The following is a 72089-nucleotide window of genomic DNA, read 5'->3' on the forward strand; positions in this document are numbered from 1 at the left end:
TGTGTCCGCAAAACAAGCCACCATGCTGTGTGTACTGAGCCAGCACATGGTCTACAGGCCAACTATATGTGTTTGTGTGAGTGTGTGTGTGTGTGTGTGTGTGTGTGTGTGGATATACATAGAATGATCAGTCACTGTGGAATACACAGGGACATCAGTGGGCACGTCTGATCTTGTTCATAATCAAAGGTACTGAACCTTTTAACCCCATTGGCAGTGCCAGCAAATTTCATATTCCTTAGTTCACTGGGAAAAAAAATATAGGCGAGAGAAGTGGGGAAAGGACTTGAAGGGAGAGAGAGACCACATGGAGGTTTCTAGACACACAGATTAAGTGACATATGTACACAACATGAAAAAGAGTTAGAGAAATGACAAACACAAAAAGGCCTAGTGTTATCCTTCAATACAGTAGTACTTCCTTTCCAGTTAAAAATGGTAAACTGTGCCAAGTAAATAATGCGCAGAGTAAACTTGACTTGCAGAATGTATCACCCCACCAAATAGCCATGGGAAATAGGGGTGCTATGGAAGGTACTCCTTTTAAGGCGCAGGTGGCCCACTTTTTCTGTTAAAATAATACTATGCATTTGGTATATGCAGTGGGCAACCGTCAGCCCTTCAGCCAAGATGGACCAGCCCGATTATCTAATAAATTGAGCTGATCATACTATATTTATATTTATAAAATTGAATATTTCTATCCATGTTTTCCATATACCCCATTTTACACTCTTTGGAATTTCTGCTACTTTATATATATATATATATATATACACTCACCTAAAGGATTATTAGGAACACCATACTAATACTGTGTTTGACCCCCGTTCGCCTTCAGAAATGCCTTAATTCTACGTGGCATTGATTCAACAAGGTGCTAAAAGCATTCTTTAGAAATGTTGGCCCACATTGATAGGATAGCATCTTGCAGTTGATGGAGATTTGTGGGATGCACATCCAGGGCACGAAGCTCCCGTTCCACCACATCCTAAAGATGCTCTATTGAGTTGAGATCTGGTGACTGTGGGGGCCATTTCAGTACAGTAAACTCATTGTCATGTTCAAGAAACCAATTTGAAATGATTCGAGCTTTGTGACATGGTGCATTATCCTGCTGGAAGTAGCCATCAGAAGATGGGTACATGGTGGTTATAAAGGGATGGACATGGTCAGAAACAATGCTCAGGTAGGCCGTGGTATTTAAACGATGCCCAATTGGCACTAAGGGGCCTAAAGTGTGCCAAGAAAACATCCCCCACACCATTACACCACCAGCCTGCACAGTGGTAACAAGGCATGATGGATCCATGTTCTCATTCTGATTACGCCAAATTCTGACTCTACCATGTGAATGTCTCAACAGAAATCGAGACTCATCAGACCAGGCAACATTCTTCCAGTCTTCAACTGTCCAATTTTGGTGAGCTTGTGCAAATTGTTGCCTCTTTTTCCTATTTGTAGTGGTGATGAGTGGTACCCGGTGGGGTCTTCTGCTGTTGTAGCCCATCCGCCTCAAGGTTGTGCGTGTTGTGGCTTCACAAATGCTTTGCTGCATACCTCGGTTTTAATGAGTGGTTATTTCAGTCAAAGTTGCTCTTCTATCAGCTTGAATCAGTCGGCCCATTCTCCTCTGACCTCTAGCATCAACAAGGCATTTTTGCCCACAGGACTGCCGCATACTGGATGTTTTTCCCTTTTCACACCATTCTTTGTAAACCGTAGAAATGGTTGTGCATGAAAATCCCAGTAACTGAGCAGATTGTGAAATACTCAGACCGGCCCGTCTGGCACCAACAACCATGCCACGCTCAAAATTGCTGAAATCACCTTTCTTTCCCATTCTGACATTCAGTTTGGAGTTCAGGAGATTGTCTTGACCAGGACCACACCCCTAAATGCATTGAAGCAACTGCCATGTGATTGGTTGATTAGATAATTGCATTAATGATAAATTGAACAGGTGTTCTTAATAATCTTTTAGGTGAGTGTAGACTTCTATCACAATCTTTCCCAATTAAGCTTAAGTCAACATTTCTTCTTAGTGGTTTAATATCTCATTCTTCATCTGGAAGACCAGGGTTTGGGCCTAGCCTATAATGTCTTTATATCTTAGAAACACTCCTTTGGGATGGGGGGGGGGGGGTGGGGTGGGGTAGAGGAGTGAGCGTGGTAATGTGGGCTGGTATGGCTAAAGTGCCTGGGCTGTATTTATTTCTCAGTCTGCCCCTGTTTATATGTAGTTTTTATCTGCTCCCAGGAGCTTTTTGCTTCCATGGGGTTCCTATTGAATATGCTTTTTCATCAAAAACACTTTATGAATTGAATAAAACACCATTCCTGTATTGGCGCTGTCATGAGCCTATGGAACCAGTGTTAGTGTGTCACACATACTGCAATTCAAGATTATAAGATTGATAAGGTTATAATATTTAAGGGTTAGAAGATTGATAAATATGATTAGAATTGCAATAAAAGTGCTCTTTAAATTAAAAAAATCATTATGAATGATCAAACTTTTGTGTGTAGGCCTATTTGATCATGAAATCATGCCACGTCAATTATGAATTAACTCTGTAAATTATTTTCTGCCAGGGATCAGTGTTTATTCACTGGGATCAGTGTTTATTCACTTACACAGGAGAAGATCCACTTAGGAAGGTTTGGTTCAGAGCATTGCTTGCCATGCTTTCTGATCAGGCTACACTTCTTGGAGGCTTGAGCCAAATACCCAGAGTTTGCATGGAACATGGAACATAATGTTATGAATTTTAAAGATCATTACTGCAACATTGGCAAAAGATTTCCTGACAAAAAAAAAGAACAATGTGATTCACTCAATATTTGTTGTTGTATAAGTGTCACAATTTCAAACAACACTGGGTAGTCAGGTTTGTTAGATAATAAAAAAAAATTGCTGTATCTACAATATCCATTTGTACAAATGCATCATAATGTGGTGAGCATCTGTGTACCTTATTGATTTTTATATGCGTTTTAAGCAATTCATAAGGTATGTTTATTTATCTCTTGCTTACTCCATTGTAAGGTTTTTGATTGAATTAATTTCTAACTAAGTGTTAACTTGCAGTTTTAATGCCTTTGGCCAGGTCAACATTGTAAAAGAGAATTAGTTCTCAATCGGCTAACCTGGTTAAATAAGAATCCAGGCAACTACATGTAACACCGGACAGAAGAAGTGAATGCCAGACTGTAATGCCAGACTGTTTTAGAGCTATGGGAATCGTTTTAATTGAGCACGAGATAAAGTACGGCTGAATAGCCCTACTACTTTCTTTTGAGTGTCCAGACGGAACAACAATCTTTCAAAGCCTCCACGACTGAATACATACAAATCTAACATCACACATAAAAACAGTAATAGTAACAAGGAATTAGTCAATGAAATTGGGCTTACCCCATCTACTGAGTCACACTTTTCTTTTTAAACACCTGTGTAATTGTATCAACATAAAAATGGAGTCCAGACACAAACAGTATTTCAAGTTGAAGGTTCTTTATAGAATACATTACAAGTAAAAAAAATATATCATAAGAGGTTCTATATACAGTGGTACTAGAAAGCCATGTGACCATTGTAGAACCCTTTTTGGTGATACATTGAACATATTTAATGGTTCTTTCAGGGATCAGGGATGGGTTCCATTACCATACAGGTTGTATTTAGAACCTTTAAAAAAAAATCTATACAGCGCTAAAATGGTTCCATTTTGCTTGCCTCAATCAGGAACGATTTTAAGTTGAATATTAAGTGTACAACCAAAACGCAATAGGAGGGGTCTTTAAAATCCAAGTAGATATTAGATAGTAGATACAGGAAAACAATGAAAATCTAGATTAGTAATGAAAGTGGTTCGTCTACTAATACTGTACACTCCTAAATGAGAGTGCCGGAGGCAACAAAGGTTGAATAACCAATAATGGACACCTTTGTTTCACAATGTTTTCTAAAATATACTGTTGAAGAGCAAACGACAAACGTTACAAGGTTTTTATAGATTTGAGTAAAATACGTGAAGGATTTTTTTTAATGTTACATCAGACAGGACAGTGGTGAAAGATAGAGAAAAATGTTGCTGAAAGAACAGTGCATGTGTACCAAAGGTAAAGGCTATGACAAAAACCTTATTTAAACACAAAATACACTACAGGTTTTCATTTCCTGCAGTCTTGGTCATCTCTCAGAAACAAAATAGGTACAAATAGGATCCACCATCTTTAATCTGCAGCCTTTATGTGGAACCCTCTTCAGCTTTGGGTTCAAAAGAGCCTAGTTGAGGATGGGAGAGGGAAAAAAGGTAAAGAATAGTTTAGCTGTGAATGGAACTTGTTTGAGCCCCACGAGTAGACTGGTCTTCACCTCACCAGTTTTTTATATCAGTACTTATGAAGAGGAGGGGTAGACTGGTTGCAGGAAAGATGCTGCCAATTCCTAGTCCCCAGCTGAGCTGAGATAGACCCTGAAGCAGAACAGACCAAAACCTAGCCAACACAGCAGCCAGACACTGGACAGACAGAACCTCTTTAGATCGTTCAGGTGGATTTAGCCGAGTCAGGTGGATTTAGCCGAGTCAGGTGGATTTAGCCGAGCCAGGTGGATTTAGCCGAGCCAGGTGGATTTAGCCGAGTCAGGTGGATTTAGCCAAGTCAGGTGGATTTAGACAAGCCAAAACTCAATTGTTTATCTTCATTTCTTTTGAGCACCAGATGCTATCCATTTCATCCCCTTTATTCTTAGTGGTGCGTCCTGGCAGTCCCCACAGTTCACCACAGTTTTAACAAAACAGGGAGACAGGGGAAAGTGGCTCTGACAGGCCAATATGATTGAAACAGTAAGGTTGTCCAAAGACCTACTAAACAGCAAAGAGCCGGGGCTGGATTCAGCTCTCAGAAGAGTCAATCCACAGCTCCAAAAGATTTTACAGGATCTACCAAAAAAAGAATAAACACAAAAAGGCAGACAGACAGAAAGATAGACAGACAGTTTCTATATGTATATGAGGAAGGGAAAATATAGATATGAATTATATCAAGAAAATAAAGCAGTGCTCTGCAACCAACATTTAACATTGTATTAATATTAATCAATGTACAGAACTATTGTATTCCACAGAACAAAACATAAGAAAACAAACTCATTGTGTAAGACTACTGTCATACACACTAGCATACTGAGAAAAAAACATTCCCATCCAGTCATGCTTACTATGTATAGAGTACTATTTTCTGCAGGCTTTTTGATAGCACATCTTTTCCCCTCTGTTTCTCCAATGACCTCCTCTGGCTTCTTAGAAACAAAAACCCACACATGCATATATATGTGCACATACAGTTGTGCTCAAAAGTTGGTATACCCTTGGAGAATTGGTAATATAAGTACAATTTGTAAAGAAAATGAGTGAGGAGGCAAAACCCATCTTTTATTTCTTATGGGATACACATTCAACTGTAGGTCATAACAGAATGGCACAATCATAAAACAAATCATGGCAGAAAAAAATAATTGACCCCTGTTCAAAAGTCTGCATTCTCTTAGTTCTTAATACTGTGTATTTCCCTCTTTACCATCAATGACAGCGTGCAGTCTTTTGTAATAGTTGTGTATGAGGCCCCGAATTCTTGCAGGTGGTATAGCTGCTCATTCATCTTGGCAAAATGCCTCCAGGTCATGCAAAGTCTTTTGTCGTCTTGCATGAACCGCATGTTTGAGATCTCCCCAGAGTGGCTCAATGATATTAAGATCAGGAGACTGTGATGGTCACTCCAGAACCTTCACCTTGCAGGAAAGCCATGCAGGAAAGGCCAAGAGCATCCCATGCACAGTTTTCATGCAAATTGTCTGCCAGTATTTTCTGTTAACGTGCTGCATTCATATTCCCATACATTTTCACAAGAGCTCACACACCCCCAAAACATCAGTGAGTATTCTGTTCACTATAGGCCTTGCTGACCCCGCTCCAAACATAGCACTTATGGTTGTAACCGTAAAGCTTTAGTTTGGTCTTGTCACTCCAAATTACAGTGTGCCAGAAGCTGTGAGGCGTGTCAAGTTGTTGTCAGGCATTTTGTAATCAAGCTTTTTTGTGGCAATCGGCGCAATAAAGGCTTCTTTCTGGCAACTCGACCATGTAGCTCATTTTTGTTTAAGTATCGTTGTATTGTGCTTCTTGAAACAACCACACCGTCTTTTTCCAGAGCAGCCTGTATTTTTCCTGAAGGTACCTGTGGGTTTTTCTTTGTATCCCGAACAATTCTTCTGCCAGTTTTGGCTGAAATCTTTCTTGGTCTACCTGACCTGCCTTGGTATCAAGAGATTAATTTTCCACTTCTTAATAAGTGATTGAACAGTACTGACTTGCATTTGCAAGGCTTCGGATATCGTTTCATACCCTTTTCCATCTTCACAGTTATTTTCTGTTCCCCATGGCTCAGTATCTAGCCTGCTCATTGCATCCACGTGAGAGCTAACAAACTCATTGGCTATTTATACAAAGACACTAATTACAATTAAAAAAGCCACAGGTGTGGGAAATTCACCTTTAATTGACATTTTCACCTGTGTGTGTCACCTTGTGTGTCTATAACATTCAAGGGTATGTAAACTTTTGATCAGGGCCATTTGGGGGATCTCTGTTATCATTATGATTTAAAAAGGAGCCAAATAACTATGTGATGACAAATGGCTTCAAATGACCTTAAACAAAAAAAAAATGTTTTGCATGATCAGTCATATTTTCAAAATGAATGCCAAAATATCACAATTTCTGCCAGGGTATGCAAACTTATGAGCACAACTGTATATTCACGCGAACACACACACACTAAACACTGTCATTGGTGTCCTAAAAAAAGACACTGCCATTCTTCAACTCCCAACACCTTGGGGACGGGAAGAGAGCTGTTGAGGCTGGGGACGTTTGAACTTGATGGTCGATTTGGCTTGTGGTAGAGTTTCCAGTCCAGAGCCTGACTCCACTGGACTCTCTGCACATACGCAATGACAATAATGGAAAGTATATTAACAAACAGCAGTGTCATTCCGCACCAAAGTAATATTACATGCAAATAATGTGTTCTTGAATCCCTCCATCTTTACGATGGATTCCAATCACATGTTCTGCTGTATAACCAGAACTCTGTCCCCTTTACCGTGGATGCCAATCATGTTTTATACAATCAGACTGCCTTGCCATTTACTGGGCCTGCCAATCAAGTGTTCCAGAATCAGAAGTCTCTCCCCCTTTACCGTGGATGCCAATCATGTTTTATACAATCAGACTGCCTTGCCATTTACTGGGCCTGCCAATCAAGTGTTCCAGAATCAGAAGTCTCTCCCCCTTTACCATGGATGCCAATCATGTGTTCCAGAATCAGAACTCTCTCTGCCAAGATCTTGAGAGCTTCCTTTAACTGCTGCACTCTTTCCTGCTAAAATACACACACAGACGCAGTCAGAAACACCTTCCTTCCACCTTCAATCAGTAAAACAGAACATTTTCTAAGATTTTCATCTGGGTTAATATGTAAAAATGAATGCCTATCTAATACAGTGTTTCTATTGGTGGAACCTCATGCAAGCCCTCTCCTGGTTCCCCCTTCTGTCCGGGCGGCCCCTGGGGACACATTGACATATCTGTCCATTATCACCAAAAGACAACAAACACTGACTTTAAAATCCACATAACAGCTGAGTGTGAGGTGTATAATGTGCAAGGCTAGGAGGTCAAGTGTGTGCATGTGTGTACTCACTCGCTGACCTTGCTCCCCTGTTAATCCTGGAGGTCCCTGGAGGGAGAAAAAAAACCAGATCGATTGATCTGAGCTAGGTGAAAAATCTGTGGTTCCATCCATGATTGCACCTCTAAATCTATCGGAATTATAGTGTCTGCAAAATTCTGTTTTAAAACGAATGGTTGCACTTTTTCTTACTCTGTAATGACTGCTGACAGCTACTTTATTGAGGAGGTTGTACTTTTATTAATTTGTGTGATTTTCCCATCTAGTCGCTCTAGTTAAGAGCATCTGCCAAATAATTCAAATGGAAATAGAATGGAAAAACAAGGCGATAAGTCAGGCTGTATGTCTGATGTGTTCTATCTGCTTGTGTATAGTTTGATGCGTTGCTTTTTAATCAGAGTGAATGAAGGGAATTGGGTTTAAAAATTATGGCTGAATACTTCACCATTGTGATTGGGGAGGCTTGGACTTACGCTGACCTTTCACCAAGGCCTTTTTACCAGCGCCACAGCCAGCAAACCCATCTCTCTCCTTTAAGGAGAGTCAAATCAGATCCCTAATACAGTGATACAAACAATCATATCGTGATGAGCCATATTTGAAGAATCAGCAAAAGTGGCTCTATTTGCATCCACTCCCTGAAGAGGACTTCAGATGACAATGTCTTTCTTCACAGCCAGAACTTGACATGATGGATTGAAAGTTAAACCATAAACCATCCTAACACTAATGCAGTTTAAAAGAAAAAGCTTATCATTTAGAACGGCTTTGTTTTTCAAGTCAAGGTTTTAAAAAAGGGCCCGATCTACCTCCTGAACAAATGGATGTCTTTTGCAAAGTGGAACTGAAGACGATGTTGGAATGAACTCTAGGACTCGACCAGTCAAAGGCAATGAATGATTAAACAGTCAGTGTTCATGTCCAGTAGTTTCTTCATTTAGACTAACCCTCTCTCCGGAGTCACCTTTAGGCCCGGGATCCCCACGCGGGCCTGGGAGGCCTCCCTCCACCTGCAACACAAGATGGTACACACTCAGAAATAGGAGTACCGGTGTCTACTTAAAAGGGTACAAATGCTTGTCACTGGGGGGGTACCTTTTTGAGAGACTGCTGTGTACCCTTTAGTGCCAATACATTGTTGTACCTTATCAAATTGCACCAGCAAATGACCTACACACGTTTTCAGTGCTTCAGGGTCCAATGCAGCCCCTCCCCTCGGGGGTGAAAAGGTACACATTTGTTCTTTCTTTTGTTTTAATTCACTCTGTACCATTTCTGTTAGTCAAAAGGTGCTCTTCTGTCCCCATAAATACCAAAATTGTACCTTTGAGGGAACATTCTTCAAAAGTGTACCTATAAGTTCTTGTTTCATACCTACATTTTGTGTAGAGGTGTTCCAAACATCCCCCATAATGTCAGGCTAACCTCTCACCTTTGACCTCTGTCTTTTATATTATGTTCACTTGCCATTTATACTTTTATATATTTATTAATACTCACATCTCGCCCTGGAGGACCAGGAACACCTGCTGGTCCTGTGGTACAGAAACAATGCTCATAATTCATGTTTGTGCAGTTTTGGTTGGGTTCTTGGGAGACAAAACGCGCAAATTCAAGCACACACACAGAACTTTACCTGGGGGTCCTGGTTGACCGGGGCGTCCAGCTACAGATTCTGGTATGTACGGTGAAAAGTTGAAACAGAAAAAAGGTCAATAATTATTAGATGCACCAGATGTAAAATCCTCAATAGTGTTTCATTTAGGTTTGCAGGACCTCTGAGCCTTCGCTTTCCCCTGATTAGTTGTCATATGTTCTATATGCAATGAGGATTTATGTGTTGAACACAGTGGGGAACTGTTCCCTTGCTGCCAGAGATCTCTGTTTAGGACAGCTTTACTCTGTCTTTGAGCCTATTAAATACTCAATGAGAAACAGTGAAACACAAACTGTCTGAATGAGCCTCTGCGAAGACAACAGTGACGCACAATTCTGCAAGTTCGCACGAAGAGGTCAGATGTCACAAACTGAGGTCAAGGTTCAGCCGATGAGAAGTCTGATGGGGAGTATTAGGGGTCAAGTCTGGGGTGTGGGAGACAGAGGACGACAGCTGGCTAGTCTGAAAGGGTTCTCTCTCTGAGTCCTGGATCAGGGCCTAGGCATGGGGCTAACAACAGTTTGTAATGATGTGTGTGTGTGTGTGTGTGTGATGCACGTATGTGTTTTTGTATACTGTAAACTGCTAGAGCTAAAGAGCTTTTATCAATTAATGTGCATTTCTCTTAATATAGGCATAATTTGTTGAGTACCGGGGTGTCTGCAAACCCATTCCTCTTTACCCAGCATCACTCAAACTCAGTTACTGTACTCAGTGGGTGCAAGTTCTCATTACTGAAATCAGGTGTGTAGTGCCATGGAAAAAAACACTTGGGGTCCCCAGGAGCGAGATTGGGAAACCCTGCCTAAAGCACTTACCCCTGACATCTTTACCCCCAGCCAGCAAACATTACTGACACTAAAATGCACTGTGGCAAACACAGGAAAAACTTCTGTTCCTCTGGAAATAATTCCAGCTGCTCTTGTAGTCTCTCTCAAGCTCTTTGAGTGGCAGTCTTGCCTCCCTCTCCTCTCAGTATGGGCCCAGATTTTGGCTCTCAGTCAGCCCTGCATATCCAAAAGCAGACTGCGGTGCTGACAGCTTACAAATTAGTCTTGATTTACAGCCAGCTGGCACCGACCGCCAACACAGCCCGCAGCTTCTCCTTAACGCTCCGCTCCACAGACCCAGAGCTACCCAGAACCGTCCTGAGCCAGAGATAATCACAAGCAGTGCAGCCAGGCACAGTGGAAGTCTACCGCCACCTGGTGGTTCCTCCAGCTTTTTGGTTATGAATTGCTAGCAGTTGCAGTATGACACAACAAATCAGATAAACTTTACAACTCATCTAAAGACCAGTAAACGGTGAAGTAAACAATGGTTGGTTGAGGAGGACAGACAATTGAGGCTCTCAGTAAATATAACATATCGTTTTTCCTTGATGGATTTTAATATATGCACTATGTAGCCAAAAGTATGTGGACACCCAACTATCACACCTATATGAGCTTGTTGTGTCCCATTCCAAAAACCATAGGCACTAATATGGAGTTGCCCCCCATTTGCAGCTATAACAGTTGCCACTCTTCAGAGACGGTTTTCCACAAGATTTTGTAGTCTCTGTGGGAATTTGTGCCCATTCAGCCATTCCGCCTTCCACACTGCTAGAGCCATCTGTACACAAGATCCAATCATTTTCCAAGGGTTGAGAACTCGTAAACTCTTCAGATAACAGATCCACAACCAGTTCACAACAGTCATGATCAAGCTATGTGGCATCCTGTGGAAGCATGAGTGTGGCCGGGATTGAGGGTGCACGTCTGTGTTCTCCTGATGTTCCATGTTACTTGACTTTGGGAGAAGCTGCAAGATGAGATAAAGGCAGAGAAAATGTTCTACAAATGTCCCCACCCACATGTTGGATTCAATTGTCAATGGACCAATAGAAATCGTTAATGGTTTGGCTTGTGTGATGTTTGTCCCCCCCCCAACTTCTGTTGCGGTCTTCGTCTTACTGGTGTATTGTGGGCGTTTTACTTTAGCTTTGTGATGTTAACACTACTTGTCCGCTCTGTTGGCCACCAGAAAATGCCATCAGAAGTTCTATATACACCAGCAAGGATGGGAGGCCAGAGGGGTCGTCTAGCCTCCCTCTGCCACAACCAACAGCTGTTTCTGTTGTTCAGTGGAGGGTCTCTTGAATCGTTGCACCACCGGGACATCATCAGAACTGGTGCCTCTGTTGTTTTGGCCTGATTCCTAGGTTGTCTTTTCAAGTCCCTCAACCTGCCACCTTTTCTTGCATCGTTTCTGTAAGTGTCTTGTGCGTCCACAGTAATCACAGGTTCTTTTCATCGCTGCAGAAGAAACAGAAAAATCATTGGACGTCTGAATGACTCTGATCACAGATGACCCATGTGTCGGATTCATGTCTCTGTCTAGCCATGCTAGAGTGCCAACAGTCACTCCAGAGGTGTTCTCCTTATCTTCTTTCAACCACAATCTTGCACAGAGGCCTGAGACGATAATATGCATCAACATCGTCTTCAACCAATGGGTAGCCTGGATGCTCATCCCATGTTGGGTACCACAATGATGGACACTCAGCAGTCTTTCGCAGTTCTGTGTGTGATACGTGTATGTGACCTTCCAACATGTTGATACTGGAGTCTGTAGCACAGACGGATCTTCTCTCACCACCTCCAGTTGCTGTTTCCTTATCTTCGCAGTTTGTTGCTCTTTTCTCTGTTTCTGTTCAGCCAGAGCTCTCACACTCTCCCTGTCCTGCTTCATGACTTTCCTATGTGACTCTCTCTTGTTTTTGTCATTTCTTTTTGAGAGTACAACCAGAACAGACAAAGACCAATGTGTTTTACGAGATTACTTTGACAATCTCTGTATTGTTCCCCAGGCTGTTTGAATATCTGTTAATTCAAAAATGCCACCTTCTCCCAAAGATATGTCATTATTTTATTATGTCCTGCTGACATTTGTCTAATTGAAACATTTTCTTTAAGTCGTCAGACAGAGAACTGATCATCTCATTTACTTTAACGACGGAAGGGGTAAGCCTCCCCCCTTTCTCCGTGAGTGGATTTTGCCATGGACACCATTAAGCTTACTTCAAATTACTTCAAATGTACCACTCTGGAGATTTATGACATCAGATACCCGTTCCTGGGCATGCCAAATGTACCACTCTGGGGATTTATGACATCAGATACCCGTTCCTGGGCATGCCAAATGTACCACTCTGGAGATTTATGACATCAGATACCTGTTCCTGGGCATGCCAAATGTACCACTCTGGAGATTTATGACATCAGATACCCGTTCCTGGGCATGCCAAATGTACCACTCTGGGGATTTATGACATCAGATACCCGTTCCTGGGCATGCCAAATGTACCACTCTGGAGATTTATGACATCAGATACCCGTTCCTGGGCATGCCAAATGTACCACTCTGGGGATTTGTGACATCAGATACCCGTTGCTGGGGGTGCTAAATGTACCACTCTGGAGATTTATGACATCCGATACCCGTTCCTGGGCATGCCAAATGTACCACTCTGGAGATTTATGACATCAGATACCCGTTGCTGGGGGTGCTAAATGTACCACTCTGGAGATTTATGACATCAGATACCTGTTCCTGGGCATGCCAAATGCACCACTCTGGGGATTTATGACATCAGATACCTGTTCCTGGGCATGCCAAATGTACCACTCTGGAGATTTATGACATCAGATACCCGTTCCTGGGCATGCCAAATGTACCACTCTGGGGATTTGTGACATCAGATACCCGTTGCTGGGGGTGCTAAATGTACCACTCTGGAGATTTATGACATCCGATACCCGTTCCTGGGCATGCCAAATGTACCACTCTGGAGATTTATGACATCAGATACCCGTTGCTGGGGGTGCTAAATGTACCACTCTGGAGATTTATGACATCAGATACCTGTTCCTGGGCATGCCAAATGCACCACTCTGGAGATTTATGACATCAGATACCTGTTCCTGGGTATGCCTGATGTACCACTCTGGAGATTTATGACATCAGATACCTGTTCCTGGGCATGCCAAATGTACCACTCTGGAGATTTATGACATCAGATACCTGTTCCTGGGCATACCAAATGTACCACTCTGGAGATTTATGACATCAGATACAATTTTGAAAAAGTCAAACAATCTCCTCCACAAATATGTGTAGATCAATATAACAAAATGTACACTGTCCAATGTATGGCACTTGTATGCATACCGGGTCTTTCAGTCAATATTGATATTAGTTTTGCGTCAGGCTTTGATGCTACTATCCCTAGTAGGCTCTGTAATAGATTTTCTATAGTGACATATGTCACTATAAAAGCTATAAGACTAACAGTGTAATTAAGAGTAGTATTAAGCAAGCAAGAAAGTTTATTTATATAGCACAATTCATACATCGAAGCAATTCAATGTGCTTTACAAAGAAAAATAAATATATAAAAAAACATAGAACGCTATAAGGCTAAACAGAGTGGTTAAGTTTAAGTGCTCAGTCATAGGCACGTGATAAGAGAAGTGTTTTTAACCTGGATTTAAAAATTGATACGTTTGGGGCACGTCTAAGATCTTCTGGTAGTTTATTCCAGTTTTGTACAGCATAAGTGCTAAAAGCAGCTTCTCCATGTTTAGTTTGGAATCAGGGCTCTACTAGCTGAACTGTGTTCATGGATCTAAGAGTCCTGCTCGGTTTATAATCTTCAAACATATCAGAAATGTATTTGGGGCCTAAATCCTTCAGAGATTTATACTATTGTGAGTTTGTGTGGTCTACTACTTTGTGGCGGGGCTGTTGTTGAGCCTAGAAGCTTCACTTACAGTTGACCGGGGCAGATCAAGAAGGGCAGAAATTTCATGAACTGACATGAACTGGCAAAGGTGGCATCCTATGACAGTGCCACATTTAAAGTCACTGAGCTCTTCAGTATGACCCATTGCACTGCTAATGTTTGTCTATGGAGATTTCATGGCTATGTGCTAAACTTTATGCACCTTAGCCCTCCTGTCCATATAGTGTATATATTAAATCATAGGGCACGCAATTCCACCTGTGCCTTGTCTTCAACTGTTTTTCCATTTACTGGCCCTTGACCAATGTTCCAATCATGGTTGACAAGAAGATTGCTTAGATCTCTTAAAAACAATACAACATGCTGAGGCTGAATACAGTACATTCAGTGAGGTCCACTCACCCTGCTCGTCAAGCCCAAACATGTCACCCCTCAGTCCGGTCGAGGAGGAGTATGACCCTGGGGGGCCCGGAGGTCCAGGGAAGCCTGGTTGACCCACCTCTCCTGGTAGCCCTCTCTCTCCCTTTGGCCCTGTGAAAAAGAGAAGAAGCATGCAACAGTCATTCACATATTGAAGGTAGTAACCTGAAAATGCTGAAAATTAACTAAATGAATCGCATGCATTTGAATCTATCAGCACGGCTCACCTGTTGGCCCAGGCTTCCCTGAAACCCCGGCCTTGCCCGGTGGTCCTGTTATTCCTGGTGGTCCGATTGGACCTGGTGGTCCCCTTCCTCCTAATTGACCATAAACAGACTGAAAAAGTGACTGTGTGTACAAACAATGACTGTGAACATAACCTCCCCAGAGGTTATACAATATGGCTGTGTGTGTGTGTGTGCGTTTGTGTGTGTGTGTGAGAGTGGGGAGGTGGGTGGGGGGCGGGCACATACATGTATAACTATACTAGTGAGGACCAAATAAACAACATAACATCCCCACAAACATAGTAAAACAAGGACAATTCGACTATGACAATTAGATTTTACTGGGTCCCCATCAGAAAATCGTCATGTCAGACTTAGGGATTCTGTTACAGTATATTTATGATTAAGGTTAAGTGTTAGGGGTTGGGGGTTAGGGTTAGAATTAGGGTTACAGTATATTTATGATTAAGGTTAAGTGTTAGGGGTTGGGGTTAGGGTTAGAATTAGGGTTACAGTATATTTATGATTAAGGTTAAGTGTTAGGGGTTGGGGGTTAGGGTTAGAATTAGGGTTACAGTATATTTATGATTAAGGTTAAGTGTTAGGGGTTGGGGGTTAGGGTTAGAATTAGGGTTACAGTATATTTATGATTAAGGTTAAGTGTTAGGGGTTGGGGGTTAGGGTTAGAATTAGGGTTACAGTATATTTATGATTAAGGTTAAGTGTTAGGGGTTGGGGGTTAGGGTTAGAATTAGGGTTACAGTATATTTATGATTAAGGTTAAGTGTTAGGGGTTGGGGGTTAGGGTTAGAATTAGGGTTACAGTATATTTATGATTAAGGTTAAGTGTTAGGGGTTGGGGGTTAGGGTTAGAATTAGGGTTACAGTATATTTATGATTAAGGTTAAGTGTTAGGGGTTGGGGGTTAGGGTTAGAATTAGGGTTACAGTATATTTATGATTAAGGTTAAGTGTTAGGGGTTGGGGGTTAGGGTTAGAATTAGGGTTACAGTATATTTATGATTAAGGTTAAGTGTTAGGGGTTGGGGGTTAGGGTTAGAATTAGGGTTACAGTATAATTATGATTAAGGTTAAGTGTTAGGGGTTGGGGGTTAGGGTTAGAATTAGGGTTACAGTATAATTATGATTAAGGTTAAGTGTTAGGGGTTGGGGGTTAGGGTTAGAATTAGGGTTACAGTATAATTATGATTAAGGTTAAGTGTTAGGGGTGGGGGTTAGGGTTAGAATTAGGGTTACAGTATATTTATGATTAAGGTTAAGTGTTAGGGGTTGGGGGTTAGGGTTAGAATTAGGGTTACAGTATATTTATGATTAAGGTTAAGTGTTAGGGGTTGGGGGTTAGGGTTAGAATTAGGGTTACAGTATAATTATGATTAAGGTTAAGTGTTAGGGGTTGGGGGTTAGGGTTAGAATTAGGGTTACAGTATATTTATGATTAAGGTTAAGTGTTAGGGGTTGGGGGTTAGGGTTAGAATTAGGGTTACAGTATAATTATGATTAAGGTTAAGTGTTAGGGGTGGGGGTTAGGGTTAGAATTAGGGTTACAGTATATTTATGATTAAGGTTAAGTGTTAGGGGTTGGGGGTTAGGGTTAGAATTAGGGTTACAGTATATTTATGATTAAGGTTAAGTGTTAGGGGTTGGGGGTTAGGGTTAGAATTAGGGTTACAGTATATTTATGATTAAGGTTAAGTGTTAGGGGTTGGGGGTTAGGGTTAGAATTAGGGTTACAGTATATTTATGATTAAGGTTAAGTGTTAGGGGTTGGGGGTTAGGGTTAGAATTAGGGTTACAGTATATTTATGATTAAGGTTAAGTGTTAGGGGTTGGGGGTTAGGGTTAGAATTAGGGTTACAGTATATTTATGATTAAGGTTAAGTGTTAGGGGTTGGGGGTTAGGGTTAGAATTAGGGTTACAGTATAATTATGATTAAGGTTAAGTGTTAGGGGTGGGGGTTAGGGTTAGAATTAGGGTTACAGTATATTTATGATTAAGGTTAAGTGTTAGGGGTGGGGGTTAGGGTTAGAATTAGGGTTACAGTATATTTATGATTAAGGTTAAGTGTTAGGGGTTGGGGGTTAGGGTTAGAATTAGGGTTACAGTATATTTATGATTAAGGTTAAGTGTTAGGGGTTGGGGGTTAGGGTTAGAATTAGGGTTACAGTATATTTATGATTAAGGTTAAGTGTTAGGGGTTGGGGGTTAGGGTTAGAATTAGGGTTACAGTATATTTATGATTAAGGTTAAGTGTTAGGGGTTGGGGGTTAGGGTTAGAATTAGGGTTACAGTATATTTATGATTAAGGTTAAGTGTTAGGGGTTGGGGGTTAGGGTTAGAATTAGGGTTACAGTATATTTATGATTAAGGTTAAGTGTTAGGGGTTGGGGGTTAGGGTTAGAATTAGGGTTACAGTATATTTATGATTAAGGTTAAGTGTTAGGGGTTGGGGGTTAGGGTTAGAATTAGGGTTACAGTATAATTATGATTAAGGTTAAGTGTTAGGGGTTGGGGGTTAGGGTTAGAATTAGGGTTACAGTATATTTATGATTAAGGTTAAGTGTTAGGGGTTGGGGGTTAGGGTTAGAATTAGGGTTACAGTATATTTATGATTAAGGTTAAGTGTTAGGGGTTGGGGGTTAGGGTTAGAATTAGGGTTACAGTATAATTATGATTAAGGTTAAGTGTTAGGGGTTGGGGGTTAGGGTTAGAATTAGGGTTACAGTATATTTATGATTAAGGTTAAGTGTTAGGGGTTGGGGGTTAGGGTTAGAATTAGGGTTACAGTATATTTATGATTAAGGTTAAGTGTTAGGGGTTGGGGGTTAGGGTTAGAATTAGGGTTACAGTATATTTATGATAAATGTTAAGTGTTAGGGGTTGGGGGTTAGGGTTAGAATTAGGGTTACAGTATATTATGATTAAGGTTAAGTGTTAGGGGTTGGGGGTTAGGGTTAGAATTAGGGTTACAGTATATTTATGATTAAGGTTAAGTGTTAGGGGTTGGGGGTTAGGGTTAGAATTAGGGTTACAGTATAATTATGATTAAGGTTAAGTGTTAGGGGTGGGGGTTAGGGTTAGAATTAGGGTTACAGTATATTTATGATTAAGGTTAAGTGTTAGGGGTTGGGGGTTAGGGTTAGAATTAGGGTTACAGTATATTTATGATTAAGGTTAAGTGTTAGGGGTTGGGGGTTAGGGTTAGAATTAGGGTTACAGTATATTTATGATTAAGGTTAAGTGTTGGGGGTTAGGGTTAGAATTAGGGTTACAGTATATTTATGATTAAGGTTAAGTGTTAGGGGTTGGGGGTTAGGGTTAGAATTAGGGTTACAGTATAATTATGATTAAGGTTAAGTGTTAGGGGTTGGGGGTTAGGGTTAGAATTAGGGTTACAGTATAATTATGATTAAGGTTAAGTGTTAGGGGTTGGGGGTTAGGGTTAGAATTAGGGTTACAGTATAATTATGATTAAGGTTAAGTGTTAGGGGTTGGGGGTTAGGGTTAGAATTAGGGTTACAGTATAATTATGATTAAGGTTAAGTGTTAGGGGTTGGGGTTAGGTTTAGGCACTTGGGTTTGTTTTCAGGTTAAAGTTAGAGTTAGAAGTTTTTTTTAGGGTCTCATACAAACATTTTAAAACAAATGTGTGTGTAAGTGCATATCTTTGTGGCTTTGTGGATAATACTAATGGCTTTGATGAATGTTACCTGGCATCAGGATGGATGGATTGCCTATTGGGGTTGGGTTAGGAGTGTCCACCTCGTTATCACTGGAGACGTCTGTTGAGTTGTAGATGAATGGTGAAACTGCGCCCTCTAGTAGCTCAATCTGGAATAACAAAAAGCAAGGGACAAAACTCTTGGTTGAATGGCCAATTCAGGCAGATGTTCAAGGACCTTTTTCCTCAAGTTTTCTGTGTTTGTTCTGCGTTCTATGTTGACATGTTCAATCAGATAAAGAGTCTTGAGCATTGCAGTTCCCTGCTGAGACAACATTCAATAAAAGGTACTAATGACTCCCGGGTGGTGCAGTGGCCCAGGGCACTCTTTTGTAGACCCAAGTTGACCACCATATTCAAGGTTCAAGCGTTAAGGGTGGAGGCATAGTCAGCAGGGATTCAATGGCCTTATCTCGCTCTATTTACTCCCCCAGATGGAACTAATGTTGTTAGGTTTGTGAGCATTCTCTTACACTCTTTGGCCCTCTTAACATCCTGGTTAGAAGAAGTGTGAAAAAAAGTTGCTTGGCATGGATGGCTAGGGAAAGACATGTCGCAATCTTCAACACTCCCAAAGAAATTATGAAAATCGGGGTAAAAAAGTTGTCCTTACCTTAGACTCAATGAAGTTCAGCCTGCGGTTCATGACAGTGAAGCCAGTACAGTTCATGCACTCTGCAATGACAGGTGAGAGGAGATGGATGAAGGTGAGGTGACGTATCCGTGCACGCAAACACCACACACACACACACACCCATGGTTTTCTCCTGGCACTAGATTACTGTCAGCAACTCTGTTACCCTACTGGGAAGCCAAAAGATATAATAGAACAATATCCATAAAGCAACATCCCAGAATTTATTAGCTATTCTAAAATATTTTATTTCTTCATTAAATCATATAATTGTGCAGACACTGGATCAGACAGACTAAACAGTATTGGGTAACCCCTCATCCTCTTTCTTGCTCTTTCTCCAACACACACACACCCACGATTGTTTTCTGTCTTCCCACTTGCTGTGCAGGTCTGTGTACCCAGACATTGGCAACACTGTCTCTCCACTTTCTCAGTTCTCTAACCACTTCTGGTTGTCTGCCAGGTACAAGTAGCCTAGCGGTTAGGCGCACTGGGCCGTGAAGTGAAACGTTGCTACATCGAATCCAAGAGCTGACTGGGTGAAGCTCTTTGGATTCTTCTGTTCTGGCCTTGAGCAAGGCTATTTGCTTTCATGCAGAACAATGTGATAGCCCTCTGCACTGCTCCGACTCTGATTGTTTTGTTTGGACCCCGTGTGCAACTGACAACTGAATTATTAAATTCCACTAGTACATGTTCCCTGTGGGATTGAGGGTTAGGGTTAATACAGAAATAGGACAGAAAAGGTTTTGGTGGAGAGGGTTGTTTTTGTCTCTTCAATGCCTTGACTCAAGGTCTAAGTATATATCCAAATATACATCCACAAAACTACAACATATAAAGGCAAGTAACACTGTTAGTTATTGGTTGGTGAACTCGCCCCCACATCTTGATCCAAGGGGTTTTACTAGAGGCAGAAAGACCACGCCCTGTTGGACGCTTGGCCGGGCATGGACTCAAGTCTACCCGCAGAAACAGTAGTTGTTTGGTAAACAAAAAACAAAATATCCCCACACCCACACCCTGATTAGAGGATTTGAAGGAAGCTAATTAAAGTACAAAGATAACATACAACCTACTCAGCCATTTATCGTCTAATGGAGAAGCACTTCAAACAGTAGTTCAAAAAAGTAGTTCAAATGGCTGCTCCACAGGGATGGGAATATATTCGATTTAATTGAATAGCCAATTTCAAAATCATTTAATTATAGTTTGTCCCAACAGTTGACCACACCAAAATGGTGAAAGCCTTCAATTGCATTGCCCATCAATGGATGCATTTGTTCCATGCCACCAGAAGGGAAAAGCTGCTGCCCTCAGGCCTAGAGAGATTTTGCAAACCTTGTTGTACATTCAGGAGGGCCCCATAGCGACACATGAACTCATGTAACTTCTTCCAATTGAAATTACTCATGTGAGGTGAACAGAGGTATATACTCTAACCAAACTCTGGTGGTTTGGTTTAGGGCACTAAATGATATGGTCTTCCCTCTTTTTTCCTCTTTTCATTTACCAACATCCAACTGGGGGTCTCAACAGAGTCATAAACCCTTGCCACAGAGACAAGTCGTTACTTAAAAACATGAGTCAGTGATACACCATCACCAATGTGTGATGGAAGCAGGATGTCCATTTTGGGAGGGGGGTGGGTTTAATTACAACAACAACATGTCAACTTCCGTTGTGTAAAAGCTAATGCAGCGTTCATTATGGAAGCAGAGCCCACATAGGGTGGACGTTAGAGTCTATTACGATGCAAGATAAAGATATGGACTCTGGCTTGATTCATTTTTCTTGGAATGATGTTTGTTCATAGGAAAGTATTATATGAAGTTGTCCTTACCGTAAATTGCTCTACACTGTAATCTATAGAGAGCTACATAAACAAATGTTCCAATTCCTTGAAGCAACTCCACAAACAGATCCACTTTTGGAAACTGTACCAACACAAAACCTAAACAACTCTCCAAATATCAACAGTGTGTGAATGAACAGCAACAAAATGAATTCGGGTGAAGAAACCAGGCAAGCCTAATTCAGCCAGCCTGCAATAGAAAATATTGCTATCTTGAGATTCAAACCCAGGTCTCCCTCATGAAAGGTTGTGTTGTTAACCATTGCAACACAGAGCTGTACATTTGCTAGTTGTCATCTGTATATCCTGAACAAATCCTATTTTGCCACTAGCCGCTTTAATAGTTAATTGGCCATTTGTGAATGACATTGATACAGTTAAACTGACTAACGTTTCTTACAAAGTTGACCTCTACCACAAATAGCCACAAATTTGCCACTGGCCATTTTAACAGCGTATTAGCCAGTAATAAGCTTTACCTTTATAAGGTATCTACTAACTTACTGGAATAGTCATAAGAATTTAACAATTGCTAGCAAGTCTGCCAAACCTATTTCATTTCATGGCATAACAACTTTTTTTTTTCCATCATGGCAAAACAACTTACTTTTTTCTTGACATTTATACAGTAACTATCAATAAAGGTGACGATAACTAACTTTTTCATCAAGTGAAAAGATGAGAGAATCGTGGAATCAATCAGAAATAATGAATAAATGTTGTTGCTCTCAATAGATTCGAACTTAGGTCTTCCACATGAGAGGCACTGTCTGTAACAACGCCACGCCATTATACATTTCAGCAGTCGCTAGACTCCATTGAGGATTGTGTTGAACTGACTTTTGTGTTGAACTGACTTATGTTCTTTTTAAGTTTACATCCACCATAACATCTATGAACTGTATGGCTTTTGCCACTGGACGTTTTAACAGATTATTAGCCAGTAATAGGCTTACTAGTATCTACTAACTTCCTAGGAATAATCATAAGGTTTCAGCAATTGTGAAGTCCGTGTGCGTTATTCACTGGTGCTACCTGAGCTGGCTTTGTGCTCCGGTAAGAGAGTCGCTGCAACCTTTGGTTTTAATTCAACAGATTTATTGACATCCAATTCCAGCAGGTGAATACAGTGCTTGTCGCTTGCAATAGTATGTGTTTGTGTGTGGGTGTGGTTTTCTGTAAAATAAGAGAATATAGAATATGTAAATATAACCTGTACATAATCAATGCATATATATATATAGATTAAAGAGAAATAAGCAACAATCACTCTGCAGTATATGTACTTATAGACAATATACATAATTGCTATGCAAGCAACCAAACAATACTGGATAGTAATGGAAATTAACACAATCCAATGTAGTAGAGAATACAGATTATTGTGCAGTTACCTCTATTGGCCACTAATGACCACAAATGAACATAACAGCAACATACAGGTACAATAGTCATGTGATAGACCAGTGGCGCGAATGGCACGGTGAAATGCGCTTCAACAGTCAAACCAGCAACACCATCGCGAATGCAACAGCTGAACTAATCCTCAGCAGGACTGTAGTTAACAAATATACAACACTGTACTAACATGCATCCATGAATGGAAGTACTAACTATTGTTTCTGAATGATATAATTTGCAGTAAGTTCCTAGCGTTACAGTAGACATGAGCATGCTATCATGAACTATAAGAAAGAGAAATACTATAATGTTAACTACACAAACAAAGATACATGCAACGCCAGCATGGACATAAGATTGTGCACTTATGTTCTCAATAACGCACACGGCAACACAACAGAAGCTTTATACAGATAACGTGCAACTATAGGAGCAGCTGTTCTCATGTCTGCAGCGAACTACAAAGAAACTGGTGAAGTTTCGCATGTGCGCAAATGCGCGAGTCAAAGGAATGACGTAGGCTTATCAGTCCAGCAGGGAGTTTTCCACAGCAATTGCTAGCGAGACTAAAGATGAACTTTTCCATGCCAGAAACAGTCGCAATATAACCGTATACAGTTTCAGTTAAGGCTTACTATAACGTAACTATTGTATGTTAAGCCAGGAAATGTGTTTGTCTATCCTGACCCAAAACGCATGCACGGATGCGTATTTCAAAAAATCCACCAGAAACAGTCGCAGTATAACCGTAAACTGTTTTATTTCAGGCTTACCATAATGTAGATACTAACAGTTTTGGCCAGCAACGTTTTCGTCTATACGAAATAATTCATAATGCATACATCGCTTCGCCTGCGAGGAGATACAAACTCGGGACCTATAGTTCACACAAGTCCGCTTCTCTAACCACTACGCTATTTAACAAGGGGTATTCAGTTAGTCAGTCAGTCAGTAAGAGACACGGTCCGGCAAAGCCTTACAAAACTAAAGTTTAGGAATGCCTACAGCTTGCGTACATCAGTAAAAGTAGGCTAGCATTATCAGTAAAATGATTGTGCAGTCCAATGGGGTTCAACAAGCACATGGGCCTTGATACAATTTATTTTTTGAATCAATGTGCTCTCATACACTCTAGAAATGACTGTGCATGTGTATAATGTCTGTGCATTTACAGGTCATTTAGACTGAATACATCCATCTTATCAAAATATAGTCCACCAGTAGTAGATATTCATAGATCCTTAAATACCCAGACACGAGTAAAAGAACATTTGAACTATATATAAAAGGTACCAGTGTCTGGAAGGCATTATACACACCCCCACTACCAGAGCATACCTCACACATAGCTGTGGAAAGTATTTTCTCTGTAAGCATTTCTTGTAGCATAAAATAAGTTCTTGCTTCGCATCACTTGGGACAACAGATATATAGTGCCATGAAAATGTTTTTGCCCATCTGATAATTTTTTGCATATTTTCTGCAGTGAATGTTAATAAGATCTTCAGAACCCAACTACATTTTTATAATACTGTACCAAAGGGAACCTGAGTTAACGAAAATCAATACCTTAATATTACAATAACCTTATAATTATCCCCCCCCCACAAAGAACATTTCAATGTGCATTCTAGGTGCCTACACTTAATTGATTTTGAAATTATGACTGATCATGCAAAATAATATATATCTAAGGATAGTGATCATACAGAGAGGGAACAAATCATTTATTTGTACATTTACCCATTGACAAAGAAATGATCAGTCTATAATTTTAAAGGTAGGTTTATTTGAACAGTGAGAGAATAACAACAAAAAAATCCAGAAAAACATTTCAGAAATGTTATAAATAGATTTTAAGAGCACACTCTTAAAGGGAATGCTCCTAATCTCAGTTTATTACTTGTATAAAAGACACCTGTCCACAGAAGCAATCAGATTCCAAACTCTCCATCATGGCCAAGACCAAAGAGCTGTCCAAGGATGTCAGGGACAAGATTGTAGAACTACACAAGGCTGGAATGGGCTACAAGACCATCGCCAAGCAGTTCGGTGAGAAGGTGACAGCAACTGGTGCGATTATTCGCAAATGGAAGAAACACAAAAGAACTTTCAATCTCCCTCGGTCTGGAGCTCCATGCAAGATCTCACCTCATGGAGTTGCAATGATCATGAGAACGATGAGGAATCAGCCCAGAACTACACAGGAGAAACTTGTCAATGATCTCAAGGCAGCTGGGACCATTGTCACCAAGAAAACTGAAATCCTGCAGCGCCCGCAAGGTCCCCCTGCTCAAGAAAGCACATGTACAGGCCGGTCTGAAGTTTGCCAATGAACATCTGATTGATTCAGAGGAGAAATGGGTGAAAGTGTTGTGGTCACATGAGACCAAAATCAAGCTCTTTGGCATCAAGTTGAGTAACTTGCCGTGTTTGGAGGGGGAGGAATGCCTATGACCCCAAGAACACCATCCCCACCTTTCAAACATGGAGTTGGAAACATTATGCTTTGGGGGTGTTTTTCTGCTAAGGGGACAGAACAACTTCAACGCATCAAAGGAACGATGGACGGGGCCATGTACCTTCAAGTCTTGGGTGAGAACCTCCTTCCCTCAGCCAGGGCATCGAAAATGGGTCGTGGATGGGTATTCCAGCATGACAATTACCCAAAACACACAGCCAAGGCAACAAAGTAGTGGCTCAAGAAGAAGCACATTAAGGTCCTGGAGTGGGCTAGCCAGTCTCCAGACCTTAATCCCATAGAAAATCTGTGGAGGGAGCTGAAGGTTCAAGATGCCAAACATCAGCCTTGAAACCTTAATGACTTGGAGAAGATCTGCAAAGAGGAGTGGGACAAAATCCCTCCTGAGATGTGTGCAAACCTGGTGGCCAACTACAAGAAACGTCTGACCTCTGTGATTGCCAACACAGAGGTGATTGCCCTGCTGCTTGAATGAAACATTTGCGTTTCTTAATCAATGATATCATAGTATTTTTTGAGGGCTTTAATGCATGACCAGAATTACAGATAACTAGATCAGGGGCAATTTTTTTATTTTTAATAAAAATATATCTAAATATTTTGAGATCATAAAAGCCTACTAGCCAGGCCCTGTCAAAAAGTAATCACCAATTGAAACTTAAAAACTGGTTACATCAGTTTTTACTTATCTGTCTGTCTTTCATAGCACCGTGGAGGGATTTTGACCTAGTCCTCAATGAAGAACTGCTTCAACCCAGTGACATTAATGGGCTTCAGCTCAAGGCAGAAAGGCCTGACATTGTCCCGTAAAATTCTCTAACACAAAGCAGAATTCATGGCTACTTCAATGATGACAAGTTGTCCAGGTCCCAATGCAGAAAAACAACTCTGCCGTGAATCTCATTTCTGCCCAGTGTCTTTCGGATGGTGACGTCATGAACAATGAAAAAGGCCTGAATACCAATTTTACTATTGTCACAATCCCGGTTTTCTAGGAATATACAGTACAGTCCTTAAGTATTTGGACAGTCACATATTTGTTTGGTTTTGGCTCTTAAAAGTATACAATGATAATGGGGTTGAAGTACAGACTGTCAGATTTAATTTAAGGGTATTTTCATCCAGTTTGGCTTCACAGCTGTCTCTTATTAGGCAGGTGTGTTTGTTTGTGTAATTAGTGCATGAAAAAGGGAGCTGTCAATGCCTATGTCTGTCTGGATTCTAAGCTTTGCATTTGGAGTTGGTTGCTGGTGTCTAACAACAGAAGGACCAAAGAAATGTCAATGCAAAGTTGGCCATCAGGATGCAGATGAATCATTATGAATCAGAGACATAGCCAAAACATTAGGAATGCCAAAACCAACCTTTTGGTATATTAAGAAGGATAAAGCTCAGCAATTGCAAATGACCTGGTAGATGAAGAACGACCGCGACAGTAGATGACCAAAACTCTTGTCTGCTTAGATAAACTCACGTCTACTCAGAAACCAAGGAGTTAACTGGGGCCAAAATGTGTAATGCTATTGACTGGTCAAGTCAATCACCTGACCAAAATCCAATTGAGCATACATGTATGTTTCAAGACTGAAGACAACTTTATTTATGATTAAGTTTATTTGTACAAATACATCACATATTGTGAAATACCTGTATGTTTTCACCAAATGAAAACTGACAGTCTGCACTTTAAGTTGTGGTTTCATTTCAAATCCAATGGGTTGGAGTACAGCGCCAAAACAATAAAACTTGTGTCACTTTCCAAAAACATATGGACTGTAATGTATCAAGGAAAGTAGACAAATGTTTGACTGAAATGTAAGAAACTAAATTGGTGTTAGCTTGTAGCTGCGTTGTACAGTAGAAGACCAGTGGACCGTCATTGCTAAGAAGACAGACCCAGGAAGGAGAACGCTATCCCTTTCCAAAGATACTTGGATAGATGACCGGAATGTGTCTATTGGCTGTTTTGCCACAGCCAATAAGGGTTGGCCATTTCCCAACAGCCGTTGCTGTGTTTACCCAGTGCCGGCATCTGGTCTGCCCTTGATAGCATCATAAGTGGGTGGTGCTAAATGCTCCGTGCCCAAACCAGTATATGAAAGGTGCCCATGGAATATTAGGTAGTCTCGGTTATAATATCTGTCATTCTCTTTCTTTCTCTCATGCTCTGAGAATGCAGCGGTTCATCAGTTCACCATCCAGACCACTCCAAAGCCAAAAACAACCACACATCTGGGCCAGGACACTACTGAGTGTTCAAATAGATGCCCAACTCAGTAGGACACACAGACGTGCGGTAATGTAGAAGGCTATGAACACATGCTTTGTGGATTCTATGACATACACAGGGAATACTGAATACACTCAACAACAACCAATAGAACCAGATAGAGGTTACTAGGCTTGTAACCATAGTGGAAAACCTTTATGCAGCTATACAGGTGCATCTCAAAAAATTAGAATATCATGGATAAGTTCATTTTTCCCGTAATTCAAATCATAAAGTGACAATTTCATATATTCTAGATTCATTACACATAAAGTAGAATATTTTAAGCCTTTTTTGTTTCAATTTGATGATTACAACTTACAGCTCATGGAAATCAAAAATCCAGTATCTCAAAATATTAGAATGAAGAAAATTACAATACAGAAATATCGACCTGAGAGAAGCTCTAATCAGCTAATTAAATCCCTGAGCCTTCAGTACACACAACTACAATCATGGGGAAGGTAGTAAAAGGTGCAAGCAACAGGGATGACCGCAGCCTTGAGAGGATTGTCAAACAAAGCTGATTCAAGAACTTGGGGGAACTTCACAAGGAGTTGTCTGAGGGTGGAGTCAGTGTCATCAAAAGCCACAACGCACAGATGTGTCCAGGAAATGAGATACAAGTGTTGTGTTCCTAATGTCAAGTCACACCTGAACCAAAGAAGCGTCATACCTGGGCGAAGGAGAAAAATAACTGAACCGCTGCTCAGTGGTCCAAAGTCCTCTCTTCAGATGAAAGTACATTTTGCATTGTTTTTGGAAATCAAGGTCCCAGAGTCTGGAGGAAGAGTGGAGAGGCACAGAATCCAAGTTGCTTGAAGTCCAGTGTGAAGTTTCCACATTCAGTGATGATTTGGGGTGCCATGTCATCTGCTGGTTTTGGTCCACTGTGTTTTATCAAGTCCAGAGTCAATGCAGCCATCTACTAGGAGATTTAAGAGCACTTCATGCTTCAATCTGTTGACAATGGAGATGCTGATTTCCTTTTCCAGCAGGACTTGGTACCTGCCCACAGTGCCAAAATGACTGTAAACTGGTTTGCGGCCCATGGTATTACTGTGCTTGACTGACCAGCCTCCTAGCCAGACCTGAATACCCCAAGACTGGGTCAATCTGGGAATGGTTTCATCCACTCATAAACATAAGGCACTTGCATGTTAACGGCATCTTTCAGGCTTTTGACATGTTTTAAATTGTACCTAGCATAGCATAGCATCATCTTCCGCTTATCCGGGGCCGGGTCGCGGGGGCAGCAGTCTAAGCAGGGATGCCCAGACTTCCCTCTCCCCAGACACTTCCTCCAGCTCTTCCGGGGGGACACCGAGGCGTTCCCAGGCCAGCCTGGAGACATAGTCCCTCCAGCGTGTCCTAGGTCTTCCCCGGGGTCTCTTCCCGGTGGGACGGGACCGGAACACCTTCCCAGGAAGGCGTTCCGGAGGCATCCGAAACAGATGCCCAAGCCACCTCAGCTGACCCCTCTCGATGTGGAGGAGCAGCGGCTCTACTCTGAGCTCCTCCCGGGTGACCGAGCTTCTCACCCTATCTCTAAGGGATCGCCCAGCCACCCTGCGGAGAAAGCTCATTTCGGCCGCCTGTATCCGGGATCTTGTCCTTTCGGTCATGACCCAAAGCTCATGACCATAGGTGAGAGTAGGAACGTAGATTGACCGGTAAATCGAGAGCTTCGCCTTGCGGCTCAGCTCTTTCTTCACCACGACAGACCGATACATCGACCGCATTACTGCAGAAGCTGCACCGATCCGTCTGTCAATCTCCCGTTCCTTCCTTCCCTCACTCGTGAACAGGACCCCTAGATACTTAAACTCCTCCACTTGAGGCAGGCACTCTCCACCAACCTGAAGTGGGCAAGCCACCCTTTTCCGACTGAGGACCATGGCCTCGGATTTGGAGGTACTGATTTTCATCCCCACCGCTCCACACTCGGCTGCAAACCTTCCAAGTGTATGCTGAAGGTCCTGGCTTGAAGGGGCCAACACGACAACATCATCCGCAAAGAGCAGAGACGAAATCGTGTGGTCCCCAAACCTGACACCCTCCGGCCCCTGGCTGCGCCTAGAAATTCTGTCCATAAAAATTACGAACAGAACCGGTGACAAAGGGCAGCCCTGCCGGAGTCCAACATGCACAGGGAACAAGTCTGACTTACTGCCGGCAATGCGGACCAAGCTCCTGCTTCGGTCGTACAGGGACCTGACAGCCCTTAGCAAAGGACCCAGGACCCCATATTCCCGAAGCACTCTCCACAGGATGCCGCGTGGGACACAGTCGAATGCCTTCTCCAAATCCACAAAACACATGTGGACTGGTTGGGCAAACTCCCATGAACCCTCCATCACCCTGTAGAGGGTATAGAGCTGGTCCAGTGTTCCACGGCCTGGACGAAAACCACACTGTTCCTCCTGAATCCGAGGTTCTACTATCGGCCGTATTCTCCTCTCCAGAACCCTGGCATAGACTTTCCCGGGGAGGCTGAGAAGTGTGATCCCCCTATAGTTGGAACACACCCTCCGGTCCCCCTTCTTAAAAAGAGGGACCACCACCCCAGTCTGCCATCCCAGAGGCACTGTCCCCGACTGCCACGCGATGTTGCACAGGCGTGTCAACCAAGACAGCCCCACAACATCCAGAGACTTGAGGTACTCAGGGCGGATCTCATCCACCCCCGGTGCCTTGCCACCGAGGAGTTTCTTAACCACCTCGGTGACTTCAGCCCGGGTGATGGACGAGTCCACCTCTGAGCCCTCATCCTCTGCTTCCTCAATGGAAGACGTGACGGCGGGATTGAGGAGATCCTCGAAGTACTCCTTCCACCGCCCGACGACATCCCCAGTTGAGGTCAACAGCTGCCCACCTCTACTGTAAACAGCGTTGGTAGGGCACTGTTTCCCTCTCCTGAGGCGCCGGATGGTTTGCCAGAATCTCTTCGAGGCCAGCCGATAGTCCTTCTCCATGGCCTCACCGAACTCCTCCCAGGCCCGAGTTTTTGCCTCCACAACCACCCGGGCTGCAGTCCGCTTGGCCTGTCGGTACCCGTCAGCTGCCTCTGGAGTCCCACAAGCCAACCAGGCCTGATAGGACTCCTTCTTCAGCTTGACAGCATCCCTTACTTCCGGTGTCCACCACCGGGTTCGGGGATTGCCGCCTCGACAGGCACCAGAGACCTTACGGCCACAGCTCCGAGCGGCCGCTTCGACAATGGCGGTGGAGAACATGGTCCACTCGGACTCAATATCTCCAGCCTCCCTCGGGATCCAGTCAAAGCTCTGCCGGAGGTGGGAGTTAAAGATCTCTCTGACAGGAGACTCGGCCAGACGTTCCCAGCAGACCCTTACAGTACGCTTGGGCCTGCCGAGTCTGTCCAGCTTCCTCCCCCGCCATCGGATCCAACTCACAACCAGGTGGTGATCAGTTGACAGCTCCACCCCTCTCTTCACCCGAGTGTCCAAGAAATGTGGCCGCAGGTCAGATGAAACGACAACAAAGTCGATCATCGACCTGCGGCCTAGGGTGTCCTGGTGCCACGTGCACTGATGGACACCCTTATGCTTGAACATGGTGTTCGTAATGGACAAACTGTGACTAGCACAGAAGTCCAATAACTGAACACCGCTCGGGTTCAGATCAGGGGGGCCGTTCCTCCCAATCACGCCCCTCCAGGGGTCACTGTCGTTGCCCACGTGGGCGTTGAAGTCCCCCAGTAGAACGATAGAGTCCCCAGTCGGAGCACTTTCCAGCACCCCTCCCAGAGACTCCAAGAAGGTCGGGTACTCTGCACTGCCGTTCGGCCCATAGGCACAAACAACAGTGAGAGACCTATCCCCGACCCGTAGGCGCAGGGAAACGACCCTCTCGTTCACCGGGGTAAACTCCAACACATGGCGGCAGAGCTGGGGAGCTATAAGCAAACCCACACCAGCCCGCCGCCTCTCACCATGGCCAACTCCAGAGTGGTGAAGAGTCCATCCTCTCTCAAGGAGTGTGGTTCCAGAGCCCAAGCCGTGCGTAGAGGTGATCCCGACTACCTCTAGTCGGAACCTCTCAACCTCACGCACTAACTCAGGCTCCTTCCCCGCCTGCGAGGTGACATTCCACGTCCCTAGAGCTAGTTTCCGTGTCCGGGGATCGGGTTGTCTAGGACCCCGCCTTCGACTGCCGCCCGATCCTCTCTGCACCGGCCCCTTATGGTCCCTCCTGTGGGTGGTGAGCCCACGGGAGGGCGGCCCCATGTCGCTCGTTCGGGCTGGGCCCGGCCGGGCCCCATGGGGAAAGGCCCGGCCACCAGGCGCTCGCGAACGAGCCCCAACCCCGGGCCTGGCTCCAGGGTGGGGCCCCGGCTGCGCCATGCCGGGCGACGTCACAGAACACATGATTTTTTTCTTCATTAAGGGGTTTTTGAACCAATCAATTGTACCTGGTAGAGCCATTGTTGAGATGTTTTGTCAGTCCTCCTACTGTAGCTGGCTTGTCAGCCCCTTGCACACAATCTGTGTAAACCTTAAAGCGGTTTGGGCAGTGCACAGCATCAGTAAGGACGTCAAGTCTATGCATGGATAGCTTGGTGACAGACAGTGTGTCTAGGTTTTCTTTGTCCACACTGAGAAATGAGCACGTCATTTTCTGTTGAGAGCTCTACCTTGACAGTGGCTGGTTGCAGGCTTTGGAAATGGCTTTGATGGTGAGCAGCAGTGTGTCTGTGAGCAAACATGTGTAATACTGGGGGAAGTGAACATCATCAAGGTCAGTGGAACTTACAGGTTGCAGGCATATCTCTTAGTCAGACAATATGTTACTGGCATTATCAGTGGATTACCTTGCAGTGTTCCATGATTCCTATATTCTCTAGCATGGCAGACTTAGAACATTAGACTGGCTGATGTCATAAAGACACTATACATCAGAATGTAGCAATTTGGCAGCCATCTTACCTGGGACCTATAATCCAGCTGCAATAGAAACACATGGTGGAAGTGGCATTTTATGTTTTTATGATTATATTTCCTTACTTTAAAATGCAGCACAAATGTATATTTCATTGTACAAATTGCTATTTTGGTTACAGTATGTTAAACATAGCATAAGTCCCACAATGTCATTGGATCCATATCAAAGCAATATACTGCCCAATGTCCTAATAAGTGCATTTACTTAACAAGCTATACCTATGGGGTATTGTCAAGAGGAAAATGAGATACACCAGACCCAACAACACAAATGAGCTGAAGGCCTCTATCAAAGCAACCTGAGCTTCCATAACACCTGAGCAGTGCCACAGGCTGATCGACTCCATGCCATGCCACATTGATGTAGTAAAAGGAGCACTGACCAAGTATTGAGTGCATAAATTAACATACTAAGGAACTTTTGCAGGTGTTTTGAGTTAATTTGCTGATGAAAGCCCTTCTCAGGTCAACATTTCTGTTTTATAATTATTATTATTTTTTTTTTTCATGAGCTGTAAGCCGTAATCATCAAGATTGAAACAAAAAAGCCTTGAAATGTTTCACTTTATGTGCAATGAATCTAGAACATATGAATGTGTTCATGATATTCATTATTTTTTAGATGCAAATGTATACTGTAGAATAGTTCAATCAAGAACAGCAGAACCTGAAAAGTGCTTGTAGGAACATGACACAGAGGCAGGTGGTGTGGTTCCCAGCGCGGAGGTTGATTCAAAGGGGCAGGAACAGGCCAAACCCGTGGTCAGTAACCGACAAGGTTGATAACAGCAAAAGTAGATCAAGCAAAAGTACAGGCAGGGACGAGACTAACAATGGTTGGCAGGAAAAAGGCTGGAGAGCTCGGTACTAGGGATAGGACGAATTAACGCAAAGCTCCAAAGCACTGTTTGGTTTTCCCAGTTCTACTGTTTCCATGCAGTATACCAGAAGCTTGTTTCAAAGTACAACATCACGTGACCAATGACGTTTGAAGCTTCGGACATCACAAAATCACCTTTGAGTTCCAACCAGGCCCAACAGGTTTCATTTTAGGAATGGCTGTTTTCAAACTGCGTGCATAATAGGTTTATGAAATCCGGTGAATTTGAGGGTTGTCAGTAGGAGTTTGAGACAAGCATGCAAATGGAAATTATAGAGAAATATTTGAAAGAGTAAATTAGTCAAGAGAGTCATAAAAGAGAGCAACAATGGAGAGTGTGTGTATGACAGTGTTCCTTTTGTCTACAAAAACAGTGACGAAGATATTAATTAAATACCTATTTTCCGTTGGCAATTGACGACACAATATCTGACTGAATAGAAACAGTTTTCTTTTTGGTTGACAAAAACAAGACTAGATGAAATTATCTTTGTGAAAATAATCTTATTTAACTACCATAGTTGGAAAGGAGGATTTTGGAAAGAGAGGTTCTCGCGAAGGATGGCCCATGTGGCCGAAAGCGCCTACAATGGGCACCTGAGCATCAGAACTGGACCATGGAGCAATGGAAGAAGGCGGTATGGTCTGATGAATCATGTTTTCTTTTGCATCACGTGGATGGCCGGGTGCGTGTGCATCGCTTACCTGGAGAACACATGGCACCAGGATGCATTATGGGAAGAAGGCAAGCCAACGGAGGCAGTGTGATGTTTGGGCAACGTCCTGCTGGGAAATCTTGGGTCCTGCCATTCATGTGGATGTTACTTTGACACATACCACCTACCTGAGCATTGTTGCAGACTATGTGCACCCTTTCATGGCAACGGTATTCCCTGATGGCATTGGCCTCTTTCAGTTGGATAATGCATCCAGCCACAAAGCAAAAATGGTTCAGGAATGGTTTGAGGAACACAAGTTCAAGGCATTTACTTGGCTTCCAAATTCCCCAGATCTCAATCCAATCGAGCATCTGTGGGATGTGCTGGACAAACAAGTCTGATCCATGAAGGCCCCACCTCGCAACTTACAGGACTTAAAGGATCCGCTGCTAACGTCTTGGTGCCAGATACCACAGCACACCTTCAGAGGTCTAGTGGAGTCCATGCCTCGACGGGTCAGGGCTGATTTTGCGGCAAAAGTAGGACCTACACAATATCAGGTGGTCATAATGTTATGGCTGATCGGTGTATAAGCACAGGCAAAGACTGTGGTGTATTGCCTGGAGATGTGGGTATACACGTTGTTAACTATCAAAATGTTTTTGAATCTTATGTTCCCCCCTTGTTCACATTTCAAACTGATATTTCCAACCATGTGAATTAAACTGAAACAATAACGTGCGTACAATACACATTTTCCACTGGCTTATTACATTTCGGACATTTCAAGCTTCCATAATGTGCCCGCTTACAAATGTTCATTAATAGGCCTAAATGTAGGCCATACCAACACTATAAGCAAAACATTATGATATGTCCATTAGCATTATTGGTTATGGTGATATGTTTAGGCTACTATAGGTTAATGAGGCAATAACTGTGACTGGACTACAATGAGATTAAAACATAAGGGCATTTTGTTGACTAAAACTGCTATTCAAATGATGTGCATGTGACTACAACTGAAAGATATTTTAGTATATCACATGATCGATGACGTCCGAAGCTTCATTTGACCAAGTTCAGACCAGAATGAAACACCTTACAGTGCACAAATGACCAAATACCAAATCTACGCATCGAATTCTGTGGTGCAACCTTTCTATTCCAGACTGCTGTTTACATGGTCACAGGTTCGATTCTTCCTGTTGTGGGTAATATGATTTTGTTGAATGCAAAATGTCAGCCTTTCTTCCTCCACAAATTCATGTTTATACCCTTTTTAATGGCCTTCATTATTCATTCATCCTTACCATTGATTCTAATACATCATCCCGGGCTAAATAAAATGTCTAAATCAAAAATGTCATATCCCTACTATGCAAACATAAGGACCATCCAAAAGGTTCACAGAGAAACAGGCTTAGTAGAGTCCTAACATACCTCACAATGAAACTGAGCAAATGAACAGGGTGAAGACACAGGTGTAGACCTTAATGACAGGACAAGCTACATACAAGAACAAAGGACAAAAACTAAACAGAACAGGCTACATTCAAGGACAATGGCAAAAACAAAACAGAAAAAAACTGAACTTCAGTGCTGTATAGAACTTTTCGAAACATTTTATAATGCGCCCTCTAGGCTGCGCATGTGCGAGATTGCATAACCCTAAACTACACAAAAGAAATGCAAGCCCACGCAGATCTACAAAATTAAACTATAATGAGTTTGCCCTATTAGTTTACACTACAGATAATATCAACTTCATTAATCAAAACAACATAATATCAAATCCCTTTTCAATGCAACAAACCATAATAACAAATCTAACTTTGCAAGATACTCAGGGCTCAACAATAACGATGGCCCGATGGCCATCTGGGACAGTAAAAAGTCAAGTCGGACTAACAAAACTAGCAACAATTTTTTTTTTTGAAAAAATAATTATCCCAATATAAACTTGACCACCTCCAGTTGTTTTGTAATCTGGCACATGCACAAATAACTACCTTGCAACACTTTGCGCATGCTGTTGGCCAGTCAATAGTTGAGCAGTGATGTGACTCATTGTTTTCCGGTATTGCTTTTCAATAAAACATTTAAAAACGTGTGCAAGCCACTCAAGTGAAGAAGGCAGTGAAAGATAACTACAAGCTCAAACAAAAGCACATTTATTTTACCTCAGTGCAAAAAAGATTTAATCTGTTTCGACTTCAATGGCATTCAGTGTCCTCTGTCTTAAGTTCCCGGCTAGAGCGGACAAATATGGGTCATTTTACAAAGGCACTGACAACTTTTACAAACAATACCTGAATAGCCCTGCCCATAGCAAACAGCACCTGGTCTGCATGACAGCCAAGCGGGTGGCTGACAATCCATCTTCAGGGCCCTTGACCGTACTGGTCAGGAATTTAAGTACAGGTGCCCACTGAGTGATTGCAAGACTTCTACAACCACATAGTAGAAGACAGACCAGACGTCCACCTTGTTCCCCCAGGGAAGAATGCGTGTTCTGTTAAAAGTCAAATGTTTTGTTGACTGTTATCTTTTAATGAATATTTATAATTAGAAATGTGATGATAGAAATATATATATATATATTGTTTTATATATCCAGAATGCATTTCATAAAGGTTTAAACATGTTAAGTAACAAAAGTATTTGGTTATATGTTATAACACTGATAAATGACAACTTTTAGAAGAATGGACAGTAAAAATGTTTTTGGGGCCTGTAAGTTTCAAAGCCACTGGGCCAGTAGCAAAACATTTTAACATTGAGCCTGGTCTAGGTCTGTGATTTTGTTACAAGAAGCATGAGTGCATCAATATAAATGTGTCAGTCTTTAAAGCAGTGCTCTTCATTGCGAGGCCCCTGGTGGCCATCTGTGCAGCCACTGATGTGTCCTCCATTGCATTTAGGGTTGTATTATTTTGTCTTGTGGCAGCCCATGTCTTATCAACCAAAGTCTCCCACGTTTGAAAATTTGTCAATAAGACTGCTTTAAAGGATGGGCATTCTGAGTCTTTTTGATGAGCTGGCTCATCTTGCTCTCTTCACATGAAGGAGCTGGTTCATTTGGCTCCTGAATGGCTCTTCACTGAAAATGCTTAAAAACCAAATGGAAAAAGAATTGAAAAGGTGCAAATTTCCAATGTAAAGGCAAACGGCTACATCTTATCTTACCTGTCATAATTTTTTTGATAGCCCAGCAGTTTTTTTGTTTTACACACGCACGTGGACCACAAATTCATGGGGAACACAAAGACGCTCTCTCATAACTATTTACTGATTCTGCAGTGCAGATATAAAATCTTTAGTAAATACGTTCTCACCTTAATGAAATGTAAAAAGCTGGTCACCTGTGAAAGACCACTCACTACAGTCTTGAACCCTACACCAATCTGTGCACAATAGCTAATCTGAGAGGTTCTGTTTTGTTCTGTTTGATTTGTGCCTCTTGTTGCTGAAAGTAGCCTGATCTTTTTGATAGGATTGCTTTTTCCGGTTTTTAATTTGCCCTCGTTAGCTCCCTGTTTAGTCTGCCCAGTTCTGTTCAGCCCTGGTCGAGTTGCTGTGACTGCCTGTATTCGTGGTCCTGATGGTTTGTTGGTTTCTGCCTGTTCTAGTTGTGTTATTAAAGCTGGCATTGTCCTTTAGCTCTTTCCTAAATCATTACATAACCAAAGCTGCAGGTCTATATGCAAATATATAAACCAGGAGCACAGAATTCTGATTAGCTGATAGTTGCGGTATGTGAGACCATAAATCAGGGGTATGACATCACTTCTTACTGCCTTGGTAACTGGTTTCCAAGTCAATAAGGCATCTCGGGGGGTTGTGGTATATTTCTGATATTCCATGCGCTTTGTCCAGGCACTCCATGGTGCAAAGTGCCTGAGAACAGCACTTAGGCGCAGCTCTTAACCCACTCATGCCCCAGTAACCAAGGCAATGCCTTTTGAATAAAGGCCTTCTTGGTCACTGAACTGTGTTTTACAAGCAGTAGCATAATGTTTTACATGCAGATAATTTGCTAAAGCCACAAAGTTCCCCTGAATGTTTTTCTGCAAGAGTCCTGCATTTGGGAACTTACAATCAAACAACTGCAGTATGAATAGATGCTCTCTCTCCCTCAGTAGCAAACATCAACCTACTGTGTGCAAGAACATCAACTAGCCAGAGTGAGCAGCAAACATTAATGAGTTTATGAGCAAACATTTACATGTTGCTATATTTAATGTATTTGACATATTACTGTCTTCGCTTCATATTATTTAAATAAGAAGCTACAGTAGTTTTATATGAAAATGACATAGGATTTGCTCCACCTGTGGGGCAATCTCATAGACCTACATTATAATCAAATAGCGACAATAGTCTGAAACTGAAACAAAGTGAGTACAGTGTATTTTTAAAGACTTGCCGGCAGTTGTGCATAATGTAGACCATTTTAAATGTTCCGCTCAGGAGACCAGACATTTGCTCAGTAACCACAAACAACTAGAGGGATCATTAGTTACAAACCAAAAATAATAACATCCCTGCTTCCAGAACAGGGATGAGACATCTCAAGCCAAATCCTCTCACTTTAAAGAGTTAAACATTCCACCCAGGTGGGGATACTACATTTTATAGCTGTAGCAGAAAGGGAGGAGATTTAGAATGGAGAGGATGATAAGGATGGAAAGGAAATCGAGTGAAATGGAACAGAAAACCCAGGGAAGGCGAGGGAAGTCAATCTTGAGGAGCAAAGGTGTTGACAACTTTATAGATTAAATCACGACAAACTAGGAATATTAGGCCTGAACTCCACAAAATCTCTTTGAAGCGTAGAATAAATAACTAGAAGGAATTGCCTAATCATTCCTCCTACAATGTCTCAATGTTCTTAATCTCTCGAGATGATTCAGGTTAAACTGCAAGTAACTTGCAATACATATTATCTTCTTTTAACAGGCTTTGAGAGAAAAAAGATTATCTCTTTAGGAAAGATTGTTAAAGTTTTGGTTAAGTATGTGCAAGTTGAGAAGTTTTGAGTAAAGTGTTTTTTTTCTTTCCAGTAAGGTGACTCCATGGTAGTTCCTGGCATTGCTACTTTAAGCTTTCCTCTCACACAGCCATTATCCCCAATGGCTCTTATGCTGATGTGTCAAGATAGTCATCATGTTGTTGAGAAAGAATGAAGGGGAGGGGTCCATGGCAGCAAAATTACTTCCACATTTCTCCTGATTGTGCTCCATGCTGTCAGATGTCTACGTAAACCGACCCAAATGGTTTAAAAAAAATTTAATAATGGAATGGACAAAGAACTGACACTGAAAAAAATGAATTCCATAAGATGCCTTGGCTGTCCCTGTGGAAGAACCATTTTCTTGGTTCCAGGAAGAAAAAGTTGGTTTTCCAGATTCTACCAACAGTAAATTTTTTTAAATATATTTTTTCCAAAATGTTATGCTTGGGATGGATTCAAACCCAGATGCAGCAGTACTTATGACTCTTTTCGCCCGCAGGAACCAGTTCAAGCACTAATTCACGCACGCAAACCCTGTAAAGAGGGAGACCGGCTAAATAAGTATAGCAAGAAAAGGCAAAGAGAGATAATGTTACGTTTAGTTAGCGATTGTGATACTTGCTATCTCATATTTTCAAACTGAGTTTGAATGAGCCCCTATAGGCCTCGTTGATATGTACAACTAGATAGCCAAAGTTATTTAACTAGCTACATAACAATGTGTATGATCTCTGCATGACAGATGCTAGTTAATGTTAGCTTTTTGTTGTTTATCTGTGTTTTGAACAGTTTAGAACGTATTTACACTGCTCAAAATTTAGGGAACAATTAAATCACACATTGGGTCTCGATTAACGAAATATTTAAGGTCAAAATCTTTACTGTATATTGTGTAATTTGTTGAGAACAAAATAACGTAACAACAGTCAGTGGAAACCAAGATCGGCAACTTGTGTGAATTTCATCACAGCAACTCATAATGTGACTCAGTAGTGTGTATGGCCCCCACGTGCCTGTATGCACTCCCAACAACGTCTGGGCATGCTCCTGATGAGACGGTGGATGGTGTCCTGGGGGATCTCCTCCCAGACATGGATCAGGGCATCAGTGAGCTCCTGGACAGTCTGTGTCAGATCAACATCAGATGCACCGATACATAACGTCCCAGAGGGTCTCATTTGGATTCAGGTCTGGGGTAGGGGTGTTGTGATATACCGGTATTGACGATAACGATGATATAATTTTTTATTTATTTTGATATCATGTTAATAATACACATTATAATCTCGTATTCACTAGGTGAAACTGAAGTTTTTCCATAAGGTATCGAAAAACTCCTCTCGGTTTTTCCATACCTTATTCATGTCACTTATAGACAAACGTGCTTAAACAAGGAGACTGGACCTATGTATTGGCATTGAAATCAACTTGTTAGCCCCACTAGAACCCCTGAGAGAGATCCGCAAAGACACATCGTTTTTGCCTATTCACATGGTTAAAAGGACATTGTGTTTTTCCAAGAAATCTCGGTTTGTCCATAGCTTATTCATGGACAAATTATGCATTTGCTTAAACTATGAGTCTGGACCTATGCACTGGACCTATACACTTGTGTTTGGATTAAGGCCTTTTCGTAGCCTATTTACTAGGTGAAAATGTTTTGTATTTTTCCAAAAACATCTCTCAATGTTAGGCCTTGTGGATCTTTTTATCAGGTTACCTTTTCACTTTACATTAAGTGTAATTGTTCTTTTTGTACACTTTTTTAAATTTTATTTGTGCAGTTATGGTTACAGACTCTCCACCTCCATACACTCTAATTTTGAGTGTAATTCATTTACCAAAAAAGAGAAAAAAAAAACACATGAAACAACTTCTTTTTTTAAATCTTCAAATACATGTTTGTAATATGTTTTTACATATTAAAATATTACAAACCTATAGTATAATCTGCAATACGTCCTCTTAGGTATGACATTGCTAAGTGCTTTGTCTTCCACATACACTCAGCTACAGCAGGATGACTTCTGGTCTGTTCAAGAGATTAACATATCAGAACTGTTAATCTGTGAAAGCAAATGAAACATTATCTGGATTCTGACAGCGAAAATGAGTTTGACACCAGTGAGTTGGTGGTCCAAGTGTTTATCTTGCTTCAAATGCTGGGCCCTTCCAGGTACATTCCAGGTACAAGCGCTTCCAGGTACATAGCATTTCCCTCTTGAATTTCAGGCACGCACTAAGTGCACTGACAGTGTTTTGTCTTCCCTGAGAAAATATATAGGCAGAAGTAATAACACATACAGTACACAAATTACAAGGTAGAGACTCTGAAGAAAAGACAGTGAGAGTAGTTTTGTACTCACTCAATCAGGTTTTTGTTATACGTATTATATCTAATCCAGTGAAGGTACTGGGTTAGAATATGATTAACTGAATCAATGTAACATTTTACAATACAAATTCCAAGGTCCAGTTTCTGAACTTCTATAACATTTTGTAAAATCACCTGTCATGTCCGAAGCCTTCAGTTGAAGACCTCAAATTGAGTGATTAGAGATAAACAAGTGATGACAAGCAATTGTGTTGTGGATTTGATTTATCACGGTGGGGCAGTAAAAAAAATCTGTACTCACTACTTCAACTTGCTTTAGAGTCTTCTACGCTACAAAAATGTTATGTGAATGACAACTGTTTACCAAACAGGAGGGGTATCTGGAGCATGGTGTCAATGGCCCCTGAACATCTAAGGGACAGATTTTTGGTTTTGTCGGTTCACTAGAGCATGCAGCATCTTCAGGCTGTAGGTTCAAGAATTACATATGGAAAGTAAGAGTATGTTACTATAATGTAGAGTTTGGTATTCTAGCTAATGTATGTTTAAATCATATTGACAAGTTATGAAATGAGAAGGAACCTTGAGTGGGGCATGCTTAGCCCACGTAGGTGTAGAGGGTACAGACCTGCGCTCACAACTAGTTAGCGTCCAATAGTTTTGTGCAAAAAGACCATGGTTTCTACAGTACTCATTTCCACAGAGTAAAGCTAGCAAAATAAACTAAAATCATGCTACAGTAGTAGATGGGTTGCACATGTGCATTGTAATATAGCAAGGTTATGGGAGAGGGGAGACTAAACTTTGCTAGGTTATGACAAAATTCCCAGCTATAAACTTGACAACACTGTGGAAGAAATATTTATCCTACTGAATAATACTTTAACAGTGTAATAGTATTTCCCAAGTATCTAATTTACAATTACACAAAACATGAGTCACATTACTTCATTGACAGATTAGTCCACATCTTAGTACAGGACAATAGCTAATTGTTGAACATCAATCGGCAGCACTACAGTCTGTACTGTAGCTACACTTACAGCAATAATGCAGTGAGTGGCATAGATGTTAAATAACATGGCTAGCTATACATTTGTATTAACAAATGAAAAACAATGCATTACCGTGCTGATCAATGTTTGTATTTATTTATCGATGTCTACGTCATATGATTCCGCCACATTATGGTTTTTTTCTGCTGTAGCATTATCTTTTAAGCTAATGCTAATATGTCCAAATGCTACCTAATTTCTATTTAAAAACTCCGGCTGCACCAGAGAGCACAAAATGCACAACAATGTGACATTTCTGCATGAGACCAATCATTGAGTTTTGCCAATAGTATTCCCGACCATCAGCCTTTACATGCCTACTCAGAACCAGATATCAAACAGAGCCATATCAATGTCTCGAACAGGGACAGAAAACTGACAGAACAGTGAATTTCACCATAGGAACCATCACGAACCTGCAGTAGAAAAGCAGCATTAGATCGTGGAACAACCAATAGAACCAATAGTTTTAACTACGTAACAATAGTTTTATTCAGGAAAATATTACTTGATAGAAGCGTAGCCACAACCCTTTTTTATAAATAACCATGTTCATAAGGATCTAAATGGAAGGTGCTATAAAGCAACTCTTGCTAGAAATGTACAAATAATAATTGAAGTGGAAAACCTATACTGGATGGGTGTGATTTTCAGGCCCTCAGATGGCACTGCATTAAAAACAGACACGATTGTGTAGTGGACATCACTGCATAGGCTAAGGAACACTTGCTAAAAAAAAATCTGTGAACACAGTACGTTGCTGAATCCACTAGTGCAAGTTAAAACTACCACGCAAAGAAGAAATCATGTATAAACAAGATCCAGAACCACGGCCACCATCTCTGGGTCTGAGTTTATTTAAGATGGACTTAGGCGAGGTAGAATACTATCCAGTGGTCTGAAGAATCAAAATGTGAAATACATTTTGGGAATCATTGACGCCGCGTCCTCCGGGCTAAAGAGGACAGGGACCATCCGGCTTGTTATCAGCGCACAGGTCAAAGGCCAGCATCCATTAAGGTATGCAGGTGCATTAGTGCACATGGCCTGCATATCTGTGAAGGCACCATTAATGCTGAACAAGATAAAGCCAAACCACGTTCTACACGTTTCACACCTGCATGGTTCCAGAGTAAAGGAGTCCGGGTGTTGGTGCCTCTACCACGTCAAGAAGAATATTGGGCCTCATTCACCAACCGTTCTTATGAAGTAATGTGTTCTTAAACCCCACTTACGCACTGTTTACGAAGATTCTGACATTCACTAATGTTTTCTTATCTTGGATTTGTTCTTTGCTAAGAAAAGAATCTACGCACACTCAAGAGCACTCTTACACACATTTGAGTGATGACAGTTTGCTCCAAATAATTGGTTACTGCATTTTATTTAATTCTACAGTCGTTTACAATGATAGTATTTTACTGTAACTTATTTCTGATCATTTGTTGAAAAAATAAATCTTAGTATGCAAAGAAACACTAACACTGCAATATACATCAGCAATAAAGCTGATTAAATCCTGCATTTATTGATTGATCGCGCTATTTCTAGGGCCAAAATGGGCCTGTCTCTGCAGATCAGACATGCTATCAAAATGGCACATCTATTGCTGCTTTACAACATTGCCGAGCATTTTAATGGAGCTGTGTGATACTTTGGAGCCAGCGCTGCGAAGCCATACCCAACGGTCCAATCCCGTACCACCTCATGTGCAGGTACTCTCCACCTTGGGATTTTTAGCCACTGGGACATTTCAGTGGGAGTTAGCAGACCGGGTGGGCATATCACAGCCATCCATAGAATGATGGAATAAATGAACTGGTCACACAATATATGTTCTTCCCCTACACAGCGCAGTAACAGCTGCCGGTCAAGAGAGGGTTCTACTCTATAGCGAGTCTGCACAGTGTTATCGGGGCAATAGACTCACGTTCTCATTAAGGCACCCTCACCCATTCCCATACCTCAACCACAAGCAATATCACTCAATCAATGTACAAGTCACCTGCGACTCTGACAACCACCTCTTCAACGTGGTTTCCCGCTTCCCAGGAGGTGCAGAACAGTTCTATGGGAATGCCTGGAACAAGGAGCTGCTGGAGACGCGTGGCTCATTTCTAAGCATCGTTGAGTAATTTCAAATTCCAATCATTGGTTTCAAAAAGTGGGTTTCTTCATTAATGACTTGTTTCATTAGGAGATTGGGGGTATGCCCTTGCACCCTGGCTAATGACGCCACTGACAAACCCTCAAACGCACCAAGAGGCCTCTTATAACCAGAGGCATGCACGCACCCGCTCCACCACTGAGCACCCGCTCCACCACTGAACACCCGCTCCTCCACTGAACACCCGCTCCACCACTGAGCACCCGCTCCTCCACTGAGCACCCGCTCCACCACTGAGCACCCGCTCCACCACTGAGCACCCGCTCCACCACTGAACACCCGCTCCACCACTGAGCACCCGCTCCACCACTGAGCACCCGCACCACCACTGAACACCTGCTCCACCACTGAACACCCGCTCCTCCACTGAACACCCGCTCCACCATTGAACACCCGCACCACCACTGAGCACCCGCTCCACTACTGAACACCCGCTCCACCACTGAACACCACTGAGTGAACCATCGGTATTCTGAAGGGACGCTGGATGTGTTTGGACACAGCAGGTTGTAAGCTGCTTTACAAGCCAGAGAAGGTGTGTAGGACTACTTGTTTTATTCAGGTTTGAAAAATGGAGAACATGATGTAAAATAATCTAATTCCAACAATTTATTTCATTTAGTTTTTCTAGCTTTTGATCATCTTTACACAATTTTTAGGTTTGCAGAATAATCATGGCCTGTTGAGTGTTACTCAACATCGCTATGAAGCGTGGTGTTCCACTTCCACTTCAGCCAGCACAACAGGATGTGCATCCTGACCCATTGCTGGGACCATACAACCGACTTGGCGTGGAAGTTAGACAACAAATAATTTTTCGTTTTTGATTTGTTTTGTCCCTTAAATCCCACCAATTAAACACATGACATAGGTTTCAGTGTGCGTTCTTTATATTTTTTAATGTTTGTTTATATCTTTGAGTGTTTCTGATATTGTTGCCAGAGTAGAAGTGATTTCACAGAGACTTTGCGCAATCCGTTCCTGGTTATCCAAGACTGCATCAGAGATGACACGTGCAGTTGGACGGTACCTGGGGGCACTTACGGAGGCAGGCTACTGCAGGAAGGACGAATGGTGTCAGGTTCCCCTTGACAGAGGGGTTGCCTGGATTGGAGATCTGTAAAAAACAAAAACGATACTAAAATATTAGAATTTTTTTTATGTTTCAGTTTGTTCAATATAGGCCTACTGCAAAAGCAATAGGATTTCAAACTAAATAAACTAGGAATTCAGATGAGGACTCATTCACAGTCACATAGGCCCGAATTTGGTTTGACAAACTGGTGTAAAATTCCATTTCAATGGTTTCATCGTTGCTTTCAGTTAAATTATGGCATAAAAACTGTAAAGATTCAGAAAGACTTGCTTACCGTCTGATTCACTGGTGGGAGATGGCCTTGGAGGATATGAAGCTGTTGATATAGGGTTCTGGTCAGTGTCCAGTTGCTCCACTGATGGCACACCTGAGAGTGCCGTCTCACCAATAATGGCTGGTCAATCTCAGATAACTCAGGGCCTGCATGCCCCCTCCAGTGGTCAGCATATGTCTCTTATGTTTGGTAATGGATTATTTGGTCTCTGATTTTAAGTCAAACCATTTCTTTTTTACATCTTCAATTGAGCTACGTTGTCCAGAAGCAGACTTCATGGAATCCGTGATCTTTTTCCATGCCTCCATTTTGTTGGTGGCTTTAGTATCACTGGAAACACTACTAAATGTTATGCCTCGTTTGGCATTTACCTGTTGCAGCAGAATTTCTATTTCAGAATTACTGAAGTTCTTCTTTCATTTGGTGATCGGTAGACCACCACCGTCTGTGCATCTTTTGGACATTCTCCAACTTTTCCCTGAAGTGTCACGTCCTTATATGGGAATTTGCGGGGCCTTTTTTATGCTAGTTAGGAACAACTGGCACGCACTTTCACTTACGAAGACGTGGGATTCATCAATCCTAAGAACACAGGTGCCAACAATTCTATTTTTTAAGAACATGTCATGAATCCGACATGGGCTTTTCTTAGGGAGTTTATTAAGAGCAAAGTTAAGACAATTCTTAGGAAGATATTGGTGAATGAGGCCTATTGATTTCTTCAGCTCTGAATGCTTGTTTTCTCTTGCGTTCCATTTTTGTCGGACCACGTAAGCGGAGATGGCCTAGAAGAGGAAATCTAATTCCAACAATTTATTTCATTTAGTTTTTCTAGCTTTTGATCATCTTTACACAATTTTTAGGTTTGCAGAATAATCATGGCCTGTTGAGTGTTACTCAACATCGCTATGAAGCGTGGTGTTCCACTTCCACTTCAGCCAGCACAACAGGATGTGCATCCTGACCCATTGCTGGGACCATACAACCGACTTGGCGTGGAAGTTAGACAACAAATAATTTTTCGTTTTTGATTTGTTTTGTCCCTTAAATACCACCAATTAAACACATGACATAGGTTTCAGTGTGCGTTCTTTATATTTTTTAATGTTTGTTTATATCTTTGAGTGTTTCTGATATTGTTGCCAGAGTAGAAGTGATTTCACAGAGACTTTGCGCAATCCGTTCCTGGTTATCCAAGACTGCATCAGAGATGACACGTGCAGTTGGACGGTACCTGGGGGCACTTACGGAGGCAGGCTACTGCAGGAAGGACGAATGGTGTCAGGTTCCCCTTGACAGAGGGGTTGCCTGGATTGGAGATCTGTAAAAAACAAAAACGATACTAAAATATTAGAATTTTTTTTATGTTTCAGTTTGTTCAATATAGGCCTACTGCAAAAGCAATAGGATTTCAAACTAAATAAACTAGGAATTCAGATGAGGACTCATTCACAGTCACATAGGCCCGAATTTGGTTTGACAAACTGGTGTAAAATTCCATTTCAATGGTTTCATCGTTGCTTTCAGTTAAATTATGGCATAAAAACTGTAAAGATTCAGAAAGACTTGCTTACCGTCTGATTCACTGGTGGGAGATGGCCTTGGAGGATATGAAGCTGTTGATATAGGGTTCTGGTCAGTGTCCAGTTGCTCCACTGATGGCACACCTGAGAGTGCCGTCTCACCAATAATGGCTGGTCAATCTCAGATAACTCAGGGCCTGCATGCCCCCTCCAGTGGTCAGCATATGTCTCTTATGTTTGGTAATGGATTATTTGGTCTCTGATTTTAAGTCAAACCATTTCTTTTTTACATCTTCAATTGAGCTACGTTGTCCAGAAGCAGACTTCATGGAATCCGTGATCTTTTTCCATGCCTCCATTTTGTTGGTGGCTTTAGTACCACTGGAAACACTACTAAATGTTATGCCTCGTTTGGCATTTACCTGTTGCAGCAGAATTTCTATTTCAGAATTACTGAAGTTCTTCTTTCATTTGGTGATCGGTAGACCACCACCGTCTGTGCATCTTTTGGACATTCTCCAACTTTTCCCTGAAGTGTCACGTCCTTATATGGGAATTTGCGGGGCCTTTTTTATGCTAGTTAGGAACAACTGGCACGCACTTTCACTTACGAAGACGTGGGATTCATCAATCCTAAGAACACAGGTGCCAACAATTCTATTTTTTAAGAACATGTCATGAATCCGACATGGGCTTTTCTTAGGGAGTTTATTAAGAGCAAAGTTAAGACAATTCTTAGGAAGATATTGGTGAATGAGGCCTATTGATTTCTTCAGCTCTGAATGCTTGTTTTCTCTTGCGTTCCATTTTTGTCGGACCACGTAAGCGGAGATGGCCTAGAAGAGGAAATGTCTTTTAGAGACGCGGACTACGGAACAACAGATCCTGCATTCGACTCCCGTCAAAGTCAAAATTCATTTTACCTTAGGATTTGCTCAGGACAGACAAAAACTTCATTAGCTACAACGTTCAGTAGCTATGTAATAAGAAGAGTTCCGGACAGACAAACACTTTACTGGCTAATTATATTGATAATTACTCTATCAATGTAATTCACAAATGGCTAATAAGCTGTTAAAACGGCCAGTGGCAAAAACCATACAGTTCATAGATGCTATTTGTGGTGCAGGTAAACTTAATAAGAAACATCATTAGTCAGTTTAACACAATGCCTGTCTAGCAAAATATTTAATCTTGGCGTGATGTTAATGCGTGACAAAATTATCTAATGTGTAGCATCGTGGTGTAGTGGTTAAAGACTCTTATGTGGGAGACCTGGGTTCAAACCCAGGGAGGGCAACAACATTCTTTGCTTTTAATTGCGGGCCAGCTGAACTAGGCTTGCCTGGTTTCTATATATTTCTAAATTACTACATAGGCGTGTCATGTCACAAGAATTTCATTGTTCAGAATGATGCATGTTATTTGGGGTACTTGACAAATAAAAAACGTTGACTATGATTTACAACCTGGTTTCTATTAGTTTACTTTCAAATAGTATATTGGTGAATTATACACATACTTAATTGAACTGCATCAATTTTTTCAGCCAACAATGCCTTACGTCATGGAATGTTCTGTCAAAAAATTTATTTTTCCATGTATTATGATTATGATCAAAAGTGCAAAGTACTTCAAATGCTGTTTGTTTCACCAAAAATGTTCTATATCACCAATAAAAGGATTGCACAAAAAAGCAGTGAGCAACTCACGCCCCAGACTATTTTAATTAGCTGCATCTGCTACATTTTAATGATGACTGCAAAACAGTAAAGAAACCTTTGGGGAAGAACCATGGCAGAGCTCACAGAGTTCTTTCAGTGAATATGGTTGATATTTGAGCCAGAATCCTCAAATTTCCAACGTGACTCAGCTGCCGGAGAACCCGGGCTGAGTAAGCTATGAAGCTAGCCTCTGTAGGCCTTCAGAGTTGATCAGAGGGGATCAACAGGTGTCTCACTGATGGCGCTGCTCCAGGATTCCCATCCCAAAACCTTATCGTAACCATTAAGGAGAAATGCTGCCAGACTGACCTTAAATCATGGATTGTGACAACTTAATCCTCCCTCCCCTCGAGGTTAATAGCTAGCTTGTGAAGTGGATCCAGTGAGGATAATGGGAAACCAAAACCATCACTTCTGTATGATGGGAAACATCATGCTGATGTTATCATCTCATGTCCATTGGGTGAAAGTGCGACTTTCTTTGACACTGAGTCTTTCAAACAGTTTTCAGATACTTTGTCCTGCCACCAAAATACACAAAATTATCATTACAATAAAAATTACGTTTTCTTAGAGGATTCTTAGCCTTAATAAAACATTTTCAATGGGTTCTCAATTCATTCTCAATTCATCTTTTTAAAAACCTTTCAGGGTTGATTTCTGAGGGGTTACGTTCTTAAAGAACTTACAGCTTCAATTCGAGATATCCTCCAACAACCTTTACCTTTACAGACTAGAAAAAGAAAACAAAGAAACATGAATGAAATTGCTTGCATTCATGTTGACTACCAAAATGTTTTGCTTTAAGAGTGTTTTACATTTGCAGTCAGGTTCAGAATGAATGCCTGATCTAAGCGTTGTTCCTGTGGCCTGCTTAGAGCATGTCATGCTCATTATGTCCAGTACTTTCCCACAGAACCAGTGTTGCTTTTGGGGCAGCTTGGGGCAACAGCTGGAGCCCTCTGGGACAAGCTCTTAACACATCATTTGAAGACTGAGGGGCAGACTTGGCCTCTCTCAATCCACTTACTCTCTTAGTCTCCCCTGTCTTTCCCTCACACCTCACAATTCTTAAAGAGAAGCAGCTTGTTAGTGACATCACTCAATGTCAGGCAAGTCTACATTTACAGTACTTTAAACAGCAGAGAACTTGGCCTGACCTGTACATGTGGATTTCATGTGAGCAGCACATGCAAATAATTAATAGTCAATATTTGATTTCAACAAACAACTTAACAGTAATTGGCAAGTCAATGGTTGTGGTCAAGTGCTCAGACAAATCTATAAATCTATGGGTGGTGGGCAAGTATACATTTTAAAAGGTCCTTAATAATTCATGAATAATTCAGTAATTAATTTGTATTAAAGTGTTTAGCTAACATGAGCCTGGAAAATCCAGACTGCGTCTTTTTGTTTAATAAGCTCGATGGAACTATTAGCAATGGTTATTATGACTTCAAAACACACCTCTTATTTATGTGGGTGTTGGTCTTGGAGAGTGATGGACAGAAAGACTCGCCAACATGAACACTGCCCTTTCCTGTGTTAGGCCACCATGCATCACACATATTTGTCCTGTTACACACGCAACTACAAGCGTGTGGTATGTGTGTGTGCGTGTGAGTGTGAATGTCGGGGTCTGGGTCTAATCTAAGACCCAAGGTACCAGTGGATCTTTATGTAAGCACATGTTCGTGTGAACATTGTTTTTCAAAACATTTCATTGTGTGGTGCTTGCAAAAGTGTGAAAGTACTGTATATAATAAACTAAAAACTCTGAAGACCAGAGAGCTGAGACCTACAGTCCTCCCGCAATATTTCCAGTCAGTCTCAATGCCTGTAGTGGTTTGCCCCCTAGTCCAACCTCACACTTTACTGGCCAGGGAGTCTGCGGTTTGTGGTGCCCTGCTTCCCTACTGCATAACAGTTTAAAAGGAGGGGAGATAGACCAAGAGAGAACAAGAGTGAGAGACATCTCTCCTGGTACTATGGTAGCTGATGACTTCATCTTTCCCTCAGACACAGAAGCATCTGGATTAAAGACATGAGGAGCAGGTACAAAACCACAAGGCCACAACAGTCCTTTCAACTTGGTTTTATTGCAGACCCGAGGAAAAGTGTCTGCTGTTTTTGGCACAAGCCAGTGCAGTATCCTATAATAAAATCTGAAATTGTGGAACATGTTCTTCAATTTAATCAAAAACAGGCTCAGAAGTCTCAACCCTATTTCAAGACACCTTAAGTCCCAAAACTAAAAGACGTTTTACAGTTAAAAAGCCAACTCAACCAATTCTTTAATTCACAATATCCATTGGGCGAAATTAAATACATACTATGTGAATAAACCGAATGGACGAACATTGACTCGTTGTTCTATTCATTGTATTTCTGAGATTTCCCCATATAGTATAGGTGTAATCCAGGTGGATAACTTTGAAATAAATGGACCCAGGAAAACATATTTCCTCCATGTGATAAAAGTTTTTGAGTAAATTACAAAACCCTCTTTTCCCTTTGAATGTTAACAATGTTTGTTAGTTAAGTTACAGGTCAAACGTTCAGCAAATTCAATCCTATCATAACTGTTTTCCTTGCAATACTACTTTGGTTCAACAAACGGCTCCAAGTGAGCTGAGTAAGGTTATTACTGTATGTTAGTCATCAATGTATATCAAATTCCCTTAAAAACACACATGTACCTTGATTGGTTTATTCATCTTATTGAACACTGCACACATAAATTACAAATATTTGTACATGTTTTCCAATCTGTTAGTCGTTACTATTTTGGCACCTGTTTCAGTTAAAAGGATTTAGTCTTAGTAATCATTTGGCCCTACTCCAGCAGTCATTCTCAATGTAGGTTGCTGCTGATTTACAAATTCAAATTGTTGGTCTTCCTCACTTAGGTTTAAATAACAACTAAACACTTTGTAATCCAGCATAATGTGACTTGGGGTTTCGTTTACTTCAAGGAGAGCTGAAAACAAACCAGACTCCCAAAATAATTTAATAAATGGGGCAGTGTAAACAAAAGGGTTAAGAAAAGTAGAGGGGTGTGGAAGCTCACCTTCTTGACATCTGTCACCTATAAACCCAGGGCAGCACCTCCATTCCAGAGCAGTGACATGGCGATAGGCCACCTTGTAAGACGGCCTAACCAGGGTCCTGTAGCTGACAGAGAACAGGGTTAATTCAGGAACATTTTGAACTCAAAACATATGCATTACAAGATTCCATTAATATGGTGGCCTACTGTATGGCAGTCCAGTGGTCTAAGCAGTACACATGTGCAGCATGTGTTCAAATCCTGCCCACTGCTCTTTGAGCAATAACTTTTATCTATATTTTCCCGTGGCATGAAGCATGAAAAATGCCACTGAAAATATATCTTAAAAAATATAGTGTTTATATGAAAACTCAGGTGTATGATTAAATTTTACCTGAACTCAGGTGAACTCAGGTGTATGATTCAATTTTACCTGATGAGTTTGGCACAGGGTCCTGGCCAATGGCAGCCCTGGAATATTCTTTGCACTGTCGTCTTGGTCCCATTGTGAACTTGGCACGTCACTGTTCTGGACACTGTGTACTGGCACCAGTTCCTGTTGTCACGGAAAGACCATATGGGTAATGCAATCTTAACATCCTAACACAGATCTACTACCCTTTAAGTAAGGCTGCCACTAAAAGTATTTGGGCAAATTTAAATGATGTCCAAATTAAGCACATATGTTAAATATTAGGATGTATATTTCCATGCTGTATCTGCCTAAAGTCTGTGATCCATTGACCCCACCAGAAACTGGTTATCTTCTTTGGGGATGCTCTGCTAGGCATGCACTGCAGTCATCTTCATTTGTTGTTTGTTTTTGCTTAAAATTTCAATTTCAGAAAAAATTATGTTCAATTGGATTTAAATATGGAGATTGTCTCAGCCAGTCAGGAATGTTTTGCCACAGAAAAACTCAAGTTTTTATGGTAGTGTGTTTCAGGTCATTATCTTGCTGTCCGAGCAGATGCATTTCCATGTACTTTATAAGACAACATACACTCACCAAAAGGATTATTAGGAATACTTGTTCAATTTCTCATTAATGCAATTATCTAATCAACCAATCACATGGGAATTGCTTCAATGCATTTAGGGGTGTGGTCCTGGTCAAGACAATCTCCTGAACTCCAAACTTAATGTCAGAATGGGAAAGAAAGGTGATTTAAGCAATTTTGAGCGTGGCATGGTTGTTGGTGCCAGACAGGCCGGTCTGAGTATTTCACAATCTGCTCAGTTACTGGGATTTTCACGCACAACCATTTCTAGGGTTTACAAAGAATGGTGTGAAAAGGGAAAAACATCCAGTATGCAGCAGTCCTGTAGGCGAAAATGCCTTGTTGATGCTAGAGGTCAGAGGAGAATGTGCCCACTGATTCAAGCTGATAGAAGAGCAACTTTGACTGAAATAACCACTCGTTACAACCGAGGTATGCAGCAAAGCATTTGTGAAGTCACAACACGCACAACCTTGAGGCAGATGGGCTACAACAGCAGAATACCTCACCGGGTACCACTCATCACCACTACAAATAGGAAAAAGAGGCTACAATTTGCATGAGATCACCAAAATTGGACAGTTGAAGACTGGAAGAATGTTGCCTGGTCTGATGAGTCTCGATTTCTGTGGAGACATTCAGATGGTAGAGTCAGAATTTGGCGTAAACAGAATGAGAACATGGATCCATCATGCCTTGTTACCACTGTGCAGGCTGCTGGTGGTGTAATGGTGTGGGGGATGTTTTCTTGGAACACTTTAGGCCCCTTAGTGCCAATTGGGCATCATTTAAATGCCACGGCCTACCTGAGCATTGTTTCTGAGCATGTCCATCCCTTTATGACCACCATGTACCCATCCTCTGATGGCTACTTCCAGCAAGATCATGCACCATGTCGCAAAGCTCGAATCATTTCAAATTGGTTTCTTGAACATGACAATGAGTTCACTGTACTGAAATGGCCCCCACAGTCACCAGATCTCAACCCAATAGAGCATCTTTGGGATGTGGTGGAACGGGAGCTTCGTGCCCTGGGTGTGCATCCCACAAATCTCCATCAACTGCAATATGCTATCCTATCAATATGCTTTCAGCACCTTGTTGAATCAATGTCACGTAGAATTAAGGCAGTTCTGAAGGTGAAAGGGAGTCAAACACAGTATTAGTATGGTGTTCCTAATAATCCTTTAGGTGAGTGTATTTCATCAATGAAGACTAGTGAACCATTTCCAGTGGCCGCCGTACATGGCCAATCCATACTTTCCCAGATGAGGTGGTATGCTGACAACCTTTTTTCTGTTCAGAATTTCTCTTGCCTTGAACTCTGGTACATGTTCATCTTTGTCTCATCATTCCACAATACCATTTTACAGATTCCCTTTTTAGATACTGACCATCCTGTACAGTCCAGTGTCTGTAGTTCTGCTGTTGAAATCTACGGATGATACTGGTCACATCCACGCATACCTCCTGCATAGTGTCTGTGACTTTTCCATCATTACAGTGAATGTTTTTCAGTTATCCTGTCTTTCTTCATGGACCAGGACTTTAGTAATTGCTGAACTTACCAGTGCTTTCCTATTATTTTTTAATGATGCAGCAAACGGAAGTTTTTGGTAATTATGTATATTTATGTATAAACGATGGGACAGACTACACTTGACTAGCCAGAAACTCCCGTTAAGAAAGTTGTCGAAAGTTGCCCTGAAATAGGAGGAATGTATAAAACGTTCATTAATTTCTAATTGGTGAAACCGATATGTACCCTCAAATAAAATATGAGAATATATACTTTAACCAAATGGTTTATTTCAAATCCAAACTCTTACAACCAAAAGAAGACAAAATGCGTACGATTCCGCAGGCCATTGTTAAGTTACAGGAGCTTAACATATATTGCAAGCAACCGAAACACAGTACTCTGTCTGCAGTATATAAACAAACCTTTAATTGTTTAATTAAAACTTATATAAAAAATAATTTGTTGTCAGTCTCGCCATGATAATGGCTTAAGGACGCACTCACCTGGTATGACTGTTTGATCCGCTACCCGGTGAACCGGTGCTCCGGCTCTGCTCTGAGTTAACGCGTTGTAAAGGCCTAACGGGAAACTGATATATAAATCCAGTGCCCATCGACTGACTGATCAGAAATATCCATATTATCTTGAAAGCGCACGGGAGTGATGATATTGGCATTTCTACAGAGTCTCAAACTGCTAATTGTGTTTCGACGAGTAAAAAAACGTGCGTTTGAAAAACTTTCCGAATGGAGAAAAGCAAAATAAATACACACAAAAACCCTATGTACCCAAAAATTACGCGCTCATGAGTTAATCAGCGTGCAGACAAGAAGACAGCGTAAAGAGATAAAGAGAATGCATCATAAAACCACGCCCATTGAATAAACTGCCTTTTAAAAACGATTCTGATGTTTGACCCCCTGCGTACTAGATTGAGGAGTCAGATATCCACAGCAACTCACAAATGGTAGAAAACCACGTCACCGCGACGTAGCACACCGTCTCATCTCTTCGTCTCAAAAAGATTACGCTTTGAAGGCAAAGCTGCTGCTATTTAAAATAAAATTTTCTGTTAAAAAGTTACCAAATGGATTAAAATAATTGTCATTTGGATTATGAAAGCAGGCAGAAACTGTCACATTCACATTGAGGGGAAGATGGGGCAACACCCCCCCCCCCCCCCCAATGTCATAAGCTTATTGCACTGATGTATTGATGATAACTATCGATTGCTGCTAGGTCATATATATTACTGCCATTCTAGCCCTTGTTTGTTTTGAATTGTATTATGTTTGTTTTATACTATACCACATTCAAATACTGTAATTTTATTATATCTCTTGCTAGACACGTTTTCTTGCCCTATTGGATTGTATTTCAATTCATTTGCACATGTTTATTTTGTATGCTTGCTGTGTTGCATGTTTTTTTATGAATCTTGCACTACTTGAAATAAATAGTTTAGATTGAATTCAGTTCATTGTCATTTGTGATATGACCAAAATTATTATAAAGGATTATTATAAATAAAACCTAATATTGGGGCGTGAGGCATTCCGCTGGGTTTATTGCATAAAAGCGGCTAGCCGCCGTTAGGCCGCTGGTGAGCCGCTGGTGAGCTGCTGGTGAGCCGCTGGTGAGCTGCTGGTATGGGTATTGTTAGAAGGCATTGTAATGAAAGCAGCCCACCAGTGCACAAATTACACCATTTCTTCTTACAACGTGTCTGCAATATCACGCCTTGATCACACCAGCGTCAATGCTGTGATACACTGGAAGTTGATTCATTTCAAATTGAACGCTGCGATTGGCTTTGCCGCTTGCTGTAGATGCAGTTGCAGTAGGTTTGGTCTTGTGTATGTGTTAGATTTATTCAACATATGCCTCAAATTGTATGCGTGGAAGCAGGGCGGAAGTAGTAGTGAATTGTGAATGTTGAACTTTTTTGCCCTCATGGCAAACGTTTTCTTTTAAAAATGTTAAACATATGTATTTCTTTGATAATTCCATAACTACAACATTAATCTTACATATTTCAGAAAATGTGTTGTGCAAACATATCACATTTGACAGCCTATAATATAATGTCCCTCAAAAATTAGAAGCTTCGAGGTTATTACAATTCTAAATAGTCAAGATAGTATTGACAGGCAATGTTGGGCAAGCAACTTGGAAAATGTAGTGAGCTAAGCTAAGCTACCAGTTAATCTACATTCAATAAGGTTTCACTACACTGAAGCTACCCCCAGGGAAAAGTAGAATGCTAAGCTACAGCAACATGACACATTTTGTTTACCATAACTACATTAGTTATATTAAAAAGAAATCATGAACCAACTTCATTCCAAGTCAGTGCTATCACAGTGATCAATAAAACTGTCAGTCAAACAGATAGGCAGGCAACATTGTTTGTGTGTGTGTGTGTGCGTGAGGAAGAGGTGGCTGACTGGACCTTGATCCTTCTCACAAGAGGTGTTTGTTCACATGACACAATAGAAGCTTTCCAAACTTAGCATCGTAAAAATTGTTTCACTTTGGTTAGAAAATGCATTTTCCTTCATTCCAAGAGTCGTTCACAAGCTGCAATAGCAGGGACTCCTCTGTTGTACTTCAGGAAGATTTTCTTCATCATTGACAGGTTTTGGAATGCATTGACAGGGTTGGTTTCGGTTGATTGCAAGTAGCTGTCCACTTCTTTCAGAACAGTTCCTGTTCTCAGTGATGGGAAGTATCCGCTTACTTCATTGTCATCATCAGTTGGGTCCTCACAATCTGCCTGCATGTGATCATCTGGAGATGGATCTCTGAACACTTTATTTTATTTGCAACAGTAGGCACATCTTGCAATGCAGAATATTTATGACTGCTTGTAGGGCTACTTGATACGTTTCGAAAAAGTTTTATTCTATATCAGATAATATGGGAATTTCACATTATGGGAAATGTATTTTCTTGTACGTTTTCTCTGACCGATCTCCACCTTCGTGTATCGACTGAAATTACATAGTCAATAGGGCTAATTGTAGGCGTTCATTGGGCGCAGACTGTAAGCTTGTTCACGTACGCAGAAGTATACTATGGGTTTGATTTATCAACAGAAGCTTGCGTATGAGTTGCGTACGGCAGTTTGATAAATTCCAATAAGTTTGTGTGCACGCAAATTGTAGAATTTTCACCAGAATTTAGTTTGAGCCATATGCAAGATTGATACATGAAGCCGGGGGTCAAATAAGTAGACGTCCCATGCCATTGATAGCTTTATAGACTAAACTGACCATTTTAATGTCATTTCTTTGAGGGACAGGAAGCCAATGAAGGTCAGCAAGGAGAAGTGTGATGAAGGTCAGCAAGGAGAAGTGTGATGAAGGTCAGCCAGGAGAGGTGTGATGAAGGTCAGCAAGGAGAAGTGTGATGAAGGTCAGCCAGGAGAGGTGTGATGAAGGTCAGTCAGGATGGGTGTGATGAAGGTCAGCCAGGAGAGGTGTGATGAAGGTCAGCCAGGAGAGGTGTGACGAAGGTCAGCAAGGAGAGGTGTGATGAAGGTCAGCCAGGAGGGGTGTGATGAAGGTCAGCCAGGAGGGGTGTGATGTGGGCAGTTTTATCTGATTGTCTCAGGATCCTTGCAGCCCTGTGTTAGATGACCTGCATTTTATGAATTTGCTGGCAGGCCCCCAAGTACTGCATTCCCATAATCAATACTGGAGAAAACAAATGAATGGATAAGATTTTCTGCATCAGAGGAGGTGAGAGAATGTCTTAGGCGAGAGATGTCCTAAGGTGAAAGAATTATGTTTTACAAACATCTAATGTGGGCCTTAAAAGAGAGTAGGGTCAAATTTCACACCCAGATTGGTGATGACTGAGGAGAGGTGAATGATGTGGCTGTCAAAGGCAGGGCAGATGCTGTAGGAGTTTGGGATAACTATAAGTATTGCCTCTGTCTTGCTGCTATTGAGTTGGAGGAAGTTGTTCCGCATCCCGTGTTTTACCTCATCCAGACAGTTGGACAGGGTTGACATGGCAGATGTTGAATCAGGTTTGGTTTTAATGTACACCCATGTGTCATCTGTGTAGCAGTGGAATTGAACATTGTGATGTATGAAGATCTGGCAAAGTGGGAGCATGTTTAGAAGGACCTAGCACTGACCCTTGTGGGACACCAGCTTAATGTGAACTCCTCTGAATTTGCCTCACCGGGAGAAACATAATGCTTGTGGTTAGAGAAGTAAGAGGTGAATTAGTTTAAAGCAGGCACAGAGATAGCTGTGTGCTCTCTAAAGTGCTGAGTAGAATGGTGTGATCTACTTTATTAAAAGCAGCGCTGAAGTCCAGAAGAATTAGAATGGAGGGTGATCCTGTATATGCAGCCATGAGCAGATCATTAACAACCTTCACCAATGCTGTCTCGGTTCTATGCATTGGCCTGATGCCAGAATGGAAAACCTCATAAAGTGGTTAGCACTGAGATGTGAGTGAAGTTGAGTTGCCACAATCTTCTCTAGGTCTTTAGATAGGAATGGGAGTTTGGAAATAGGCCTGTAGTTTGAATGGATGTCTGGGTCAAGGGACGGTTTCTTGAGCAAGGGGGAGATGGCCGCCATCTTGAAAAGTGACAGTACCAGGCAAGTGTGCAGGGACTTTGAACAAACAAGTAAAAAAATCAATGAAAGTGGATGAGCATTTTTTAAATAGTGATATTGGAATAGGGTCAAGAGGGCCGCTGGAATTTCCAGTACATTAGCAGGAGTCACGAGAGCAAAGTCACTTAGAAAAGAAGCAGATGTGGGTGGTCGGGAAGGAGACTGAGGGGATTAGGGATAGAGGATTGAATGTTCTCTCTAATGTTGTTGATTTTATGTTTGAAGAATTCAGTAAATGTATTGCACTGTTCAGTGGTTGCATTGGGAGGGCCAAAGTCTGTAGGCTGGAGAAGGCAACAGATGGTGTTTAATAATGTTATGGGATTATCTTTGCCCTTCTTAATCAAAGAAGAGTAGAAACTACAGAGTGCTGCTTTTAAAGCTTTAAAATAACAATTCTGGTGGTCTTTATTGGCCAGTAGGTGGACAGTTAAGCCAGTGATTCTCCACCAACATTCTATCTTGCGATCGTGTCCCACATGCAAGTATTATATATTGACATATATTTCGAAAACATATATTTTGTGCCCAAATTTTTTTTAATATACTAGTATATGTATTACATGTATTACTAATGTATGGCCATATATTTCATACATATATTTACATATTCGATTTTGGCCATTTTCAAATATGTTTTAACATGTATTAAACACATGTAAATATATTTACATAAATGACAAAATTATAGTTGGTAATATGCATTTAGCATTTTCATCTAACTGACATATTTCCATATTTGTACTGTTTCCTGTCATGTGTTTGTTATGTTATCTAGTCGTTTCTTTGAAGCACTTTTACAAAGAGGAATGGCATTCATAATACTGCGTAAAAAATTTATGGATATTGTTTTCATAATGAGTCTCTTTTGAAATGTAAACTTGGAGTAAAAAGTGGTTCATTATATTGAAACTGAAAAAGGTGCTATTATGCTGCTTGACGGTGACTAAAGTCAAAAACTGGTGTATTTACTAAACATTTATCATTATATTGTGACACAATGGCAGTTGTATGATACTGTAAATAAAGGTCCTTATTAAATTATGACTGACTCTAACCAGTGTTTTTTTTAATTAGCATTTACAATGTATTTGATAGAATACTTTACAATTTACATATCAGCACTTGTTTGTAAAAGATAATAATTGTCTTTTTCACAGTAATTACTGTAACGCAATATGGCTTAGACTGATGGTTATGTTGGTTTGCTCTACATTTTGCCAATGATAATTAGTTAATCTCACTATAACAAGGAGATTCTCTGGAAAATAATAAGGTTAATTCCATGATGTGTTGATAAGAAATGCTTAAAGTACTGCATATTCCGTATTTCATTATTTTAACACACAATATTCAACGTTAGAATATATGACATGCATTGCATTATGTGAACATATTCAGGGCACTTATGTTGAGAAATATTTTACATATATGTGCATACAGTGAGGGAAAAAAATATTTGATCCCCTGCTGATTTTGTACATTTGCCCACTGACAAAGCAAAAATCTTGATAATTCTAAAGAGTTCACTAACTTTCTCTTATTGTGTATTTAAAATGACTGCATTTATTTAACAATGTCATGTTATTGGAGCATTTGATAGTCATTTTTCATGATGTTATAGACTCGATGTCATCTTGCTCAATCTCAACTCGATCTAAAATAAACTTCCAGTCGTACCTCTACTTATAGACAACCCAACCAGGAATATACATCCCAGTAATATAAACCCTCTGGCTAATTACTGTCGCGCTTTGACTGAACGTGACTTCCTGTGTACGGATATTCTTTTGTTACCTAAACATGACAAGCATACATTCATACACTTCAACAGCTGGTTTAATTCCTCATCATCAGAAGAAACGTCTGAGATGGAACCCATGATCGAAAAAGGAAGGCAGCATAATCGTCATTGCTAGCTGATGGAGTCTGGTTCACTGTGACACCACCATCACAATGACGCTGGTCGCTTGTTGTGTTGCAGATGGCTGTTTAGCTCTGGCCGTGATATCACAAGTCGCTTGCTCTGGCCCTTCGTGTGAAAGGATAACTAGAAATCTGTGTTGATGCTATTTGGTTTCCCCTGGTCATTGTATTCATACAGGCACTGGTCTGACTGGCAGGGGTAGATCTGTGATTGTTAGATGCTGGTGTAGTGTCAACCTCCACACAACTGTCCTCAGAATCTGTGCTGTCAAACTAAAACACAACAAAAATATGCATTTAGAAAATTTTGCCAAATCGTTAACTGTACAGTGAGGGAATTACTGATTTTGTACGTTTGCCCACTGACAAAGAAATTATGAGTCTATAATTTTAATGGTTGGTTCATTTGAACAATGAGAGACAGAATAAAAAAATAAAAATCCAGACAAATGTATGTCAAAAACTTTATGAATTGATTTGCATTTTAATGAGTGAAATAAGTATTTGATCCCTCTGCAAAACATGACTTAGTACTTGGTGGTAAAAACCTTGTTGGCAATCACAGAGGTCAGATGTTTTCTTGGGCTCTGTTTTTTTTGAAGTAATGTAAAATAGCAGTAAATGTACTACCATGTTTAGTGTCATTGTCCTGCTGCATCACTTAGCTTCTACTGAGATTCAGCTGGTGGACAGACACCCTGACATTATCCCGGAAGATACCTCGTTGATGGCGAGCTGTCAAGGCCCAGAGGCAGAAAAGCAGCCCCAAATCATGATGCTCCCTCCACCCTACATCACTGTTAGGATGATGTTTTCATGTTGGTATGCAGTGCCCTTTTTACCCCATACATAGCGTTGCATGTTCATCCCAAACAATTCAACTTTAGTTTAATCAGTCCACAAAACTGTTGTGGAGTGTCAATGTGCTCTTCGGCAAACTTATGGCATGCTATGATGTTTTTTTGGGGAGCAGTGGCTTCCTCTGTGGTGTCCTGCCATGCCTTTTCAATGATTTGCGAATGGTAGATTCATGAACAGAGGTGTTAACCAGCTCCAATGGCTCCTTTGAGCCTTTAGCTCCTACTCTGGGCTTTTTTTTAAATCTCATTGAGCATTCTGTGTTGTCTTTGAAATCATCTTAGTTGGTCACCCGCTTCTAGGGACAGTAGCCACAGAAGTAAATGGTGTTCATTTATAGACAGTTTGTCAGTAGACTGATGAATATCTAACCTCTTTGAGATGACTTTGGAACACTTTCCAGCTTGATGCAAATCAACAATTCTTGATCATTCTGAGATCTCTTGTGAGGCATGGTTCACATCAGCAGATGGTTTGTGTAAATAGCAAACTCAAAAAGTTTTATGAGTCAATGTAGCTCTAACCCACACAATCTTGTTTCATTGACTGAACTCCAGGGTTGCTAACTCCTGACACCAATCAGCTTTTGTTTATCCTTAGCCGAGGGGTTCACTCACTGTTCAATAAAGACACCAAAGCTTATAATTGTGTGTTATTCACTTAAGTACATTGTGTTTGTCTATACTTGTGACTTTGATGAAGATCAGATCACATTTTATGATCAATTCATGCAGAAAACCAGAATTCCAAAGGGTTCTGTGACTTTTTCTTGCCACTGTAACAGGAACAGTGTAAACTCAGATGCTCAGATATTCCTATGATGCTTATGTAGAGGCTATAACAGAAGATGTGTGCAATGATTAAGACATGCAGGCACCCTTTACATGCTGTGTCTACGAATTAATGCAGAGGGCTGTTTTTTCTTGGCTTGCAATTTCCAGTGTTACATCACATATGCTTGTGCTAGATTTACACTGTACACAAATATACGTATGAGAAATTGACAAATCTACAATAGTTATTGTATGGTTAAGAATGTAGGTAGCAGTAATAGTTAAGAAAGGTGAATTATGATCTATGCTTGACACATTTGTGTGAGGATGACACATTGTCCAAAATGTATGATCTTATCTCTATCCTAATCCTTTTTTTTCCCAGCAGGGCATCTGAACACCCAAACACTAAATCAGCACAGGAGGTGCTCCTCAATCTTGCATCCCAAATTGACAGTAACCAAATATGCAGGTTCAACATTAACAGGTCTTTAGTACTGGATGGTGCTCTGTAGGGCTTCAGATGGCCATGTACCAGATGTCCATCAAGTTTTCAGATGACTTGGGAATGGATGAAGAGGCTGTGGACCTTGGTGGCCCTAGGATTTTTACGGTTGCTCATGGAAGCCCTGGCACTGACACCAACGTTCAAAGGAAGAGATGACAAAATTAACTTGGCTTTGGACAGTTCAAGTATATGCTTTATTTTTGGTTCCAGTGTCTAGATTTTTTTAATGATATTCCTTTTTCCCAGCCCTAGTTTTGTACTAGGTTTTGTGCCATCCATGTTATCTTATGTTTCATCTTCCATGCCATGTTTGCTTCAGTTTTAAGAGGAGATTGATATTTTATTGCTGGCCGAGCCATTGCCATAAGTCTTGTCCACAGTGCTCCTCCACCAGGATTCATTGCACCAACACTGTATTCTCATCTAGATGGTGGCAGTTCCTCAGTAAAGCCTGTCTTGGAAGACATTGCTGATACAGACCTCTATGAAACGTTAAACAGGTAAATACATTGTAAATATAGTCAGCTCAGTTGCCAGTTTATTAGGTCTACCTCGCTAAAACCAATGTTGTCCAATTCAACAGTTCTGCAATAAATCCTATGTTAATTAAGGTTTTAATGTTCAGTTTTTGTTCAAACTGTTTAATAGAGGTGTTGATTGCAAAGCATGATTATTTATGATAATGTAGTTTGTGCTGTAAGTGAACTGTATTATGTTATTCTGACAGTTTCTATTATTTTGTCTGCCCCATTCATTTCAATGGTATAGGCTAAGGCTAAATAAACAAACAAAAAAGTTCAACAGTTCAACAGCACCAAAACATGCAAACTCCAAAATGATCGTACACTTGAATCAACACCTCTCTAAAACAATGAATTGTGTTGTTGTTTTTCTAGCAGCAAAACAATTGTCAAAAGGAGGCTGCAGATTTATCATACATACTGTTAGCATTCTTGGTTGCTATGGTTTACTTTATTGTTTCTCTGTTTCAGTTGTGTGGTGTTTTCAGGTGTCTACGGGACATTTGAAAGGTTTGGGTAACACTGTTGTTCAGAAACCAAATTAGTGACATTTTGGTACATGGATGATGGAAGTGTTTTCTACCATTGTCTTCTGCACAAACAACAACACATGTGAGCATGTACTGTATATTTTTTATTAAATGGCCACTATATATACATATAAACTAGCCCTACAAGTGTTGTGTAAGAATAACTCAAAGACAGGCATGTTCCAAACAACTCATGCAATAAGCAACTCATTACTGTCTGTAGAGTAACCTGTAAAATCTATTGTAAAACCTGTAAAAGCTATTTGCACACATTACAACAACTATATTTTTACCACTGAGACATATTACACATACAAAAACATTTTAAACACAATAAATTGAATGTAGTTTTTCTCCTGGTTCTTCTAAAATGGATTGCTTGCTTGTACATTTGCTCTGAATATTTTTGACTAGTGCTGAGTAATTGGGAGGTTTTTGTTTCATATATAAACGCACAGTCGTGCAAAAACAATTCAAATGTTAGTTACATTATTGATTCTGTTGTGAGGAAAATTGTTTAGCGCTTTGCAGAAAAGTGCTATATAAATGCAGCTATTTACCATTTCTGTTAGAAACCAACCCATTGATCTAGCACTCAAGCAGCTTTGTTATTGTTCACTAAGAAAATTCACCAGGCCTAAACATTATTGTATAGCATGGTTACGATCACCACTCAGTGGGTTTACTGTCTCAGGAACTGTCTTTATAACTGTGTTTATAAGTCACTTACAGGAACAAAAATATGGTTTTCAGTCTCTAACTGTAGAGAGGTGTCTTCATTTATTACCAAGGTATTATTTCCTGCAAAAAATTTCTGAACTGCACCAGCTCCGGCACTGTTAAGAACCCCTCCCTGCCTCAGTTGGAGAGGTGTTTGTCCATGGTTGTTCCACTGATTTCAGAATTCTGCAGCTGCTCTTTGAACTCTTGGCCGGTATATGCAATGTAGACAAAACAGATTGAGTTAATCTGTAGAATCCAGTGTGCCCTCATTTTCCATGAAGTTGAAGAGGTTAGTGAAGTGGAATGAGACAACTCTATTTAACTCTTCCCACAGCCGTTCTATTCTCTGATAGTGAACACTGCATCCAGTAATGACACTGACGCTGTTTAACCCCCTTCTCTCCAGCATATAGAGGCTGCTGTCCCATATTGCCTCAAATTGGGGACCCTATTCAAGTTGCCCTTTGAGGTCTTTAGTTGGTGGTTCATTGTTTGTGTTTGCTTTATGTGTGCTGCAATAGTTTTGGTTTGTGTCTCTTCTTTAGTGATTTGGAGAAAGATATTATAAGGATGTACCTCTGCTCTGCGCCTTGTGTTCTGCCTACCCACAACCGTGATATCGCATTTGTAATTTTTTTTTTATTAATGGTGTGGACTTCTACTGTATACTGTATCCGCTAATGTGGCTATAAGAGTAAGAATATATCCGTAAGGCAGTGGTACAATGTAACTAACCAGTTTTACTCAAGAACTATAATTAAGTAAAATGTTTAGGTTTTGTACTTTACTGAGGATTTCCATTTTATGCTGCTGTATACATACAGTACACTACATTTTGGAGACAAATATTGTACTTTTTGCTCTACTACATTATTCTGACAGCTTTAGTCACTTTTCAGATTCATAATAATACAAAATAAGGTCAAAAGAAATTGGACACTATTTTCTTTTCACATTCACTGCCATTCCTTCTCAGTCACACTCACTAAGTCTCACGCACACTTTATTATACTCATTCACACACACTCTCACACTATCATTCTTTCTCACACACAGCACTATACTCTCTCACGTACAGTACAATTTCTGTCATTCAAAAATATAATGATTTCTTATTCACACCTACACTACTATTGTGAGTATTATGGTGTATGTGAGAGATGTATGATAAGTATGATAGTGTCTTTTTGTCACTTCCAGCACACAGTACTGCTGTGTGCTGCAAGTGATTATGATTTATGTGTGTGAGAGAGTATGACTGTGCATGTAAGAGAGTATAGTAGTGTTTATGTAAGAGTGTAGTGGTGTACGTGTAAGATTATGATGTTAAGTGTGAAACCAAGTATGAATTATCTCTCAAGGGGCCTCTCATACAAGTCTACCAATTATAGCATGTGTCTGAAATACAATATAGCACAAATGTGTGCTAGGAGCATCCGTTAACGACTCATAACTTGTTTAACGACACAACGTGTCTGGAGGTCTTTAACAAAAACAAACTCCCACATAGAACTACAACACAACATGTTGGAAGGTCTCTTTAACGAGAACAAACTCCAATCACTTTGAGATATGGCTATTTATCCTAACAGGAGACATATCTAAACACTCCCCCAAATAATCATTAACATTACTTTACCTTGGCTAATACAATGAACACAAAGGACGGGAAACTATCTCACTTAACCAATGCAAAAACATTTCTACAATGTTCTTGTAAAGTTTGATCCCGTATAGTACAATAAAGCACATCAGAGCAGTCATCCCTTTATGGGGAACAAGGTAAATGTAAACACTACAGAAAAATAACCACATGTAGTTACATTCCACTTTACTCAGTTTCACACCTCTCCAACTGGGCCCAGGAGGGTCGGGGCTGAACGGATCCTCTTCTCCAATTGAGCTTCACCACATGAACTCTGCTATGTACAACTTCAGGAAATGACAGTCTATGCCCCGATGATTCATATTTCTAAATCCACATCCACTCCACATGTTGAGTGTGCACGCCAATGTCGGGATTCACAAAGTTGTAGCGATTGTTGACTTTAAAGTGTTCAAAGTAGTGATGAGAAGTTCAATGCACATTACTGATCCAGTTTAAAAAAAATTATTCAGTAAAAATAATGAATCTTTCAACTAATTTTGTTCATTTGAGTCAGCACCCCACACGCCCCGCGGAAGACCAGCACAACCTCAAATCAGGAATCAAGTCGAGCTAGTTGGGACCAGGAGGGAACATAGTCCCAATATAAATGCTAACTAAGACTAAATGCTACACCACATCATGCTTTATAGACATCATTATGTGTGTTATTAGAAGATTTAATAAATGTCTGACTGCACGCCAGGGGAAATTATTAAGTCTCAAAATCATGAGGCAAAATCAAGGTTCAATTTAGATCAAAATAAATCATTATAAATTAGTAATAAAAATGTTAAACTACATTTATCCTATCATTACAACTTTTACAATGTAACACTACTATTTTAATCTAATAGATGATAATACACCAAATACCTTTTTGGTGTAGCTACATAACATAAACAGCTCAATCACAGCCTACTGTCCTAATATTTATTGTAGCTAGCATTTCTGACTTTGGAACATTAAGGATGATAAGAGATCAGAGAGATTGAAAGACTTATTTCCTCATTAGTCGTTCACCTTCCATTGTTCCTTCAGGTGATCCAAAGTGCCGAAAGATCCATGGATCACCGTTCATTTCGTTCATCGTTCATTCCAGTGAACGAGATTCGAAGATCCGAAAGAGCCATGGATCACTGTTCATTTAGTTAATTGTTCTTTCCTGTGAACGAGATTCAAAGATCCGTAGATCACTGTGGTAAAGACAGTTTGACGTTTAATATTTGAAAGATATTCAGACATTCAAAGCTCAATAGCTCGCAAACAATTTTAGCTACAAACCCCGGGTTAGTCTCGTTATGAAAGAAAATAGTTGTAAGATGCCGCACAGGTCATCGTTTTCAAATTGCAGGAGACATTTATGGTGACATTGTATGGAGGACCAAACCTGTCAAAATTAGAAATAAATGAATGAATAAATGTATCAATAAATATATTTATACATATAAATATAAAAATACATGTATTCATCAATATTAGTTCCCTATTTATTTAATTCCTTGATCATTCATTTCTGTATTTTTTTTTTATTATTCATTTCCATAATCTTATATTTTTGTGTGCATGTTTTTCTGTATTTATTTATATCCGTAATCTTTTATTTCTGTATTTATTTATTTATGTATTCTTTTATTACTGTATTTATTTATGTATTTCCTTGTCCTTGTCCTGCTATGTCTAACAGTCAGACATAGCAATCAAACCCAGAACAGTAGATAGAATCAGACTGTGAAGACGATGAGTGCTGTTTTTGATCCTTGGTGCGTCCCCATGCTGCCAATCACTACTCCTCCTTTAAGCACATGCATCGTTTGTGAATAGATGACATGAAAAAGGTATCGAAAAAACAAGAATTATATTTTTGGAAAACTAAAGGGTGTGATCTAGAATCAAATAATAATCTAGAATCAAAATGATGTTTCTCAGTCTCACGCTGAGAAAAATACTGAAGTGGTAATGTTTCAAATACTTCTCTAAACTTGTGTAGGTGCTTAACTGGGAAACCAAAGGCTGTGCAATATGTGAGCCTTCCCTATGAAGATTATAACAGTAATTTGCAGCATTTAGGCCATGTGATGAGGGAGCTATTCAATTTCCAAGGGATTTTGTCATAAATGTGTGTTTTTTGAAAAATCTGGGAATAATTATTTGTGAAAACTAAATAGGAAATGATATGTCTCAGTCACATGTTGAGAACGTTATTGAAAATGTAAAGTTTCTTATACTCTAAAATTGTGTAAGTGCTTTACTGAGAAACCAAAGGCTTTGCGATATGTGACCCTTCCTTCTGAAGTATACAGTGGGGAGAACAAGTATTTGATACACTGCTGATTTTGCAGGTTTTCCCCCTTACAAAGCATGTCTGTAATTTTTATCATAGGTACTCTTCAACTGTGAGTGATGGAATCTAAAACAAAAATCCAGAAAATCACACTGTATGATTTTTAAGTAATTAATTTGCATTTTATTGGATGACATAAGTATTTGACACATCAGAAAAGCAGAAATATTTGGTACAGAAACCTTTGTTTGCAATTACAGAGATCATACGTTTCCTGTAGTTCTTGACCAGGTTTGCACACACTGCAGCAGGGATTTTGGCCCACTCCTCCATACAGACCTTCTCCAGATCCTTCAGTTTTCGGGGCTGTCGCTGGGCAATACAGACTTTCAGCTCCCTCCAAAGATTTTCTATTGGGTTCAGGTCTGGAGACTAGGTAGGCCACTCCAGGACCTTGAGATGCTTCTTATGGAGCCAGTCCTTAGTTGCCCTGGCTGTGTGTTTCGGGTCGTTGTCATGCTGGAAGACCCAGCCACAACCCATCTTCAATGCTCTTACTGCGGGAAGGAGGTTGTTGGCCAAGATCTCACAATACATAGCCCCATCCATTCTCCCCTCAATAATGGCCAGCGTAAGAGTTGTATACCCTATAGATCACTGAGATCTTTACTTTGAGAACATTTTATGAGATATTTTCGATTGTTTAGAAATCCTGAGCAATACATATTAGTTTTCCATCAAAACTGATATAATGAATTCAGATATTGTTTGAAAATATGATCAACTTTTACATAGCTGGGAATATTAACCTTAGTCGGTTTATCAGAATATTAGTTTGCATTTAAATATACCCAATGTAATATTCTACACTGTGATAGCCTATTTAGCTTTTTTTTTATTTCCTTCTTTGTATTGAAATTATTTTAAAAAACGAATATTATCTATTCATATATATTATACTTTGTACATACATATGGCTTATGTTAGACAACTGCCTCAGTACTATGTTATCAGATCTAGGGGTATTTGCCTGCGTTCTCTCCTCTAATCGACTCTGCTGTACTTCATCGTGCTATTTTATGTGGTTGATTCTTGTGTTTTAACAAATTTGTAGTATTGCCAAAATATCTGCTTCACGTTTGATTATTGGAGTGAAATAACCCCAAACAACGATTCGTTTCTGTTCTGCCATGAACGTACAGGTAACTTACACAACTCTTTTTCTTTAACTGTGACTGAGTGTTACAGTGCGCCTGTGTGTAGGTTATATTAGGAGCGGAAGGAGACAGCAGAACATAGTTCCTATAAACAACTTTTTTTCACCACCGAAAACACATAGAGTTGATAAAATAAATAATAATAATAACTAGTTAAAGAAAGCACTTGGTATCGATATTTTTATGAAAAGTGAGAATCGAAAGTAACGATACTTTGGTATCGATCCGCCCATCCCTACTATAAAGAGCAGCCTATTTCACTTTCTTCTTGGACAGTTGATCATTGGTTTGAGGTTTGTCGGTAATATAGTCCGTAGTTGAAATTTGAAAATGTTGATGATGCACTTGTTGACGCTTCTTGCGACGTGCTTTGGTTATGTGCTGTTATGTGCAAATGTCTCCTGCGATTTGAAAACGACAGTCAGAATCGAGAAAACGATACCTGTGCAGTGGTGTCCAACTTTTTTCTTTCATAACGAGACTAAACCGGGGTTTGTAGGTTAAATTGTTTGCGAGCTATTGAGCTTTGAATGTCTGAATATCTGTCAAATACCTAACGTCAAACTATATATCAGGGTCCGAAACTACTATTGATTCACCAAAAATAATCGTTCAAAAATGATTTTTGCGTGAAGAGCGACTCGTCAATTTCAACTATCATCCCCTATGAATAATTTTTAAATGAAGTCGATGTAATGGGGAGATTACTAAATTCGGTAGTATTTTCATTGATAAACGGTTTTGTAACAGCTTCAGATCTAATGAATATCAAAAAACACAGCATTGAACGGATAATTAAAGCACCGTAGATCAGACACCAGTGACCACTATGCCCAAGATCCTCCAATCAGCTGTCTCTACATTTCAATTATTACTAAGAGCAAAAAAATATTTGTGTGCAGCAAATAACTAGTGCAAGCACAGATGGTTACTTTTTTATTTCACCATTTTGTTCTGTTCAGTTTCTTCATCTTCATCTCATCAACTTTCAGCGGACTCCGGACAGCAACTCAATATATCATAAACGATCTAGATTGCCCTCTGCTGACAAAATAAAACGATGTTCCTACTGCGCATGTCTGTTGCGAGAAAGTACACGTGTCCTCAGCGGTCCTGCTACTAAGTGACAGCACAGATATGGAGCCGAATATCGTTAGTATGAAGGAAAGAATGGAACCGGGCGAAGATCTCTTCGGACCTTATCTAGAAGCTTTACGGACAAAGTTAGAAGACCAAGACCCCATATTTATTATTGGAATCATTGTTTCCTTGGCTGTTGTTGTTATCACTTTCGGTAAGCTGCTGTGCTGTACCATTATGGTGGCTGGCTAGCTAATAATATTGCTAGCTAGCTAAAATTGCTTATATTCGCTCTAGGCCACATCTAATCGGTAGCCGAGTGCATGTAAATACCTATTTGAGTTGTCGCTGGTATAAAGCGGTGGGATTTTAACACGGAAGTTGTCTTTTATGAAGGTCGTTATTAGTTGCAAGCAAAAGCTATTAGGTGGACTTAGCTGTTTTGTCTGGTGATTATCCTTTAGACCTTACTGTACCGGTGTGAGCAGTTTTGTGTTTTAAAATCAACTTTATAATTTATTTATATTTCAGTGTTCTTGAAGTACTTACTGAGCAGCAAAACTATACAAAATACTGTGTTACTGGTTGGTCTCTGCGATTCTGGAAAAACTCTTCTTTTCAGTCGAGTAAGTATACTAATATACAGCAGCAGCTGGCTTGTCTTCCAACTAGCAGTTTGCAAACGTTTGCTGATTGGTAGTACTTACATGGCTTACGGTTGTGGTCCCATTCTAGCTGTTGTCAGGAAAATTCAAAAAGACTCAGACCTCTATTACAGAGAGCAGTGCACCCTACAAAGCAAAAAATGAGAGGGTAAGTAGACAACTTCTGCGAGGAATTAGTTGCATGTTTTTGAATTATTGTTTGAAAATTTTTTGCTTCAATGT

At 40.7% G+C, this 72089-nt stretch overlaps 2 protein-coding genes across 3 annotated transcripts in view; one reads left to right on the forward strand and one right to left on the reverse strand.

Annotated features, from left to right (window-relative positions):
* Positions 1-6617: 6617 nt before the first annotated feature.
* LOC105007879 (collagen alpha-1(XXVI) chain) lies at positions 6618-55419 on the reverse strand. 2 transcript variants are annotated; one of them, XM_020044833.2, is made up of 14 exons: positions 55001-55419; positions 52408-52530; positions 51996-52093; positions 19201-19262; positions 18577-18697; positions 14849-14938; positions 14604-14732; positions 9395-9433; positions 9259-9293; positions 8706-8768; positions 7771-7806; positions 7590-7634; positions 7365-7449; positions 6618-7005 (listed from the first exon to the last, which is right to left on the reverse strand). In XM_020044833.2, the coding sequence occupies exons 1-14, from the start codon at positions 55171-55173 to the stop codon at positions 6887-6889; spliced, it is 1218 nt and encodes a 405-aa protein (XP_019900392.2). In that variant the 5' UTR covers positions 55174-55419; the 3' UTR covers positions 6618-6886. The 2 variants fall into 2 exon arrangements, with proteins under 2 accessions (XP_019900392.2, XP_012989322.3); XM_013133868.3 differs by having other exon boundaries at positions 51996-52099.
* A 15687-nt stretch (positions 55420-71106) lies between these two features.
* Positions 71107-72089, forward strand: part of srprb (SRP receptor subunit beta) — a 4331-nt gene continuing 3348 nt past the window's right edge. Inside the window, exons 1-3 of the mRNA XM_010866980.3 lie at positions 71107-71416; positions 71734-71828; positions 71938-72015. Coding sequence (XP_010865282.1) covers positions 71260-71416; positions 71734-71828; positions 71938-72015 — 330 coding nt within the window. The 5' untranslated portion in view covers positions 71107-71259. The remainder of the gene's footprint in view (positions 71417-71733; positions 71829-71937; positions 72016-72089) is intronic.

The sequence above is a fragment of the Esox lucius genome, chromosome 1, assembly GCF_011004845.1.
Source record: "Esox lucius isolate fEsoLuc1 chromosome 1, fEsoLuc1.pri, whole genome shotgun sequence".
Taxonomy (NCBI): domain Eukaryota; kingdom Metazoa; phylum Chordata; class Actinopteri; order Esociformes; family Esocidae; genus Esox; species Esox lucius.

Excerpts from the sequence above, each read along its gene's own strand:
- LOC105007879 (XM_013133868.3), bottom strand. The coding sequence starts at position 55,173 with ATGCCAATATCATCACTCCCGTGCGCTTTCAAGATAATATGGATATTT. Across the intron at positions 52,531-55,000 it reads GGATCAAACAGTCATACCAG|GAACTGGTGCCAGTACACAG; the intron begins GTGAGTGCGTCC and ends CCGTGACAACAG. Across the intron at positions 7,807-8,705 it reads AAGGTGACTCCGGAGAGAGG|GGACCTCCAGGATTAACAGG; the intron begins GTTAGTCTAAAT and ends TTCTCCCTCCAG.